The sequence below is a fragment of the Musa acuminata genome, chromosome BXJ1-1 (assembly GCF_036884655.1).
Source record: "Musa acuminata AAA Group cultivar baxijiao chromosome BXJ1-1, Cavendish_Baxijiao_AAA, whole genome shotgun sequence".
NCBI classification, from domain to species: domain Eukaryota; kingdom Viridiplantae; phylum Streptophyta; class Magnoliopsida; order Zingiberales; family Musaceae; genus Musa; species Musa acuminata.
Genome location: NC_088327.1, coordinates 34,178,384 through 34,250,472, shown reverse-complemented (window position 1 = coordinate 34,250,472; position 72,089 = coordinate 34,178,384). Strand labels below are relative to the sequence as shown.

Sequence of the window (72,089 nt, the reverse complement as noted above, 5' to 3'; positions counted from 1 at the left end):
AGCAAGTCCAGGACTGCTGGGGAAACAGAAAAACCAAGGCTCCGAAGAGCCTCACGAAGCTCCATAGTGTCAATTTTTCCACTCCGATCACGATCAAACGCTTCAAAGATAGCCTGGAAAGCAATCAGCAATACATGTTGTTTATTGAGAATAAAGTAGTAAAGAAAAAAACAATGTTGACAGCAGTAGGTCTGTCTTTCTATACCCTCCAGTTTTGAAGGCTGTAGAAAACTGAGGTGAACTCTTTTGGTCCTGCAAACAAAGTATTCAAGGGTTCAGATAATCTGATTTGAGACACTCACTATATGACAGTGAAAAAAGGAGTCAACCACAAGCTATATATAAAATAGACATAATTTGAGAAAGCAAAAAATAACAGTAAGAGAATAAAGAGACACGTTGAGTTTTCCATATTTTAGGACCTGCAATACATATAAGACACTAGGCCTTCTTGACACACCCTCTGATCTGATGTATCCAAGGTTCAAGTCCAGCCAAACTGAAGATTTGATTACGTCTTAGGTTGAATCCAACGGTTAGGTTAGAAGTTAAATTTTTTTTCTGGGAGTTTAGATGCACTTTTGTTATTAATGTTATTGTAGTTTTGATGCTTTTTATGTCTTATCTTGAGTGACATTGATGCTAAGAGGTCCAATTTAGAGATAGCATGGTCTAAAATAGCATTTTGTTATTCAAACTAGCATCTAGAGAAGTCTCTTTATATGGGATTTTATGGGATGACAAATTTTCAAAAAAGAAAAATATTTTCCCTCTTTCTTTTATTTTTTCAGGGATCCTACTTAGAGCTGATCAACTATCATCTGATTATTAGAGGGGCTAGATGAAAGAGGAGTCACTGACTCAATGTCTATGACTTGAAATGATATTTTCCTAGGTAAGTTTGAAAATTTGATCTTTCTCCCATTTGCAATCATGTTTGCGTTCATTCCAACCCGTCCTTTTTTAACTAATTTATTTTTTGACAAACACAATATATGGAGGTCCTTGGGGCTTGGGTAGCACAAGAAGAAGACATCTTCCGTTATCGTTCTAGAAGGCAAGTATTACTATACAGATCTTGTGAGAAAAAGGAGATTCATCTCAGAAGGGCCATCAAGGAAGAAACATTATCTACCATATGAAACATTGTTCTCATGAATCCCTAACTCTACAAGATATAGGATCCCTGTGCTTGTATAACCTTTCTATCAAGAAACTGGAACCATATAAATTGCAGTGACTAGGTTATTCACTAGTAAAATGAAATAGCAAGTAAATGAATTAGAGACATGGAGGAATTACAAGTTCAAAATGACATTTGATTATTAAAAAAATTACAAAGAAAAATTCTCTTATTAAAAGAAATGAATGCATCTACTTAAAGACACACGAAAAGACATCTAAATATATGTAATCTTTGACTGCTTCGATAACTCATTAAATAATACAAATTTGACTTACCCAGGAATAATTAGAAAGCTATTATTTTTGTATTTCTTTTCCTTATCACTACTTTATAAGGAGAAGAGGTGTTGATTTGACAATGGCAACAGGCTCATGTACAAGGAAGGTAAAAACATCAAGCATCAACCATTTCTCATTTATTAAAGAGAAGAAAGCATCATATTTTCTTTAGAAAGTTGTAAATCCACTTTTTGATCACATGCAACACCCATTTTAAGTTCAATAACCAGACAAGCACTTCCAATAAATCAAGTTAATAGAATAAAAACTCTATTTAGTATGAACAATTATTTAAGCTTCACTCATCTTCTACATATGCAGCAAGAATGTCCGTGGATGGATGTTCTAAAATTCAGTAGCTCCAAGTACAAAGGGATTGGATATAATTAGACACTTTGAATTTTGGAATACTGAATTGAAGAGAGGCTCAAGGATGACAATCTACAAAAAAAATGTTTTAAGAATGAATCATTATTATTTATTACAGGATGCACATGAAAGGGTACTTACTTTGAAGATTGTCCTATTTTCCTCCGCAATTGAGGAGGTATGCTTTTGCAGCATTAGAGGAGATTAGTGCAAGAAGAAAATGTTTTCTTTAGTGAGCTGCACACCAACCCAAAGCTGTGGCAACATTCAAAAATCTCAACTAATCTCCTCACCAATATTATTCGGCTTTTTTTTTTTTCAACTGATAAATCCACTAAAATTAAGAACCAAAATATTTAGAAATACTAGGAGACAAATGAGAGTATGTTAGCGCAACCAACTCCACTATATCGGTCCTTTTGGCACTCGTAACACGAAAGCCCTAACGTTACTGTCCATCACCAACATGTTCTATTTAATTAGAGATTAATTCCAATAAAATAAAATGCTGGCGTAGGGTAGCACTCAACAGGCTAACTATACTACCATGCGCCACCTAGGGTTTAGATCATGTCGATTTGGGGAGGAATAATTGCAATACTTTCAAGCATAAAACCCTAGAACGATGGCAAGAGGAAGAACTGACCAATCTTACGGACGTTAGAGGAGGTGAAGAGGTACATGAGGAGATGGACGGTCCTCAGGCTGAAGCTCTGGTTGTAGGACGACAGCGCCTGTTGCAGCTCCTTGTCATCGATAAACCCGCTGCCGTCGCGATCTGCCGCCTGGAAGCACGCCACGACGTTCGGGTCCGTCCCCGGCGGGAACGCCGACGGCATCAGCGCCACAAACGGGCTGCCACCATACGCACCTGAAGGAGGAGGCGGCGGCGCCGACGAAGCCGGAGGAGGCTGGCCGTAGTACCCGGGTTGTCCGTAGCCTCCGTAACCGTGAGTCTTCCCTTCCTTTGGGGGCTTCTCGCCCGCCGGCGGCGCCGACGGCGCGTAGGGCGGGGCGGAGACGTAGGGCGACGGCGGTGCCGCGCCGTAAGGCGGAGGGACGCCGTAAGGGTTTCCCGGGGGAGCACCGTAGTGGGGGTAACCGGAGCCCGGAGGATAGCCTGACATTTGGACTCGGACGATGGAAGGAGGGCAGGGAAGGAGGAAGAGCCGTTCGGTAACGCAACGCAGATCGAAGTTGACATTAATCAATGTGATGTATGATATATAGACAATCTAAGCCAGTAGTTTTCGTGAACAACGCAAACTACGCCGCTAAGCAAACGATTAGTTTGACCGACTGATCAAATGGACACGCTGTGATGAGCGGGTATGGAATGAGCGTCACATCAGATGCCACGTCACGACATCGCAGACCGGATAGGTGGGAAATTTACGGGTGAATGTTGTGGAAGAGGGCGCGTTAGAATCAACGCGTAGCGATCGACACGGAGCGAGGCGGACGACGCGTGGGAAGCTTGCGCAAGTAATGTCGTGGTGGCAACACGGTCCGCAGACATAATGCAACTAGGTAGGTAGTATTGAGTATAGTATTTGAGATGGGCTCCGATCTTAGGCGAGATGGATGGTGGCCGTCTCTTTCTTCTTCCCTAATCTATTATCCCTTCAGTCTTCTATGTGCATCGGTCTTCCTTTGAAGGACCAAGGGCCCTCTCGCGATCTCGTTAAAACGAAGGGGGTACCTCCTTATGCATAAGGCCCATTTGAAAAGGATAAAGAAGGGGTGTTGGAAGTTAGGAGTCTCTGCCAAAGGAGACATAATTGGAGGCCTAAAAATTGAACGGACTTCTGCCACCAACAAGGGGAGGGAGGCCTTCCCGTGAGCGTTGATGGAATGATGCTGAGAAAGAAGATTTATTCGGTAGGTGTGGAATGGCGATGCACCTTTACTAGATAGAAGTGTTTCAGTAAAATTTTCCTTGGATCTTCTCAAAAGGGTTCTTCCGAAGTTTGGGGCCTCGAGTTAGGGTGTTAAATAGTAGTAGATGTTAGTTTGGCAAGTCACATAGTCTTACATCGGGAAAATCAGGCTTGTTATCTCCTATTAGAACTATAAATAAGGGTTTGGGCTTTGAAGTCAGATGCACCACAAGAAAAACCTAAGTGTTTGCTTTAGGTTTAAGTCCACATTCAGTTAAATAGTTTAGGCTTATAGTTTAGATTTTTCTTATTTAATAGATTCCGGTGTTTTATGGTCTAGGAACATCTTCCTAAGACATTTGTAATAGTCCCTTTTTTATAGTAGTGATTTGCTCCTCTTTCGTCCGTGGATGTAGGTCAATTGATCGAACGACGTAAATCTGGTGTTCTTGTCGCTTTTATTCTTTCCGCTTTATTGTCTTTGTTGGGTTGCCAAAATTACCCTTTAGTAAATTTTCTAGGGCTAGCTCTAATAGTAAACTTAGCTGCTGTGTTTTTCTCCTTTCAATTTTTCTTTCAGGATGACTTATCCAATTTGTTAGTGGGATGGCCCGATTCATGATGGATTAGGGTCTTTTCTTGATTTCTTAAAAATTGATTTTTCAACTCCGGAAAGAGCAAAAATACCGGATCTAATTTTTAAGTCTTCCAATTGAACTGAAGATTGATCAGGTCACCATGCCTTGGATGCAAGATAAATTTGCCCAAGTATATGACCTTGATGTGTCTAAATTTATCACATAAGCGGCCTGGATTAGGGTGAAAGACTTTCAATCCTTTTAGTAGATAGCTTTTGAGAACATTAGGAATGTTTATTTCCACTATATGGTAAGATGGTAAGATGGGTCATAAGAATGGGGACTATATCCTGACAATGATCGTCGATGGTCTTGCATAATCTAAGGAAGGGTCGATTAGGGTTTTAAAGTAGAACTGAACGATAAGTTAGTTTATGAATTGTGATTAGAGCCTAAAGGAAAGATGATTAGATCGAGTCGTGTTAAGATTATGGATTATAGAGTTGGACCCACAAGTTCGGTTCGAGAAGGGTAAGAGGAATATATGCAAATTGATCTGATTCAATCAGGGTCTTACTCCTGTGAAAGAATATAGGCATGGTAGGGCAATGACTCAACTCTTGATTTCTCGAATTGAATAAGTGTGATAGCTTGGAGCATTTATGGTGATCAGTGGTCATTTGAGATGGGCTCCGATCTTAAGCGATATGGAAGGTGACCCTCTCTTTCTTCTTCCCTAATCTACTTCCCCTTCAACCTTCTCTGCGCATCAGTCTTCCTCTGAAGGACCAAGGGCCCTCTCGGTCTCTGGTTCTCGTTGAAAGGAAGGGTGTGCCTCCTTGGTGCGTAAGGCCCATTTGAAGAGGGTAAGAAAGGGGTGTTGGAAGTTAGGAGTCTCTGCCAAAGGGGATGCAATTGGAGGCCTGGAAATTGAACGGACCTTTTACCACCAACAAGGGGAGGGAGGCCTTCCCGTGGGCGTTGATGGAATGATGCTGAGAAAGAGGATTTATTCGGTAGGTGTGGAATGGCAATGCACCTTTACTAGATAGAAGTGTTTCAGCAAAATTCCCCTTGGATCTTCTCAAAAGGGTTCTTCCCAAGTTTGGGGCCTCGAGTTAGGGTGTTAAATAGTAGTAGACTTAGCTGCTGTGTTTTTTTCCTTTCAATTTTTCTTTCAGAATGACCTATCCAATTTGTTAGTGGGATGGCCCCGATTCATGATGGATTAGGCTCTTTTCTTGATTTCTTGAAAATTAATTTTTCAACTCCGGAAAGAGCATAGAAATACTGGATCTAATTTTTAAGTCTTCCAATTGAACTGAAGATTGATCAGGTCACCATGCCTTGGATGCAAGATAAATTTGCTGTGTCTAAATTTATCACACAAGCGGCCTGGATTAGGGTGAAAGACTTTTAGTTCTTTTAGTAGATAGCTTTTGAGAATATTAGGAATGTTTATTTCCACTATATGGTTCGATTAAGGTTTTAAAGTGGAACTGAATGATAAGTTAGTTTATGAATTGTGATTAGAGTCTAAAGGAAAGATGATTAGATCGAGTCATGTTAAGATTGTGGATTAAAGAGTTGGACCCACAGGTTCGGTTCGAGAAGAGCAAGAGGAATGTATGTAAATTGATCTGATTCAACCGAGGTCTTACTCCCGTGAAAGAATATAGGCTTGATAGGGCAATGACACTTTGATCCCTCGAGAGTTGTATAATCTAAATCTAGGCTTGATACTCAATTGTAGGAAAAAGATGCTTGATATTGTATGAAAAAGAATACAAAGAAGTCCTTTTCAGTTTTATTAAGTTTTATAATCTAAATCTAGTTATCTTATTAGAGACTCATTTGTAGGAAAAGAGGAATTGGGTGTTCACGAAGCAGCTTGATTGAAATTGGGATGGTTCATTCATGTCGACAGTTGGGCATGTAGGAGGCATTTTGGGGGTATAGACGACTCCTTAATATATGCGGTCGTAATCTGTAAGATTTCTTAAGCTCTTAACCTCTTGATTCGCTCTTGATTCAGAGCGAAGTTCAGCTCTCTACTCTCGTCTACTATATATACAAGTATTTCTAATTTTTATCATGATTTATAAAAATTATTTTTGTCTATTGACCTACCTTCTATTTCTTGACTGATTTATAGGGACAAGAATGTTATTAATTCAGCTGAAGAGAAAAAAGGGTGGTCGGCCTTTTGTTCTATCATAGTTGATTTTGGATTTTCAAATATTTATTCTTTGAAATGGATTAATTGATCTATGTTTCATGAAAATAGATTTACTTTCTATTTTCATTAAATTATATCATAGTTGAAAGGAGTAGTTTTGACTAAAAAGTAAGGAAATTATAAAGTTAGTTTTGGGGATTATGAATAAGGCCCCTTAAGTTTGATCCCATGTTGACTCTGTAGGGCTATCTATCCAACATCCAAGCCAAGGTTCGGAGATGGAGAGCCTCCCATAGAAGGAACCTTGAGAACCAAATTAGAGTTACCTAAAAGACAATTGATCTCATTGTAATAATACTTTTTAGGTTCTTGAAAATTTATAGTTAATAATAAGAAACTATTGGTGTCAAAATCATCTAGATCCCTCGAGGACTCAATTTATTATTAAATTAAAAAGATTATAATATTTATTATTATTATTATTATTATTATTATTATTATTATATTTTAGATATTATAATTTATTATATAATAATCATTATTATTAGTATAATTATAATAAAAAAACTAAAAAATTATAATATGTTAATTTATCTCCCAATAATAGTAATAATAATTTTTTGTTATATAATTATAATATTTTTTAGATCCCTTGAGGACTCATGACACTTGGGTATAATTATAATAATATTTTTTATATTTTAAAAATTAAAAATTAAAAATTTATTTTTTCATACTATTCTAGGTTATTCAACATTTGAATAGTGTGCCTTTTTTTCTAATTTTTTAATTTTTTTATTTCTACCAAAATATGATGGATCCTTGTAATATTTTTTTAACATTTGAGCTTCTAAATATGTGAAAAACCTATGGTAAAATTTTGGTCCACGAAACACAAGTCCTAGTATCAAATATACTATTTTTGGGATGAAATAAAAAAAAGAGTGTATCTAATACAAGGACTAATCAAAATACTATGAAATTTTCATGAAGTCTTTAAATACAACCTAAATGGATATTTATGATACTTTTTTTTTCTATTTTAGAGAATTTTTTATTTTTTATATTATTCACCATTTGAACTATCTTTTTTTTTAATTTATCTATATTTTTATTTTTACCAAACTATAATAGATCCCTGTGATGGTTTTTGATATTTAAGCATCTGAATCGATGAAAACCCTATGGTAAAAATTTGTTTCACAGGACCTAAGTCCAAGTATCATATACACTATTTTTAGAGTGAAATCAAAAGTAGTGTTTTTGATATATATATTAGTCAAAATATTGTAAAATTTTCATGAAACTTTCGAATAATACCCAAATGGATATTTTTTATAACTTTTTATTATTTTAGAGAATGTTTTTAATATTTTTCTAGGTTATTTTCCATATGAACAATCAGCCTTTATTCTATTTCTCTGAGTTTTTTATTTTTACCAAAATATGAAGGATCTATACAATATTTTTTTATATTTGAGCTTCTAAAAAGGTGAAAACCTATGATAAAATTTGGTCTACAAAACCCTATCCCTGGTATCAATTACACTATTTTTGGGGTAAAATAAAAAATACTATATCTATTATAAGGATTAGTTATAATATTATAAAACTTTTATTAAACCTTTTAATGGTACCCAAATGGATATTTATGATACTTTTATTATTTTATAAAATTTTGTTGGTTGTTTTTGGGTTATTCACCATATGAATAGTTTATCTTTCTTTAATTTTTTTATTTTTTTTATTTCTATCAAAATATAATGGATCCTTATAATGTTTCTTGATATTTGAGCTTTCAAATATATGAGAAACTTATGGTAAAAAATTTATTCACAATACCTATATCCTAGTATCATATACAGTATTTTTGAGTGAAATAAAAAAATAATGTATATGATACAATGAGTAGTCAAAGTGCTGTGAAATTTTTATTAAGCCTTTGAATGACACCCAAATAGATATTTATAATTTTTATTAAAAAAATATTTTTGACGGTGAATAACCCATCAATTTATAAGAAAATATAAATGACACATATTTTTGGGATGAAAGAAAAAATAGTGTATTTAATACCAGGATTAGTCAAAATGCTATAAATTTTTTAAAAAAACACACATTGATGGACATTTATGATATTTTTCTATTTTAGAGATTTTTTTTGATTTTTTAGGATTATTCACCATCAGAATAGTTTATTTTTTTTAATTTCTCTAAGTTTTCATATTTTCATCAAAATATGATGGGTCCTTATAATTTTTTTGACATTTAAACTTCTAAATGTTGAATCTCGTATTTTGATGATGAAACCACTTGATATGTGTTTATGATTTAATCTGCGTTTTGAGTGACACAGGATGCTTCGATCAGGATGAGACAATTAAAACAGGAAAATCATATTGTGCTGGAGGAACATGTCAGAAGATTGGACGTTGGACCGGTGGATCGGTCAACGTATCGACAGAAGACTTCGGGCCGTGGATTCGAGCATCGAGCCAAGAAGAGCGGGTAATGCGCCGAGGATATCGAAGTTGCGGAGTCAACTGGCCAATTGGGCAATAGGCCGCAAGAGAGGACGATGGCCGAAGAGTCGGACGAAGCGACGTAGGACCAATGACATGCCGGACAAATTGATTATTGCTTTGTATTAATTGTCTCGATCGAAGTTTTGTTTTACATATGTAGGATTAACTAAGATAGCTTGAAGACATAAAGCTAGTCTACCGGAGTCAAGTCCGATGGGTGTTCGAGAGTCCGAAGATTCGTCGGAGATGCTGCCGGAACCAACCGAGAAGAAATCGGAGACTTGTCAGAGTTTTCGAAAGTCCATCGAAGAGATCGTCGGAGGTTCGTGGAGATCACCGAGAAGGCTCGGCTACTCGCTGAACTCGCCACAAGATCGGGAGCCTGCTGGGAGTCCGCTAGAAGAAATCCGAGGGTGTATTGAAAGTCCGCCGGAAGTTCGTCGAAAAGCTCACCGGAAGGAAACTCGACATTGCCGGTTAAAAACTTACTTAGGACTATCTTAAGCTCGTAGTTTGTATGTAATTAGGGTTAGGATTAAGGGTTAATCCTATAACTCGGTTAGGGGCCAATTGGACCCGAGTTCGGACTAGTTTGGGCCAAGTTTAGAGCCCAACCAATGAGCTGAAATAGTATAGGCGGTGGCACCGCCCAGAGCCTGAAGTATCAGGCGGTGGTACCGTCGAACTGGGCGGTGGCACTGCCTAGAACCCAAGAGTTCCGGCGGTGGCACCGCCCAAAACCCGAGAGTTCCGACGGTGGCACCGCCAGAACACTATCAATGTGGAAATTAATAGGCGGTAGCACCGCCACCGATAGGCGGTAGCACCGCCACCGATAGGCGGTGCTACAGCCAGTAAACAGTCAATATGACATTGACAAGCGGTGGCACCACCGGGAATCCAAGAAAATTCAAAATTTGGAGCCCAAATTTGAATCCTCTTGGGGTCTATAAATACCCCTCAATTCTCAACTGAGAACACTACCTTTTGAGGAGTAAAAAATTTGAGATAAAGCCTTAGCAAAGTCTTTAGCAAGTCTTGTTTTTCAATTGCTTGAGTGTTCACCTCCTTCTTTCTCGTTGAAAATTTGTAAGAGTGTGAACCACTTGTAAAAGGTTGTAAGAGAGGTATTTATCATTCATCTTCAAAGTGATTTGCTAGTGGAAGTTGGGAGCCTCTTCGAAGAAGGCTTCACAAGTGGATGTAGGTCATTTTGACTGAACCACTTTAAATTGGCGTGTTCCTTGAATGTGTGAGTTCTTACTTTCTTGAAATTGTTATTTACACTACTGCAAGCTTTCGGTTTTCATCTACTCAAGTAACTATCGAAACGAAATCTCCTCGTATTTACGAATTTATTTTTAAACTTATAAGTTTTAATCCGCTGCACTGATTCACCCCCCCCCCCTCTTAGTGCCGCTCTGATCCTAACAATTGGTATCAGAGCCACGGTTTTCTACTTTGGTTTAACACCCAAATAGAAATGACTCTTTTCAGCATTCAAGAGGGTTACTCTCTCATTCATTCATCTTTCCTTTTTCAATAGGACGGACTATTCTTATTGGAAAACTCGAATGAGAGTTTTCTTACTTTCTTTGGATTTGAATTTATGGCACATAGTCGAAAATGGATTTGAAATGTCTTCTCTTCCAATGAACCATTGGAATGATTTGGAGAAGAAAATGTTTTCTCTAAATGCAAAGGCTATGAATGCCTTATATTATGCACTTGATAAAAATGAATTTAATCATGTTTCGATGTGTGACTCAGCTTTTGATATTTGGAGAACTCTAGAGGTCACTCATGAAGGCACTAGCCAAGTAAAAGAGTCCACAATCAACATTCTTGTGCATTCTTACGAACTTTTCCGGATGAAACCAAGTGAGTCCATCGGAGACATGTACACCTATTTCACGGATGTCATCAATGGACTCAAAGCTCTTGGTAAAGATTTTTCTAACTTTGAATTAATAACTAAAATTCTAAGATCCCTTCCAAAGAGTTGGGATCCAAAAATTACGGCCATTCAAGAGGCCAAGGACCTTAAAACATTCCATCTCGAAGAACTTATTGGGTCTCTAATGACCTACGAAATGAACAATGTGACAAAAAGGAAACTCGAGAATAACCTTTCAAAGGACAGGAAGGATTTGGGACATAGTGTTGGGAAATCTTGGGGGCGACATCATATGCGCAGTGGAAGAACAAGAAAACAAAATCCTCGATTCCCAAAGAGATGTTCGTCGTCGTGAGAAGATTGGTGCGCAAAATCCGCGAAACTTAAAACTGCGTATAGAGTAGATTGTGTTACCTAGGGAGATCGTATATCCCTATTTCCTTGCAGATCCTTAGGAGAGGGTGAAGGAGGTCAAGCGTCCTCCTCTCTAGCGGTGATCCACACAGCAGGGTTGTGACGACGCTCCTCAAAACTCCAGGCCTGCTCTGAGGTGGAGAGGGAGAGGAGAATAAGAAAGGCAAGCAAAGGCTCTAGCCTATGAGGCTTTGAATCCCTCCTATTTATAGAGGTCCCCTGTCAAACCCTAATGGGTCCTCCTCTAGTGGGTATTGGATCTGCATCCAATAAGACAAGGGCTCCGTCGGATATCTCATATCCGAACCTCTACTCATCGCAATGCCTACCATATTTGTGTGACCCTCTAGGCCCAATATCGAGCTGGCCGTGAGTCATACCTGTCAGAACTCCTTCTAACTCAGTGAATTATTATCTCTGTAATAATTCACTCGACTCATCGACTACGGACGTACTAGGCCACTACGCCGTAGCCCCCAGACGATACAGGGGAATCCAATCCATTGGACCTGTCTGTCCTCAATTACCGTGTACCTATAGTCCCTCATCCCTCTAATATCCCAGAGACCGTATATCGAGCATGGTGCTGTCAGACCCATAAGGTTTCTACTCGAGTCTCGCTCTAATCAGATTCTCCCGGAGAACTCTTTCTCTCTCAACCCGAATGACCCTGGCCAGAGATTTGTTTGAGCAAGAACACATGGGATATTCCTCTCATGGCGCCGAGAGTAGATGATCCTCTATCGACACTCAATAGCCCTCGTAAGGTCGACTACCACTCCCAATGACCAGTTGTACTAGATCTAGGACAACCAAACCTATAAGTCTGGTATCAAAAAGTGGAGCACTCATACAGGACATCCTTGGTGTCTCAAGTCTAAGGACCAGATACAGCACTAGGACTACGGAATCGCTGTCTGACAATAAGGCATCATCAACCATCCAGCATTCCGTAAGCGGATCAATCAGTGAACTCATTCTCCAATGAGCACCTGTACTATATCCCTAGTTGTTAGGATCAAGAGCACTAAGAGGGGGGGGGGTGGGGTGAATTAGTGCAGCGGAAAACCTTCTACGAAAAATAAAAACTGCGTTCGTTCGTTAAAAGTGATTTTGGTAAGAAAGTCGATTCGTAAATCACTTTAACTTTTGTTTAAGCGAGATGCAGTAAAGATATAAATGCAGTTTGCAGTTATGATTCTAATCAGATAGTAGGCGCAAACTGAAATATGATATTCGTACGAAAAAAGTGATTTACATCTAAATGCTGATTCCTAAATCACTTGATTAAGCGAGATGCAGTTTAAGCAAGGATATAAGGGTAGTTTGCAGTTATGATAGAAATCAAAACGTAAACGCAAACAAAAATATGATGATCGTACGATGAAACTGTTTTACGTCTAAACGTCGATTCGGAAAGTGCAAAGCTTGAAACCCGATCGTATATATGTAGAAAGCAGTAAGCTTTAGAGGAGGTTTGCAGTAAAGATAATATGCTCAAAGTAAATGCAAACCGAGATTTAGAGTGGTTCGGTCAATCTTGACCTACTCCACTTTTGGCTTCCTCCACTAACGAGGTCACCGACGTCAACTAGAGGCCTTCCTTCAATAGGCGAAGGCCAACCACCCTTTTACAGTTTCACTCCTTTTTCACAGGCTTAGGAGACAACCCTTACAGAATTTTCTTTCCTCTCTTTAAAGCTCAGAACTTGGAAGAAAAGAGGGAGAAGAACTTTTGGCCTTTACAACAATTTTGAGCTCTAAAAATCACAGAACAAGATTAGGATTTCGGTGTATATTCGGTGCCCTTTCAGTGCTGAATGGGTGGGGTATTTATAGGCCCCAACCTAGTTTGAATTTGGAGCTCAAAACTGTCAATTCCGGAAATTCCGGGATCTGGCGGTTGCACCTCCTGATTGGAGTGGTTGCACCGCCTGGCAGAGCTCGAAGACTGAGCCTCTGGGCGGTGCCACCTCCTATCAGGGGCGGTTGCACCTCCTGCCAGAGCTCGAAGACCATGCTCAGGTGGTGCCACCTCCTGACTGAGGCGATTGCACCGCTCAGCTAGAGCTCGGAGACCGAGCCCAAGTGGTGCCACCTTTGTCAGGGGAGGTTGCACCTGTTGAATCTCGGATTTTGATGATGAAGTCAATTGTCATTTGTTGTCTAATCTATGTGTTGAGATAAGTGTGCAAGATTAACTACGATGAAAGTTAGACAAGCAGCAGGAGTTGCGCCGGAGTCAAGTTCATGATCACGTTGGGAGTTCGAGAGTTCGACGGAAGTTCGGACGGTCGTCGGAGGTTCTGCGAGAACAGATCCGAGAAGTCCAGAAGCTTGCCAAGCGAAGCTCGTCGGAACTCGCCAAGTGGATCGTCGCAAAGTCCAGGAGTTTGCCGGAAGTCCGCAGGAGCATCACCGAGGGTTCATCGGATGATCGACGGAAGTTCGCCGGAAACTCGCCGGAAGAAGCGATTGACGCACCGAAGCAAAACTGCAGAAATTGTCTTCGATTTAATCGTAGTTAGCACGTTGATTAAGTTGGAAAATGGGAGGTGATCCCATTGGCTTAATCTTGGGGCAATTGGGCCCCTGAAAGATTGAAATTGGGCCGAATGGAGCTAACCATTCGGACCCTGATTGCACCAGGAGGTGCAACCGCCCAGGCCAGGAGGTGGCACTGCCTGGGCTAAGCCTCCCAGCGAGACTGGGCGGTGCAACCTCCCCAGCCAGGAGGTAGCACCGCCTGAGCTCAGTCTTCGAGCAAGACTGGGCGGTGCAACCTCCCTGACAGAGAGGTAGCACCGCCTGAGCTCAGTCTTCGAGCAAGACTGGGCGATGCAACCTCCCTGACAGAGAGGTGGCACCGCTTGAGCTCGGTCTTCGAGCTCTGGCAGAGAGGTGCAACCGCCTCAATCAAGAGGTGGCACCGCCTGGGCTCAGTCTTCGAGCTCTGCCAGGCGGTGCAACCTCTCCAGTCAGGAGGTGCAACCGCCTGATCCCGGAATTCCGGGATTTGATCGTTTTGAGCTCCAAATTTGAATTGGGTTGGGGCCTATAAATACCCCACCCATTCAGCACTGAAAAGATACAGACCTACACCGAAATCTTGATCTTTTCTGTGATTCTAAGAGCTCAAAAGTGTTGTAAAGCCTTTAAGTCTCCTCCTTCTGTTCTTCAAGTTTTGAGTTGTAAAGTGAGGAGAGAAAGGTCTGTAAAGGTTGTCTCCTGAGCCTGTCAAAAGGAGAGAAACTGTAAACGGGCAGTTGGCCTTCGCCTATTGAAGGACGGCCTCTAGTTGACGTTGGTGACCTCGTCGGTGGAGGAAGCCAAAAGTGGAGTAGGTCAAGACTGACCGAACCACTCTAAATCTCTGGTTTGCGTTTATTTTGAGCACTTTATCATTACTGCAAACCTCCTTCATAACTACTGCTCTCTGCGCTTTTATGAACAAGTTCTAACTGCTGTTCTTTCCGAATCTGCATTCAGACGTAAATCGGTGTTTTCGTACATTACAGTTTACGTTTACGTTTTGATTTTGCAAAACTGTCTTCTGCGCCTTCACGAACAAGTTTCTAAGTGCTGATCTGTCCGAATCTGCTTTCAAACATAAACCAGTGTTTTCATACGATATTTACATTGCAGTTTACGTTTACGCCTTGATTCTGCAAAACTGTCTTCTGCGCTTTTACGAACGAGTTTCTAAGTTCAGATCCCTTTTAAAACTGCGTCTAGACGTAAAATTACGTTTAGACGTAAAACTGCCTAAACTGAGTTTAGACGTAAATCTGCGTTTAGACGTAAATCTGCGTTTAGACGTAAATCTACGTTTAGACGTAAAACTGCATTTAGACGTAAACTACGTTTAAAATGTAAAACTGCGTTTTAGACGTAAACTGAGTTTAGACGTAAATCTGCGTTTAGACGTAAATCTGCGTTTAGACGTAAATCTGCGTTTAGGCGTAAAACTGCGTTTAGACGCAAACTGCATTTAAACGTAAATTGTGTTTAGAAGTAAACTGCATTGAATTTTAAGTAATCTTAAAATCGGCTTTTACATCGAAATCGTTTTTATCGAACGAACGCAGCTTTCATTTTTTAATCGCTGAAAGATTTCCGCTGCACTAATTCACCCCCCCCCCCCCTCTTAGTGCTCTCGATCCTAACAATTGGTATCAGAGCAAGGTTCATTCTCTAACGGATTAAAACCCAAGAGAAATGGCATACGCCGGAAACCAAGAGGGGCATTCTATTACGCGTCCACCCATGTTCAATGGGACGGACTACACCTACTGGAAGACCCGAATGAGGATCTTTCTTATTTCTATGGATTTTGAATTGTGGAATCTTGTCGAAAACGGATTTTCGAAGTCTTCTCTTCCAATGATCGATTGGAATGATTTGGAGAAGAAGGCTTTCGCTCTTAATGCAAAGGCTATGAATGCCTTATTTTGTGCACTTGATAAAAACGAGTTTAATCGTGTTTCAACTTGTGAAACTGCATTTGATATTTGGCACACACTCGAAGTGACCCATGAAGGCACAAGTAGAGTAAAAGAGTCAAAAATCAATTTGCTGTTACATTCTTTCGAACTTTTCCGGATGAAACCGAGTGAAACCATTGGCGACATGTTTACCCGTTTCACGGATGTCGTCAACGGTCTAAAAGGACTCGGAAAGAGCTTTTCGGATTTTGAGCTTGTTAATAAGATACTAAGATCCCTTCCTAAGAGTTGGGATCCTAAAGTCACGGCTATTCAAGAGGCAAAAGATCTGCGAAATTTCCCTCTTGAAGAATTAATCGGGTCATTAATGACCTATGAAATGACTTGTAAGGCTCATGAAGAGCAAGAAGACATCCTTCCAAAGAACAGGAAGGATATGACACTCAAAACTTCTGAAGATCACTTGAGAGAAAACTCAAGTGATGAGGACTGTGACGATGACTTGGCACTTCTAACTAGAAAATTTAAAAAATTCATTAAAAGAAACAAATTTAAGAATGATACTAAAAATAAACTTGAACCCAAGAAGGATCAAGTTATTTGCTATGAGTGCAAAAAGCCGGGACACTACGAGAGTGATTGTCCCCAAGCCAAAAAGAGAACAACAAAGAAGAAGGCGCTCAAAGCAACATGGGATGATTCGAGCGCATCTGAGGAAGAGGAGTCCAACACCGAGCAAGTTGCTTATTGCGCCTTAATGGCTATCGGAGAGGAGGTAACAAATTCATTAAATGCTGATTTATCTTTCGATGAATTATTAAATGCTTTCAATGACTTATTTGACGAATGCAAGAGTATCAGTAAAAAATATAAATTGCTGAAAAAGGTGCATGATAGTCTTACTTGTGAGTTTGACAAGTTAAAAGTTGAACATCATGATAGTTTAAATTCATGTATCAAATGTCATGACTTAGAAACTTTCCAAAAAGAAAACATGCTACTCAAGGATACCTTGAAGAAATTCGAGGTTGGTAGCAAGTCATTGAACATGATCCTTGCAAACAAGGGTCACGTTCCAAAAAGAGGTGGAATTGGATTTGTGAGAAGTCCTCACCTAAATCCAACCACTTTTATAAAAGGCTCCATCTTACATGTTCAACACCAAGCAAAATGTAACTTCTGTTGTAAATTTGGACACAAGACACATTGTTGTCCATTCAAGAAAATAAGTCCAAACAAATTGAGTTGGGTTCCTAAAGGAACCATGATAAACTCTATGCAACATGATAAACAATGCAGATCTATCTTTGAGGCACCCAAAAGCAAATGGGTTCCTAAAAATCATCCCTTCCTATAAAAACATTAAAATTTTAGGCCGGAGCAAGAAATAATATTCTGCTCCTTGACTCTCGATAGTCATAAACCAAGAGTCAAAAAGGAACTCGCAACGCTTAAGTAACAAGTGGAAGTTATGAAATCACAAATACGTTTTGGATACAACCTTATTAGAAACATATGATATCCAAATTCACATATCCCCTTGATCTTCGAACCTGTCAACACTATCATCTACGAATTAATTCTTGTATCATGAAGAAACTAAATATGTCATACCAAACAAACTATCAACATACGTATGACATATGCACGTTAAAAGATCTATCTTAATAAACATTAATTGCTTTGAAATGAAAAACTCTCCTCAAGGCAAAGGCTCCCTGATCAAATCACATTAGGTGCTCACTGGCTGCAGGCGGTGGCACCTCTCCAGCTGGCGGTGGCACCTCCAGCTACCACGGGTTGCCAGAGGTTGCACCGCTCCAGCCAGAGGTGCAACCGCCCGCAACTCTGCCTTTTTAAACCCACGCTAGGGCCGGCGGTGGAACCGACCCCAACTCACTCCTATTTCCTCCTCTACTCTTCCAAGTCTCCTCCATTCTCATTTCACTCCTCTAAGCCTTCCAAATACCTCCCATTTCGGAGCAAAACATCAAGAATCCTTCCTTCTCTTGAAGATTTCACAAAGGTACTCTCTAAGAAGCCCTTAAATTCTGTTTTGTTCTTCATTTACTCTTGCTCATCATCATCCCTCTAAACAGCAGTAGTTATGGGATCTAGAAGATCCTCAAGGGACAAGGGAAAGAGGAGATTAGTAGAAGAGTTTGATTTCACTCTTTTCGATTCAAAAAACCATGCTGAAAAATTTCCCTCTTTCGAACTTAGATGTATCAATAAGGGAAAATACGTAGATCTAAATGAACTAAGAGACTATCCAATGGTTTGCAAACCTAGATCTACTTCCAATCTTGCAGATTAACGAACCCATCTATCCTAGGCTAGTTAGATTATTTTACAATAACATACAAATAGATGATGAAGAAAGGATGTCCACCTATCTTTTAGGACAATACATCTCAATCACTGATAGGTTCATTTGTGATATGATAGGCATTCCCATAAAAAGCATAGGACTTTACTTTAGAGGATCATGGGATGATGAAAGTATTGGAACATCCTATGTTGAAGCCTTAGGAACAATCTTTGCCAATCCTAACATAGCATTGGTTCCTAAAAGTTGTGAACATCTATTGCCTTTGAACACTAAGATACTTCATTATATCATGACTAGTATAATTCTTCCTAAACAATACCATCATGATGAAATAAGTCAATTGGAATTAGGAACTATGTACTTAATCATGAAGGGACATGACATCTGTCTTGGTTATCTTATCCAACAAAACATGTTAGAATTATCTAAGAAAGATATGATGCTCCCATATGGTGGTATAATCACAAGAATAATGAAAGCTTACGACATTCTAATACCACCAGAAGAAGAAGTAATGAAAGTAGATCGATTCAGCATAATAAACAAAAATCTACTTCACCGACTAAGATGTTACTATAGAAACGGTAACTGGGTTAGAATCCCTAGAAGAACTGATCACCCTCAACCTGAACCAGAACCGGAAACACCAGTATTTAGGGGTACCCAATCTCCTCCAACCATTTCCTCTAAGGAAACACATCCAGTTGAGCAAACTCATACATCCATCAAAGAAATTGGGATTCGAATGGATCGATTCGAACAGAGACAAGAACGGATTGAACAACGACAAGATCAAATCCTATCTGAGCTGCAGCAAATTCATAGTCAATTTGACTCCTTGTTTAGGCACTTTAATTTTCCACCTCATCAATGAACTTGTTGAACACCTGTTGTTGTTGTAAACTTCTTATGTTACTTCTGATGTGCTGGCTATAAACATCTATCGTGGTAAACATGTATCTTGCGCCTTGTGGTAAAAGTTATCTCAGATTTTTATGGTATCATTACTGTTTGGTATGTGATGTGTCTAAATTAAGAATGTTGTGCTTCGAAACTAAAAGTTTTGAAAACCTTGTGCTTTGATTTCATTCAGAATTAGGAATGTTGATGTGTCCGAATAGATAAACTTGCTAAAATTATTTTTCGGACTATATTATCACTTGATTGCCATGTTTCTATGTGAAAATCTGCAACAAAATCTTGTCCGAATGCATCTTATTTATTCGAATGCTATAAAACAGATTTTTTCGTACACTTTCATGAATAAATTTGATGAAGTGATGTGTATGTATTCCATCCTGCAAAATCTTTATAAAGGGGGAAGAAGTATTTACAGCAATCTACGTAAAATTCCTCTATAAGCTTGCTAATATTATTTTCCTGATATCATAATTACTATGCTTTTTGTTGATGACAAAGGGGGAGAAATACATGAATTGATAAACACTGCTATGATTAGAAATACTATGAGTGATGCTGCTATGATTATGCCATCCTTGCATCACCAAGAAACATATGAACATGTGCTAAAGTTTGCATTATGCCCTGAGTTGATATCTTATCATGTGAAGAAAATGCAAAACTTGCTAGAATATTTCAAATGTGTGCATCATGTAATAGTACTTCACAGCTTTATATAATAATGTCCAAACTACATGATGAATAGTTACAAACACAATCATACAAACTTGATGATGTATGTCAAGCCTTGACATCATCTTTGAAGAGATACATCATGAGTATCATGATGGAAGTATTGATAAGTTTAACTGATCTAACTTATCAATACGTCACTTGAATTCTTGGGTCTTGAATTCAAGGTTGACTTATCTCAACTATGGCATATAGACAGGGGGAGTTAAGGATAACTCCATTATCAATAGATTGTCATCATCAAAAAGGGGGAGATTGTTGAATCTCGGATTTTGATGATGAAGTCAATTGTCATTTGTTGTCTAATCTATGTGTTGAGATAAGTGTGCAGGATTAACTACGATGAAAGTTAGACAAGCAGTAGGAGTTGCGCCGGAGTCAAGTTCATGATCACGTTGGGAGTTCGAGAGTTCGACGGAAGTTCGGACGGTCGTCGGAGGTTCTGCGAGAACAGATCCGAGAAGTCCAGAAGCTTGCCAAGCGAAGCTCGTCGAAACTCGCCAAGTGGATCGTCGCAAAGTCCAGGAGTTTGCCGGAAGTCCGCAGGAGCATCACCGAGGGTTCATCGGATGATCGACGGAAGTTCGCCGGAAACTCGCCGGAAGAAGCGATTGACGCACCGAAGCAAAACTGCAGAAATTGTCTTAGATTTAATCGTAGTTAGCACGTTGATTAAGTTGGAAAATGGGAGGTGATCCCATTGGCTTAATCTTGGGGCAATTGGGCCCCTGAAAGATTGAAATTGGGCCGAATGGAGCTAACCATTCGGACCCTGATTGCACCAGGAGGTGCAACCGCCAAGGCCAGGAGGTGGCACCGCCTGGGCTAAGCCTCCCAGCGAGACTGGGCGGTGCAACCTCCCCAGCCAGGAGGTAGCACCGCCTGAGCTCAGTCTTCGAGCAAGACTGGGCACTGCAACCTCCCTGACAGAGAGGTAGCACCGCCTGAGCTCAGTCTTCGAGCAAGACTGGGCGGTGCAACCTCCCTGATAGAGAGGTGGCACCGCCTGAGCTCGGTCTTCGAGCTCTGGCAGAGAGGTGCAACCGCCTCAATCAAGAGGTGGCACCGCCTGGGCTCAGTCTTCGAGCTCTTCCAGGCGGTGCAACCTCTCCAGTCAGGAGGTGCAACCGCCTGATCCCGGAATTCCGGGATTTGATCGTTTTGAGCTCCAAATTTGAATTGGGTTGGGGCCTATAAATACCCCACCCATTCAGCACTGAAAAGATACAGACCTATACCGAAATCTTGATCTTTTCTGTGATTCTAAGAGCTCAAAAGTGTTGTAAAGCCTTTAAGTCTCCTCCTTCTGTTCTTCAAGTTTTGAGTTGTAAAGTGAGAAGAGAAAGGTCTGTAAAGGTTGTCTCCTGAGCCTGTCAAAAGGAGAGAAACTGTAAAAGGGCAGTTGGCCTTCGCCTATTGAAGGACGGCCTCTAGTTGACGTTGGTGACCTCGTCGGTGGAGGAAGCCAAAAGTGGAGTAGGTCAAGACTGACCGAACCACTCTAAATCTCTGGTTTGCGTTTATTTTGAGCACTTTATCATTACTGCAAACCTCCTTCATAACTACTGCTCTCTGCGCTTTTATGAACAAGTTCTAACTGCTGTTCTTTCCGAATCTGCATTCAGACGTAAATCGGTGTTTTCGTACATTACAGTTTACGTTTACGTTTTGATTCTGCAAAACTGTCTTCTGCGCCTTCACGAACAAGTTTCTAAGTGCTGATTTGTCCGAATCTGCTTTCAAACGTAAACCAGTGTTTTCGTACGATATTTACATTGCAGTTTACGTTTACGCCTTGATTCTGCAAAACTGTCTTCTGCGCTTTTACGAACGAGTTTCTAAGTTCAGATCCCTTTTAAAACTGCGTCTAGACGTAAAATTACGTTTAGACGTAAAACTGCCTAAATTAAGTTTAGACGTAAATCTGTGTTTAGACGTAAATCTGCGTTTAGACGTAAATCTACGTTTAGACGTAAAACTGCGTTTAGACGCAAACTACGTTTAAAACGTAAAACTGCGTTTTAGACGTAAACTGAGTTTAGACGTAAATCTGCGTTTAGACGTAAATCTGTGTTTAGACGTAAATCTGCGTTTAGACGTAAATCTGCGTTTAGGCGTAAAACTGCGTTTAGACGCAAATTGCATTTAAACGTAAATTGTGTTTAGAAGTAAACTGCATTGAATTTTAAGTAATCTTAAAATTAGCTTTTACATCGAAATCGTTTTTATCGAACGAACGCAGCTTTCATTTTTTAATCGCTGAAAGATTTCCGCTGCACTAATTCACCCCCCCCCCCCCCCCCCCCTCTTAGTGCTCTCGATCCTAACAGCACCGCCCAATCTCACTCGGAGACTGAGCCCAAGCGGTGCCACCTCCTGGCTGGGGCGGTTGCACCACCCAGTCTCGCTCGGAGACTTAGCCTAGGCGGTGCCACCTCCTGGCTTGGGCGGTTCATCTGCTTAGCAGAAATCAGGGTCCAAATGGGTTGATCCATTCGGCCCAATTTGGGTTTTTCAGGGGCCCAATTGCCCCAAGATTAAGTTAATGGGATCACCTCCCATTTCCAACTTAATCATTATGCTAACTACAATTTTTCCTAAGATATTTACTGCAACTTGCTCCGGTGCGTCAATCGCTTCTTCCGGCGAGCTTCCAGCGAACTTCCGTCGATCATCCGATGAACCCTCGGTGATGCTCCTACGGACTTCCGGAAAACTCCTGGACTTGCGACGATCCACTTGGCGAGTTCCGACGAGCTTCTTTGGCAAGCTCATGGACTTCTCGGATTTGTTCCCGTAGAACCTCCGACGACTATCCGAACTTCCGTCGAACTCTCGAACTCCCAACGTGATCATTGTCTTGACTCCGGCGCAACTCCTGTTGCATATCTTATTTTAATCGTAGTTAATCCTGCACACTTATCTCAACATATAGATTAGATAACAAATGACAATTGACTTCATCATCAAAATCCGAGATTCAACAATCTCCCCCTTTTTGATGATGACAATCAATTGATAATGGAGTTAACCTTAACTCCCCCTATCTATATGCCATACTTGAGATAAGTCATTCTTGAATTCAAAACCTTTGAATTCAAGAGACATATTGATAAGTTAAAATCATTTAAACTTATCAATACTCCCATCATGATTCCCATCATGATGTTTCTCTCTGAAGATGATGTCAAGGCTTGACATTCATTTTTAAATTTTACATAACAGGTTTGAATGATGGTAATAGTAGCAATTCATCATATCAACATGTAAAACTACGAAGTAAGATTTTGATATCATTATATGATACAAATAAGGCATAATGCAAATTATAGCAATCATAGCATCAATTCATATATCTCTTGGTGATGCAAGCATGGCATTAATACTCATTTATTTCTCCCCCTTTGTCATCAACAAAAAGCATGGTAATTGTGATAGCAGGAGAACAATAAGCGAATTTTGAGCATAAGTGTTATAGTTGTTCATGCCTTTACATGTTATTTTCCAAGCATATAAAGGAAAGCATGATACATAGATTGCTTTGAATACTTCTTTATTTTTATTTGTTATAATCTCTTTGCATGAAGGAGGAAGGCTATTTGTGATTTTACTTTGAGTGAAGTTAAAATCGATGAGAGATTAAATCATGCTTCATTTTTACAAGGATCAAGATATGTATGTGAAACAAGTCTTTGCAAGTAAAAACACTATCATCCATATTTCAAGATGGAATTTATAAGCAAGAATCATTTCATTAAATCCATTTCAGAAAAATATTTTTCATAAGTGTATGAGAAAATCCGATTGTTAGGATACCAATTGTTAGGCGAATCCAAAAATGAAATTAACACTTTCATGCATTCGGACAAGACTATGCTATTGATTTTCAAATACAATCATGAAGACAAAACATGCACATAATTTCCAACATGTTATTTAGGCATGTAATGGCAATCAAGTGATTTGATCATTCAATAAAGTCCGAAAGATAATTTTAACTAGTTTATGTATTCGGACACATCAACATTCCTAATTCTCTTCTTATGAAATCAAATTGTTCTCACTTAGAGGTTTTGTAGAAATATCAGCTAGTTGATGTTTAATATTATGGCAATATGACGCATCAACTGCATTGGTATATCATTTTCTCAAATCATATTTATCGTGGAAACCAAAACATTTAATTTCAATGTAAAATCCGATAGTGAGTAACGAGATTAAACAATGAGTGATGTTCGTAACTCTGCTCACAAACAAATACATCAGGTAACCATATCAAAGATCAAGGCACAGGGCATTGTGATGAGTAACATAAAGAGTTTACAATAACAATAGGTGATTGTGTTCACATACAAGCTCATTCAGGGGGTGGAAAATTAAAGTGCCTAAATAAAGAGTCAAATTGTCGATGAATTTGCTGCAGCTCAGATAGGATTTGATCTTGTCGATGTTCAAGCCGTTCTTGTCTTTGTTCAAATCGGTCCATCCGAATCCCAATATCTTCGACAGATGATGCAGTAGCTTGTTCAAATGAATGTGTTTCCTCAAGGGGACAGATCGGAGGAGATTGAGTACCCCTAAAGACTGGTGTTTTCGATTCTGGTTCAGGTTGAGGGGGATCGGTTCTTCTAGGCATTCTAACCCAGTTACCGTTTCTATAAACGCATCTTAATCGGTAAAGTAGATTTTTGTTTATTATGCTAAACCTATCTATTTTTATTACTTCTTCTTCCGGTGGTATTGGAATATCGTAGGCTTTCAGTATTCTAGTGATTATACCACCATATGGAAGCATCATGTATTTCTTAGATAGTTCTAACATGTTTTGCTGGATAAGATAACCAAGACAGATGTCATGTCCTTTCATGATCCAATACATAGTTCCTAATTCTAATTGGCTTACTTCATCATGATGGTATTGTTTAGGGAGAATGATACTAGTTAGGATATGATGAAGTACCTTAGTGTTTAGTGGCAGTAGATGTTCACAACTTTTAGGAACAAATACTAAGTTGGGATTGGCGAAAATTGTTCCTAAGGCTTCAACATACGTTGTCCCAACAGTTTCATTATCCCATGATCCTCTAAAGTAAAGTCCTCTATTTTTTATGGGAATACCTGTCATGTTGCAAATGAATTTATCCGTAATGGAGATGTGTTGTCCTAAGAGATAGGTAGACATTCTTTCTTCTTCATCTACTTGTATATTGTTGTAAAATAATCTAACAAGTCTTGGATAGATAGGTTCACTAATTTGTAAAATAGGGAGTATATCTAAGTTTGCAAACCATTGGATTGTCTCTAAGTCTCTTAGTTCATTTAAATCTATATGTTTTCCCTTATTGACACTCCTAAGTTCGAAAGAGGAAAACTTTTTAGTATGATATTTTGAATCGAAAAGGGTAAGATCAAAATCTTCCACTAATCTCCTCTTCCCTTTGTCCCTTGAGGATCTTCTAGACCCCATAACTACTGCTATTTAAGAGGATAGTAATGAGCAAGAGTAAATGAATCAAAAACAGAATTTAAGGGGTTCTTAGAGAATACCTTAGTGAGATCTTCAATAGAAGGAGAGATTGTTGATCTTTTGCTTCAAAATAAGGAGTATTTGGGATGCTATGAGGGGTGAAATGGAGGTGGCGAAGCTTTGGAAGAGTAAAGAGGGGAAGGGAGTGAGTTGGGGTCGGTTCCACCGCCGGCCCTAGCTCGAGTTAAAAAGAGGCAGAATTGCGGGCGGTTGCACCGCTGGCTGGGGCGGTGCAACCGCTTGCAACACGTGACAGCCGGAGGTGCTACCTCCAGCTAGGGCGGTGCCACCGCTTGCAGGCGGTGAGCACTTGTTCTGACCGCAGTGTGATCTGATTTAAATGTTTTTGACTTGAGAAGAATTTTCATTCAGAGCAATCAACTTTACTTACGTAATTACGTAAGAATTTTCATTGTAAGATAAGAAATTTTGCATGATCAAGATAGATCTTGTGACGTGCATACTCTAAATGTCATGTACATGTTTGTGACAGATTGTTCAGGTTGGTAAGCCTTGCAAGTTTATGACAAACTTAGTAAGTTCATGATATAGTTGGATTTGAAAGTAACAAACGGATGAAATCAATGAGTTTGAAAATCTAGAGGATATGTGAAGTGAGAATCATGGGTTTCCAATTCTGAGAGATCAAATAGGATTGTATCTATATCACATTTGTAATTTTAACCTTCTAATCCTCTTATGTTATTTAGGCTAGAGAGCAACGCGAGTTCTTTTTGGATCTCGGGTTATGAATATCGAGAATCCAAAGAGCAGGATATTATTTCTTGCTCCCAGCTTAAGATGTTTTATGTCTTTACAAGAAAGGATGATCTTTAGGTACCCATTTGCTTTTGGGTGCCTCAAAAATAGATCTACATTGTTTATCATGTTACATAAAATTTATCATGGTTCCTTTAGGAACCCAAATTAATTTGTTTGGACTAATTTTCTTGAATGGACAATAATACGTTTTGTGTCCAAGTTTGCAACAAAGGTTGCATTTGTCTTGGTGTCGAACATGTAAGATAGGGCCTTCTATGAAGATGGTTGGATTTTGGTGAGGACTTCTCACAAATCCGATTCCACTTCTTTTGGGAACGTGACCCTTGTTCGCAAGAATCATATTCAAGGACTTGCTACCAACCTCGAATTTCTTCAAGGTGTCCTTAAGTAGCAAGTTTTCCTTTTGGAGAGTTTCTAGATCATGGTATTTTATGCATGAACCTAAACTATCATGATATTCAGTTTTAACTTATCGAAATTACAAGTAAGACTATCAAGCTCCTTTTTTAGTAATTTGTATTTTCTACTAATAATCTTGCATTCATCAAATAAGTCATGGAAGGCATTTAATAATTCATCAAATGATAAATCTGTATCTATTAAATTCGTTACCTCCTCTCCGATGACCATTAAGGCATAATGAGCAACTTGCTCGGTGTTGGACTCCTCTTCTTCGGACGCGCTCGAGTCATCCCATGTTGCTTTGAGCGCCTTCTTCTTTGATGTTCTCTTTTTGACTTGGGGACAATCACTCTTGTAGTGTCCCGGCTTTTTGCACTCATAGCAAATAACTTAGTCCTTCTTGGGTTCAAGTTTATTTTTTGTGTCATTCTTAAACTTGTTTCTTTTAATAAATTTTTTAAATTTTCTTGTTAGAAGTGCCAAGTCATCGTCACAGTCCTCATCACTTGAGTTTTCTCTCAAGTGGTCTTCTGAAGTTCTAAGTGTCATATCCTTCCTGTTCTTTGGAAGGATATCTTCTTGCTCTTCATGAGCTTTGCAAGTCATCTCGTAGGTCATTAATGACCCGATTAGTTCTTCAAGAGGGAAGTTGTTTAGATCTTTCGCCTCTTGAATAGCAGTGACTTTAGGATCCCAACTCTTAGGAAGGGATCTTAGAATCTTATTTACGAGCTCAAAATCCGAAAAACTTTTTCCGAGTCCTTTTAGACTGTTGACGACATCCGTGAAACGGGTAAACATGTCGCCAATAGTCTCACTCGGTTTCATCCGGAAAAGTTCGAAAGAATGTAACAAAAGATTGATTTTTGACTCTTTCACTCTACTTGTGCCTTCGTGAATCACTTCGAGTGTGTGCCAAATATCAAATGTGGTTTCACAAACCGAAACACGGTTGAGCTCGTTTTTATCAAGCGCACAAAATAAGGCATTCATAGCCTTTGCATTAAGAGTGAAAGCCTTCTTCTCCAATTCATTCCAATCGATCATTGGAAGAGAAGACTTCGAAAATCCATTTTCGACAAGATTCCAAAGTTCAAAATCCATAGAAATAAGAAAGATCCTCATTTGGGTCTTCCAATAGGTGTAGTTCGTCCCATTGAACATGGGTGGACGTGTAATAGAATGACCCTCTTGGTTTCCGGCGTATGCCATCTCTCTTGGGTTTTAATCCGTTTGAGAGTTAACCCCGCTCTGATACCAAATGTTAGGATCAAGAGCACTAAGAGGGGGGGGGGGGTGAATTAGTGTAGCGGAAAACCTTCTACGAAAAATAAAAACTGCGTTCGTTCGTTAAAAGTGATTTTGGTAAGAAAGTCGATTCGTAAATCAATTTAAATTTTGTTTAAGCGAGATGCAGCAAAGATATAAATGCAGTTTGCAGTTATGATTCTAATCAGATAGTAGGCGCAGACTGAAATATGATATTCGTACGAAAAAAGTGATTTACGCCTAAATGCTGATTCGTAAATCACTTGATTAAGCGAGATGTAGTTTAAGCAAAGATATAAAGGCAATTTGCAGTTATGATAGAAATCAAAATGTAAACGCAAACAGAAATATGATGATCATACGATGAAACTATTTTACGTCTAAACGCCGATTCGGAAAGTGCAAAGCTTGAAACCCGATCGTATATGTGCAGAAAGCAGTAAGCTTTAGAGGAGGTTTGCAGTAAAGATAATATGCTTAAAGTAAATGCAAACCGAGATTTAGAGTGGTTCGGTCAATCTTGACCTACTCCACTTTTGGCTTCCTCCACCAACGAGGTCACCAACGTCAACTAGAGGCCTTCCTTCAATAGGCGAAGGCCAACCACCCTTTTATAGTTTCACTCCTTTTTGATGGGCTTAGGAGACAACCCTTACAGAATTTTCTCTCCTCTCTTTAAAGCTCAGAACTTGGAAGAAAAGAGGGAGAAGAACTTTTAGCCTTTACAATAATTTTGAGCTCTAAAAATCACAGAACAAGATCAGGATTTCGGTGTATATTCGGTGCCCTTTCAGTGCTGAATGGGTGGGGTATTTATAGGCCCCAACCTAGTTTGAATTTGAAGCTCAAAACTGTCAATTCCCGGAATTCCGGGATTTGGCGGTTGCACCTCCTGACTGGAGCGGTTGCACCGCCTGGTAGAGCTCGAAGACTGAGCCTCTAGGCGGTGCTACCTCTTGTCAAGGGCGGTTGCACCTCCTGCCAGAGCTCGAAGATCGAGCTCAGGTGGTGCCACCTCCTGACTGAGGCGGTTGCACCGCTCAGCCAGAGCTCGGAGACCGAGCCCAAGCGGTGCCACCTCTGTCAGGGGAGGTTGCACCGCTCAGTCTCGCTCGGAGACTGAGCCCAGGCGGTGCCACCTCCTGGCTGGGGCGGTTGCACCGCCCAGTCGCGCTCGGAGACTTAGCCCAGGCGATGCCACCTCCTGGCTTGGGCAGTTCAACCACCTGGCAGAAATCAGGGTCCGAATAGGTTGATCCATTCGGCCCAATTTGGGTTTTTCAAGGGCCCAATTGCCCCAAGATTAAGTTAATGGGATCACCTCCCATTTCCAACTTAATCATTGTGCTAACTACAATTTTTCCTAAGATATTTACTGCAACTTGCTCTAGTGCGTCAATCGCTTCTTCCGGCGAGCTTCCGGCGAACTTCCGTCGATCATCCGATGAACCCTCGGTGATGCTCCTACGAACTTCCGGAAAACTCCTGGACTTGCGACGATCCACTTGGTGAGTTCCGACGATCTTCTTTGGCAAGCTCATGGACTTCTCGGATTTGTTCCCGTAGAACCTCCGACGATTGTCCGAACTTCCGTCGAACTCTCGAACTCCCAACGTGATCATTGTCTTGACTCCAGCGCAACTCCTGTTGCATATCTTATTTTCATCGTAGTTAATCCTGCACACTTATCTCAACATATAGATTAGATAACAAATGACAATTGACTTCATCATCAAAATCCGAGATTCAACACAAGTGTCCCTACACGAGCAGCTATGAGACCAGCTACATCCATCATATGGACGGGTATACAGCACACCGGTCTGTCCGGTTATCACGATGTCCCTCTCGAGTAACCTATGACCAGGATTATTTAGGATATGTGTTTAAAGGTGAATCGATCTCATTATCGTGATCTCATCACGATCTGATTCCCATTGCACAAATCCAAGGACATCACAATATATATGCATATATGCAATATTTATAAAGTGATATATGCCAAAATATAATAATCAAAAAGATTCTGTATCAAGTCACACGTGCTATCACTCACGTGATTGGCTTGCTGGGCACCTATGACTAACAATCTCCCACTTGACCTATGTTAGGATCGGAGCGGCACTAAGAGGGGGGGGTGAATTAGTGCAGCGGTGCAGTGCGATAAACTTTTCACGATTTAAACACTTTTCGGAAACTTTGTACGATAAAAGCAACGTTTTCATTTAAAAACGTTTCGATTGCGTTTTAACTTGAAGAGATAAGTAAGACGGAGACAAAGCAGTATAGCATTAAAGTGCAAATGGTTTGCAGTAATATAAATGACAATAAGTAAATGCAAACCAGAGATTACGCCGATTTTACAATGGTTCAGTCAAATGACCTACATCCACTTGCGAGGCCCCTCTTCGATGAGGCTCCCACCTTCCACTAGCAAATCTCTTGAAAGAGAAGGGTAAATACCTCTCTTACAACTTTTACAAGCGGTTCACTCTCTTACAGATTTTTAGCAAGAAAGAAGGAGGTGAACACTAGCAAATTGAAAACAAGACTAGCAAAGACTCTTCTAAGACTTTTCTCTCAATCACTTGCTGCTCAAAAAGTTATATTCTCAGCTGAGACTTGAGGGGTATTTATAGGCCTAAAGAGGATTCAAATTTGGGCTCCAAAAATTTGAATTCTCTTATGTTCTCGATGCTGGCGGTGCCACCGCCCGCCAAGCGGTGCCATCGCCCAGCGCTCGGGTGCTGGGCGGTGCAACCGCCCAGCCCAGGAGGTGTCACCGCCCAGCCTAGGCGGTGCCACCGCCTAGGCCAATTTAGATCACTGGTTGGGCTCCAAACTTGGCCCAAACCAGTCCGAACTCGGGCCCAATTGGCCCCTACTTGGGTTATAAGATTAACACCTAATCCTAACCCTAATTAACATACTAACTACGAATTTAAAGACATTTTCTAAGCTATTACAAAGTCCGTAAGTCAAGACTTCTTCCGGCGAGCTTCCGACGAACTTCTGGCGGTCTTCCGATAAACTCTCGGAAACCATTCTACGGACTCCCGGCAAGCTCCTAGACTTCACGATTTGATCTTGGCGAGTTCCGATGAGCTTCTTCAGCAAGCTCCGATCTTTCTCGGCGAGCTCCGCGAACTTCCAACGAACCTTCCGGCGAGCTTCCGAAAAACCCTTCGGCAAGCTCCCTACTCATTCTTGGCTAGTTACGGCAGCATTCCCGATGAACCTTCGGACTTCCGTCGAACTCTCGAACTCGCAATGAATCCTTCGTGCTTGACTCCGACACTTTGTTTTGCTTTATGTCTTCATCGTTATCGTTGTTAATCTTGCACACACAAGCAAAAACTCTACTCCGATCTAGACAATTATTATAAAGCGAATTGACATTCTGTTGCCTGGCACGTCATTGGTTGGTGCTTCATCCGATTCTTCGGCACATCATCCTCTCTTGCAGCTTGTTGCCCAATCGACGGTTGACCTCCGCAACGCCGATATCCTTGGCGTAATTCCGCTCTTGGCCCGATGCTCGATGTCCGAAGCCTTCTGCCATCCAATATCCTAACGTGATCTCCTCCGGCACAACGTCAATTCCTCCTGCCTTAATTGTCTAATCCTGATCGAGTAGACCTGCATAACTCAAAATGCAGTTAAACATAAACATAATTATCAATTGGTTTCATCATCAAAATACGAGATTCAACAATCTCCCCCTTTTTGATGATGACAACCAATTGATGACGGAGTTAAACTTGACTCCCGGAGTTTAAACAAACTCCCCCTATCAATATGCCATATTGATAGAACCTTGAATTCAAACTGAATTTAAGTCATTGCAATAGTCATCATGAATACTTGCAATACGTCATTATGAACTCATGCATAGACTTATGCATATCATGTCATCAACATACTTCTCCCCCTTTGTCATCAACAAAAAGGAGAAGTACAACTATTCTTTGTGTTTGTAATATAAGTTCAACTCATTGCATGAAAACATAATATTAAGTTTTATCATCATGCAATTTTGAAGCTAGAAAATTTAGCAAGTAATGCATCATGCTTAGGACATTCAAGCTATCAAGTTTTAGATATGCAAGTTTTACAGCATACAAGATAGCACTTTTGGTAATGTTCAAGATAGCAAGTTCTACATCATGCAAGCTAGCAATATTGAGATGTTCAAGAAAGCAACTCTTGCTTCTTGAAATATGCAAATTTGTCAAGTTTTGCTAGATGTGCAAGTTAGTATTTTTGCCTCTTAAGATAGGCAAGATAGCACATTTGCTTCTTTTGAGATAGCAACTTTTTGCTTCTCTTTAGACTACAAGCTAGCAATTTTTACGATATGTAAGTTTCACAATATACAAGCTAGCAAAAATTTCGAAAGCAAATGCAAGATAGCTTTCTTGTGTAAGCTCATAATTCTTGCTTCCTATTGCAATGTGCAAGTTGCAAGTTTTGCTTCTTGAGATAGGCAAGATAGCACTTTTGTAATTTTTGTTTCTTAAGATAAGCAGGCTTGTGATGTTCAAAATAACAAGCTCTTTCTTCGAGAAGTGTCATTTTTGCTTTCTTTGCAAAGTGTAAGCTAGCAAAATGTTTGAAAAAATGATCAAGTTTTGCAACATACAAGCTAACAAAAATGTCAAACTAGCAAGAGATAATGTTTTACATGAGGCAAGCAAACAATTTGGCAAATGTTACATTTGCATCTTCTCTTTTGAGAAGTGCAATTTTTGCTTTCATCTTGAATTGTGCAAGCTAGTTAGTTTGCCTCTTTTCATGATGTCCACGCTAGAAATTCTTGCTCCCCCTTTGTCATTGTCAAAAAGAAGGGAAGACCCTTATATCAATTTTCATATTATGACAAAGGTAAGTATCATTCTTATTTGTGCATCATTATATATTCAAATTAAAATATACACAATTTCAATAACCTTATTTTTCATGCACGATACCGAAAAATAAATCAATCATCATTAATAAGCATATCATACATGATACTCAAACATTAAAATTTTTAAGCATTTATCAACATGTTGATCATGATACCAAACATTCATCATTTAAAACATTCATGATACACATCATATGCAATAAATACATCATGTACATCATTATCATAAGTATTGCGTACATCATTTTAACTTTATGAATATTTCATCATTGCATGCATTATACCAAAACATTTCAAGCCATGCAAGCCATAAATACAAAGAAATCATGTCATGAAGGATAAAATCATTTGAATACCAAAAGACATGATTCATATAGTAAATATCTTCTTTAAATAAAATATCAAGAAAAATCATAGGAGTACAAAGAAGAGATCTTGTTTTAAAAGAAAATTCAAGTAATAACTCCAAGAACTCACAAGGAAAAATCATGATTCATTTAGAAAATCTCCACTCAAGAGAATATCAAGTAAAATCGTAGAAGATCGATTAATGAGAAATTTTAATTTATAATAAAATCTCATGTATCGAATGTCGAGAAATCAAAATGATGATTTATATAAAAAATATCACAAGTTATATTCAAGAGAAAAATCATCATTCATTTTCAACTTATTCAATTTGTCACATCAATATTTCTTAGATATGCATGATACCAAAACATGGTTTTAAATCTTTAACATATAACATGCATAAATTGAAAGGAGAAAGGAAGAATTGAAACGTATAAAGATTTCAACCATCTCATAAACAAATGTAAGACCAAGTCATGAATCCAAAATTTCATGAATCAAAATGATCATCAAAGGTAATCTCATGTTATTCCAAGAAATCAATATCATGATTTTGATAAAACTCATTTCAAATTTAAATCATCAAAATCATCAAAATATCAACATTACTTTCAAGAGATTCAAAATGGTATACATAGATTTATCATAATAAACATCAAGATCAATAGGATAGAGAAAAATAATTTTTCAAGAAAAAAATAATTTTTCAAGAAAAAAATATTTTCCTCTTTTTAGTTGTTTCAATTCATATGATTTTATTTCACTTATACCAAATAAAAACATGTATAATGTTTAAAACCGAAAGTGTAAGATTTATTACAACAAAGATTAATAAGGCACTTTCATTATGGTAAAAATCAATAATCCATAAATCACAGGATTCATATGCATAATTTCGAAATTTATTAAGCATGATCATTATGCATGATACTAAAACATGGTTTCAAAATGTTTAATATTTTCATTACATCATTATGCAATAGTTTTATTGAACATAATTTTGAATGATTCTTATAGATAACTAAAACTTCTTTAGTTTTAATTTATGTGATTGACTTTATATTAGCATGCTCAAGTTTTGTTCTTATGTCAAAAACATACATCATGTTTGAAAACCAAAGACAAGGTTTAAAAAAAAAATCATCAAGCCTTCCATATAAAAATCATGCATCATCATTGAAGGTTAATATGGAAATCATCAAAATACACATTCTTGCTTCTCAAGCACATATATATGATTATTTAAATCTAACATTTTATTCTATTAACATAAAACATACAATTTTCAAGAAAAATAATTATTCAAAAGAAAAGATAAAATGCATCATAGAAAACATCAAGTAATTTCAAAATAATTCAAAAGAGTTATGTTACTTACCTTGTAGTCGAAGCCCGTCAAAGCCCAATTCGCCGTTTCACCTTTGGAAGTTTTTGATTCATCCTTGGTTGCCTTCCTCTTCTTTGGCCTCTTCCTCCGTTCAAGTTCATTATTTATTTTAGATTTTTGTTTAATAAACTTATTAAGATTTAGTGTTCGAAATTCAAGTTCATCATTGTCCTCATCACTTGAGTCATCGCTCAAGTGGTATTCATTTGTCCGGAGTTCCAAATCCTTCCTGTTCTTTGGAAGGTGGTTCAAGTGTTCATTATGTTCATCATGTGCATTGCGCATCATTTCATATGTCATCAATGAGCCGATAAGTTCTTCAAGTGGAAAAATATTTAAATCTTTTGTTTCTTGTATTGTCGTTACTTTTGATTCCCAAGCTTTAGAAAGTGATCGTAAAACTTTACTAAAAAGTTCAAAATTCGAGAAACATTTGCCAAGAGCTTGTAAACCATTGACGACATCAGTAAAACGGGTGTACATGTCAACAATGGTTTCACTCGGCTTCATTCGAAAAAGCTCGAAATCATGTATTAAAATGTTAACTTTTGAGTCTTTGACTCTACTAGTTCCCTCGTGCGTGATTTCAAGTGTTCGCCAAATATCAAAAGCCGTTTCACACGTTGAAATCCGATTGAACTCATTTTTGTCCAAGGCACAAAATAAGGCATTCACAGCCTTTGCGTTTAAAGAAAACATCTTCTTCTCCAAATCATTCCAATGGTTCATTGGAAGAGAAGACATTTCAAATCCATTTTCGACTATGTGCCATAAATTCAAATCCAAAGAAAGTAAGAAAACTCTCATTCGAGTTTTCCAATAAGTATTGTCCGTCCCATTGAAAAAGGGAGGACAAATAAGAGAGTGACCCTCTTGAAAGCCGTAAAGAGCCATTTCTATTTGGGTGTTAAACCAAGGTAGAAAAACGTGGCTCTGATACCAATTATTAGGATCGGAGCGGCACTAAGAGGGGGGGGGGGGTGAATTAGTGCAGCGGTGCAGTGCGATAAACTTTTCACGATTTAAACACTTTTCGGAAACTTTGTACGATAAAAGCAACGTTTTCGTTTAAAAACGTTTCGATTGCGTTTTAACTTGAAGAGATAAGTAAGACGGAGACAAAGCAGTATAGCATTAAAGTGCAAATGGTTTGCAGTAATATAAATGACAATAAGTAAATGCAAACCAAAGATTACGTCGATTTTATAGTGGTTCAGTCAAATGACCTACATCCACTTGCGAGGCCCCTCTTCGATGAGGCTCCCACCTTCCACTAGCAAATCTTTTGAAAGGGAAGGGTAAATACCCCTCTTACAACTTTTACAAGCGGTTCACTCTCTTACAGATTTTCAGCAAGAAAGAAGGAGGTGAACACTAGCAAATTGAAAACAAGACTAGCAAAGACTCTTCTAAGACTTTTCTCTCAATCACTTGCTGCTCAAAAAGTTATATTCTCAGCTGAGACTTGAGGGGTATTTATAGGCCTAAAGAGGATTCAAATTTGGGCTCCAAAAATTTGAATTCTCTTATGTTCCCGATGCTGGCGGTGCCACCGCCCAGCCAAGCGGTGCCATCGCCCAGCGCTCGGGTGCTGGGCGGTGCAACCGCCCAGCCCAGGAGGTGTCACCGCCCAGCTCTCGGGTGCTGGGCGGTGCCACCGCCTAGGCCAATTCAGCTCACTGGTTGGGCTCCAAACTTGGCCCAAACCAGTCCGAACTCGGGCCCAATTGGCCCCTACTTGGGTTATAAGATTAACACCTAATCCTAACCCTAATTAACATACTAACTACGAATTTAAAGACATTTTCTAAGCTTTTACAAAGTCCGTAAGTCAAGACTTCTTCCGGCGAACTTCCGGCGGTCTTCCGATAAACTCTCGGAAACCATTCTACGGACTCCCAACAAGCTCCTAGACTTCATGATTTGATCTTGGTGAGTTCCGATGAGCTTCTTCAGCAAGCTCCGATCTTTCTCGGCGAGCTCCACGAACTTCCAACGAACCTTCCGGCGAGCTTCTGAAAAACCCTTCGGCAAGCTCCCTACTCATTCTTGGCTAGTTCCGGCAGCATTCCCGATGAACCTTCGGACTTCCGTCGAACTCTCGAACTCGCAATGAATCCTTCGTGCTTGACTCCGACACTTTGTTTTGCTTTATGTTTTCGTCGTTATCATAGTTAATCTTGCACACACAAGCAAAAACTCTACTCCGATCTAGACAATTATTATAAAGCGAATTGACATTCTGTTGCCCGGCACGTCATTGGTTGGCACTTCATCCGATTCTTCGGCACATCATCCTCTCTTGCGGCTTGTTGCCCAATCGGTGGTTGACCTCCGCAACGCCGATATCCTTGGCGTAATTCCGCTCTTGGCCCGATGCCCGACGTCCGAAGCCTTCTGCCATCCAATATCCTAACGTGATCTCCTCCGGCACAACGTCAATTCCTCCTGCCTTAATTGTCTAATCCTGATCGAGTAGACCTGCATAACTCAAAATGCAATTAAACATAAACATAATTATCAATTGGTTTCATCATCAAAATACGAGATTCAACAACCTAAAGCCAATCACCTATGTGTCTGATCCCTATCAGACCCCTGTGACGCTCAAAGATAATCTGAGACAATGGCTTTGTCAGTGGATCTGCAATGTTATATTCGGATGGAACTCTTTCCACTACTACATCTTCTCGGGTTATGATCTCTCTGATAAGGTGGAACCTCCTCATAACATGCTTAGATTTCTAATGAGACCTAGGTTCCTTTGCTTGAGCAATCGCCTCGTTGTTGTCGCAATATAGGGAGATCGGCTCCTCGCTATTTGGCACGACTCCCAAATCTGTAACGAACTTTTTCAACCAGACTCCCTCCTTTGCTGCATCTGATGCAACAATGTACTCCGCCTCTGTGGTCGAGTCAGCAATGGTATCTTGCTTGGAACTCTTCCAGCACACTACTCCTCAATTCAAGGTGTATACATACCCTGAATTCGACTTGCTATCATCGACATCAGACTGAAAACTTGAGTCAGTGTAGCCTTCAACCTTAAGACTATTACCTCCATATACTAGTAAAAGATCCTTAATCCTTCTCAAGTACTTAAGGATACACTTTACTGCTTTCCAGTGCTCCAAGCTTGGATCTGCCTGATACCTGCTCGTGACACTCAGAGCATGCACTATATCAGGCCTAGTATATAGTATGACATACATGATAGACCCTATTGCTGAGGCATAAGGTATCATATTCATGTTCGCCTTTTCTTCTAAAGTCTTTGGGGACATACTCATAGAAAGCGATATCCCATGTCTCATCAGTACGAGACCTCTCTTAGAATTTTCCATGCCAAACCTTTTGACAATAGTTTCTATGTACTTAGACTGGGACAAGCCAAGCATCCTCTTGGATCTATCTCTATAGATTCTAAACCCCAAGGTATAGGATGCTTCCCCTAAGTCCTTCATGGAGAAGTATCTAGATAACCAAGCCTTTATTGTGGATAGCATTCCTACGTCATTCCCAATGATCAGGATGTCATCCACATATAACACCAAAAAGGTGATAGCGCTCCCACTTACCTTCCTGTACACACAAGGCTCATCTTCGTTCTTAAGAAAGTCATAAGATATGATTGCCTCATCAAATCTTATGTTCCAACTTCAGGAAACTTGCTTTAGTCCATAAATGGATCTAAGCAATCTACACACCTTATCTGGGTAGTTCTTGGACACGAATCCCTCATGTTGCATCATATACACCTCCTCCTTGAGGTTCCCATTGAGGAATGCGGTTTTCACATCCATCTGTCATATCTCATAATCATAGTGTACTACAATAGCCAATATAATTTTGATGGATTTTAGCATTGCTACGAGTGAGAAGGTTTCGTCGTAGTCAACACCTTGCCTTTGACGATACCCCTTAGCCACTAGCCTTGCTTTATAGGTCTCTACCTTTCCATCTACTCCGATCTTTTTCTTAAAGATCCACTTGCAACCGATGGGTACAATACCTTCGGGCGTATCAACTAGGTTCCAAACCTTATTGGAGTACATATAATCCATCTCAAAATTCATGGCTTCTTGCCACTTCCCGGAGTCTATACTCATAATAGCCTCCTCGTAGGTCTGAGGATCAATATCCTCAACATCCTCTCCTCTAATATGTCCCACATATCTCTTAGGAGGATGAGATACTCTATCAGACCTACATAAAGTTGAAACTTATGTATTAGGTACCTGAATAGACTCGGGCTGTAGAGTGGTGCTTGAGTTTGGTTCTCCAACCTGACTCAACTCTATCATTCTCCCACTATCTCCGCCAAGAATGTGTTCCTTCTCAAGGAACACTGCTCTCTTAGCTACAAAGACTTTTTGGTCCTCAAGATGATAGAAATAATACCCACAAGTTTCCTTGGGGTATCCCACAAATTTGCATCGCTCTGTCATTGATTCTAACTTATTGGGGTTGTGTCTTTTAACATGGGCAGGGCAGCCCCAAATCTTAATAATCTTAATATCAAGCTTCTTCCCTTTCCATATCTCATATGGTGTAGACACTACCGACTTAGTTAGAACTCTATTCAGAAGGTAAGCTGCGGTCTCTAGGGCATATCCCTAGAATAAGATGGGTAGGTCAGCGAAACTCATCATGGACCGTACCATATCTAATAGGGTACGATTCCTCCTTCTAGAGACACCATTGAGCTGAGGTGTATAAGGAGGTGTCCATTGGGATAATATCCCATGGTCCTTGAGGAACTGAGTAAACTATGTACTTAAGTACTCACCTCCTCGATCTGATCGAAGAGTTTTGATACTCTTTCCAATCTGGTTCTCCACCTCATTCTTATACTCTCTGAATTTCTCAAAAGCCTTGGACTTGTACTTCATTAAGTACATAAATCCATACCTTAAAAAATCATCAGTAAAGGTAATGAAGAGTTCCAACATACACATATCCATGTTAACTCACCAATGGCATGAGTTAACATAGGTCCACATACATCACTATGTATGAGTTCCAACAGCTTAGTGGCTCTCTCTCTAGTTCCACTAAATGGAGAGTTGGTCAGTTTTTCACGAAGGCAATGCTCACAAGTTGCATATGACACATAGTCGAATGGATCTAGATATCCATCATTTAGCAACTTTTGAATCCTTCTTTCATGGATGTGACCTAGCCTACAATGTCACAGGTATGCACTGTTCATCTCATCTCGTTTCCTTTTGGACACATTTACATTCATGATATGTGGAGTAGTGTCTAACATAAATAAACCATTATGCAATGTTCCTTTTGTGATGATATTATCATCTAATAATATCGAACAACCATTGTTCTCAAAAACATATTTATATCCACTAACTGTTAAACATGAAATGGAGATAATGTTTTTGATAATAGAAGGAACAAAATAACAAGCATCTAATGCAATAAAAGCTCCACTAGGCAGATGTAGGGCGACCTCGCCAACAGCTACTATAGTAACTTTTGCTCCATTACCCATCTTGAGGTCCATCTCGCCTCTCTCTAGTCTCCTAGGCCTTGCCAGAACCTGCAACGAATTACATATATGATAAGCATTACCGGTATCCAATACCCATGTGTTATCAAAAGAGTCTGACAATTGGAGATTGATCATGAATGTACCTGAAGCTTCTCCAAGCTTCTGTTTCGCCCTTTCTGCAAGGTACTCTTTGCAGTTCTTCTTCCAATGCCCATCTTTACCACAGTGGAAGCATTGGTCTTTGTCCTTTGCTGGGTCTTTCTTAGCAACCTTTGCTTTACTTGGTTTGCCCTTGCTCTTTTTTCCCTTCTTAAGGGACCTTTCTGCTTTCCTTTTCTTTCTGGTCTCACCAGTGTAGAGAGAACTGGCTTCTCTTTCTTAATAGTACTCTCTGCCTCCCTCAACATATTGAGGAGTTCTGGGAGAGTCACCTCAAGCTTGTTCATATTAAAATTCATTATGAACTATGAAAAGGAATCTAGTAGGGACTGAAGCACAATGTCCATACACAAGTTATCCTCTAGGACCATTCCTAGACCTATGAGTTTCTCTATCCACTCAATCATCTTTATGACATGGTTCTGAACCGGTGTCCCCTCAGTCATCCTAGCGCGGAAGAAGCTCTTAGATATCTCATATCGCTAAGTCCTTCCCTGTTCCTCAAATAATTTATGGACATGTAGGAGAATGGATCTGGCATCCATCTTTTCATGTTGTCTCTGTAACTCAGGAGTCATAGAGCCCAACATATAGCACTGAGCAAGAGTGGAGTCATCAATGTACTTCACGTAACGAGTGATCTCATTCTCACTTGCCCCTTCTTCGGGCGTAGGCATCACTGTATCAAGGACGTACATGATTTTCTCCGCCATGAGAACAATTCTCAAGTTACGGATCCAATCCGTATAATTTGGACTAGTGAGGCGGTTGACATCAAGTATGCCACGTAAGGGATTTGAAAGCGATATTTTCTAAAAATAAAGATGCGATAGAAATGAATAACATACAGATTTTGCAAGAAATAAACTGTCAAGATATGAACTTCTATCTTAATATGCTCCCACTATTTTACTAACGAGTCACGCGATACCCTCAGCACAAGAAACGGAAGTCTCCGGTAGACTTCTAGTGGGGATCAGGATCCAATCAGCGTCTTAGTGTAACCTCGAGGGACTCGACCAATCACACTAAGCCTAAAAGGTAGGCAACTCTTGCCGATCACAACTCCTTGTGATTCCCGTCCTGTTCGGTCTCCGATTCACCATGGTCTCGAGGGACTCGACCAACCATGATGCTCGGTTAAGTCAACACCTTCGTTAAAAGATGAGTCTGATTTGATGATATACCCTCGAGGGACTCGACCAAGCATACCATGCCCTCAGGTCACCAATGACATCTCTATGTCGTAAGCAAGATAGCGAATCGTGATATAGGTGAGTCTCGAGGGACTCGACCAACTCAACCTACACCGGGAATCGGTTTCTACTTATAACGATGGAAGGCCACGTGGGTCAATCTAATTGCCTCACGTTTACCGACTTAATATTATCGAGAGATGTTTCTATGATTTGGTCTCCTAATATGACATGTTACACATATACATATTTAATATATATCTACATCGCATGCAAATATATATACATATTTAGTATATGTATAAACAATTATACCAGATGATCATGGACCATAACCTAATGTGATTAGGCCTGAGCCAGTAGACCTAATCACTCACAACAAGATCTATGTGTGCAACGGTGCATCTCCATGCCCTGTGATCGTCCATCTCGTCCTCGTTGGTTCTGTCGACATCTTGATGCATCTTCATGCATCGCGATCGTCCGTCTCGTGGGTCCCGCTATCGCATCCACGCTCCCGCTGCGCCTCCTCATGTGATTACAACTTAATCATAGGCACGTAGGCCCGGCAATAAACGAGAAATATAATGGAGGCTCGCAGACCTCAATAATAATAATCACAAGTACACACATCATACGGTCCATGATCATCCGTCCATACATCATACATCACATGTATAAATAACCATCATCACGTAGGACTACTAGATAATGATAAAAAATAATAATCAACTAAACTTTTTAATTAATTAGTATTTTATGAAATCAGGGACATATAGGGAATTTTGGAATTCATAGGGGTATTTTCGTAATTTGGATAAAAGACAGAAACTGGAATTTCTCAAATTCCGAGGGATAAAACTGTCTTTTGCCCAGAAAAACCTAATGCCCTACTCCCCTTTGCTGCTTCCGCCGCCGCCACCCTGCTGGCGGCGGCCTGTGCGGCGGGGCGAGGGCGCTGGCCTCGCCTACAGGCGGCACGCCCGCTGGCGGCGCTGCCGCTGCAGGTGGGCGCCCCCGCGGGCGGTTCTGCCGGCGGGGCAACGCCCGCAGGCGGTGCTGCCCCTGCAGGTTGGCGCCCCTGCGGGCGCCGCCGCCTCCGCGGGCGGTTCTGCCCGCGGGGCAACGCCCGCAGGCTGTGCTGTCCCGCCGGGCGGCCGCCCCTATGGGGGGTTTCGCCCGCGGGAGCAGCGGCGCCTGCGGCGCCTCACCCCGCGGGAGAAGCGGCCGCAGGCGCCTCTGCCCGCAGGCTGCCAGCCCCGCCGGACGCAAGCCTGCTGCAAGCAGGCCGCCGGCCGGCTGCTGCAGACGCAGCCTCTGTGCTGCCTGCTTGTGGCTGCGCTGCACGCAGATCTAGGGCAGCAACTGTTGCTGCCCTTTCTCACTATTGCGTCAACGATTTTGACATCAAAAGTTTTTTCTAAACACAACACTCGCAATTCAAAACCAATCATTCGCACGAACAACCTGGCTCTGATACCACTGTTGGGAAATCTTGGAGGCGACATCATATGCGCAGCGGAAGAACAAGAAAACAAAATCCCTGATTCCTAAAGAGATGTTCGTCGTCGTGCGAAGATTGGTGCGCAAAATCCGCGAAACTTAAAACTGCGTATAGAGTAGATTGTGTTACATAGGGAGATCGTATATCCCTATTTCCTTGTAGATCCTTAGGAGAGGGTGAAGGAGGTCAAGCGTCTGAGGTGGAGAGGGAGAGGAGAATAGGAAAGGCAAGCAAAGGCTCTAACCTATGAGGCTTTGAATCCCTCCTATTTATAGAGGTCCCCTGTCAAACCCTAATGGGTCCTCCCCTAGTGGGTATTGGATCAGCATCCAATAAGACAAGGGCTACGTCGGATATCTCATATCCGAACCTCTACTCATCGCAATGCCTACCCTATGTGTGTGACCCTCTAGGCCCAATATCGAGCTGGCCGTGAGTCATACCTATCAGAACTCCTTCTAACTCAGTGAATTATTATCTTTGTAATAATTCACTCGACTCATCGACTACGGACGTACTAAGCCACTACGCCGTAGTCTCCAGATGATATAGGGGAATCCAATCCATTGGACCTGTCTGTCCTCAGTTACCGTGTACCTATAGTCCCTCATCCCTCTAATATCCCAGAGACCATATATCGAACATGGTGCTGTCAAACCCATACGGTTTCTACTCGAGTCTCGCTTTAATCGGATTCTCCCGGAGAACTCTTTCTCTCTCAACCCGAATGACCCTGGCCAGGGATTTGTCTGAGCAAGAACACATGCGATATTCCTCTCATGACGCCGAGAGTGGATGATCCTCTATCGACACTCAATAGCCCTCGTAAGGTCGACTACCACTCCCAATGACCAGCTGTACTAGATCTGGGACAGCCAAACCTATAAGTCTGGTATCAAAGAGTGGAGCACTCATACAGGACATCCTTGGTGTCTCAAGTCTAAGGACCAGATACACCACTAGGACTACGGAATCGCTGTCTGACAATAAGGCATCATCAACCATCCAACATTCCGTAAGCGGATCAATCAGTGAACTCATTCTCCAATGAGCACCTGTACTGTATCCCTAGTGTCCCTACACGAGCAACTATAAGACCAGCTGCATCCATCATATGGACGGGTATACAGCACACCAGTCTGTCCGGTTATCACGATGTCCCTCTCGAGTAACCTATGACCGAGATTATTTAGGATATGTGTTTAAAGGTGAATCGATCTCATTATCGTGATCTCATCACGATCTGATTCCCTTTGCACAAATCCAAGGACATCATAATATATATGCATATATGCAATATTTATAAAGTGATATACGTCAAAATATAATAAGCAAAAAGATTCTGTATCAAGTCACACATGTCATCACTCACGTGATTGGCTTGCTGGGCACCTATGACTAGCACATAGAACACATGAAGACCACTCGAGCATAAGTTCAAGTGATAGTGAACTTAAACTACAAATGAAATAAAAATTAAAAAGTAAAAAGAATGAAACTACTTGCTTTGAACGCAAGAAGAACATAAATTGAGATGAATTGAGCTCTTTCGAAGACGATGAGAAAATCAAGAAAGGAGAGGTGGCAAACTACGCCTCAACTACTTTCAACAATGAGGTAATCAAAATCCCCCTAATTTATTTCGAAATTACATAATACTTTCTTGAGTTATTTTTAATTTAGTTTAGGATTAATTTTCTTGAAAATTGCATGTGTTATGTTAATGCAATAAAATGTTAGATATAAATCTAATGCTTATACACTTAGTAAGATTAATCTTATGTATGTACTTGAGAAGCAAGAATGTGTATTTTGACGATTTCCATATTGATTTTCAATGACGATGCATGGCTTTTGAATGGAAGGCTTGATGATTTTTTATGAACCTTATCTTTGGTTTTCAAACATGATGTATGGTTTTTACATAAGAACAAAAATTTGAAGCATGCTAATATAAAGTCAATCATATAAATTAAAAATAAAGAAATCTTAAATATCTATAAGAATCATTCAAAATTATGTTCAATAAACCTTGCTTGATGTTGTAATGAAACTATTGAAAGTTTTGATACCATGATTTGATGATTTTATGCATAAGATTGTAAAGTTATACATGATGATTTTTGTGATTTATTGGTCTTGATGGTTTTTATGATAAAATTCATTTTTCGATCCTAAATGTTGATGCACATTTTTATCTAGCATAAATGACATGAATTTAAATAACTAAAAAGAGAAAAGCATTTTCTTGAAAATTATTTTTCTCTGTTGATTTATATGAATCTCTTGAAAATGATTTTGATTTGATGATTTGAATTTGAAATGAGTTTTATCAAAATCATGATATTGATTTGACAAATTAAATTAGTTAAAAATGAATGATGATTTTTCTCTTGAATACAACTTGTAATATTATATATATATATGTATATATATATATATACATATATATATATATACATATATATATATATATTTATATATATTATCATCTTTATTTCTCGATATTCGATACATGAAAATTTTTTTTTCATGAATTAAAATTGTTTCATGATGTGATTCTTCTTGGTATTCACTAAAAATGATATATTCAAATTAACCTATGCTACTCGACATCTTGATAATATATGACTTGAATTTTATTATGTAAAATTTCTTGCATTCATGAAATGTGTAGTTCATCACCAAAATTCTCTTGACATTTTGAATAATGCATGAAATACAAATGAGAAGTTAATGATCATGCATGATACGATGTAATGAATTTTGACATTTAGATACCATCATTTGAATAGCAATGATCATGTTGCCAAAATGATATATCATGAATGCTTGAATATCATGTATGATATGCCCATAGTGATGATTGATTTATTTGTATCATGCATGAAAAATGAAATGTATGGTTTTGAAATTATGCATGTTCGAATTTAAAAATATGATGATGCATAATGATGAAATTATGTAATAAAAATGTTAAACATTTTGAAACTATGTTTTAATATCATGCATAATGATCATGCTTAATAAATTTCAAAATTATGCATGACGATTTTTAAGAAATTTATGGATTATCGATTTTTATCATGATGAAATGTTACATTTTCGGTTTTAAATATGATGTATGTTTTCATACAAAAACTTGAGCATATTGATTTGAAATAATATTTAATGGTTTTATAATTTGAAATTATGCATGATGAATCTTGCGATTTATGGATTATTGATTTTTACCATAATGAAAGTGCCTTATTGATCTTTGTTGTAATAAATCTTACGCTTTCGGTTTTAAACATGATACATGTTTTTATTTGGCATAAATGAAATGATGATGCATAATGATACATGTTTTTAAAAATATGATAATGCATAATGATGAAATTATGTAATAAAAATATTAAACATTTTGAAACTATATTTTAATATCATGCATAATGATCATGCTTAATAAATTTCAAAATTATGCATGACGATTTTTAAGAAATTTATGGATTATCGATTTTTATCATGATGAAATGTTACATTTTTGGTTTTAAATATGATGTATGTTTTCATACAAAAACTTGAGCATATTGATTTGAAATAATATTTAATGGTTTTATAATTTGAAATTATGCATGATGAATCTTGCGATTTATGGATTATTGATTTTTACCATAATGAAAGTGCCTTATTGATCTTTGTTGTAATAAATCTTACGCTTTCGGTTTTAAACATGATACATGTTTTTATTTGGCATAAATGAAACGATGATGCATAATGATACATGTTTTTAAAAATATGATGATGCATAATGATGAAATTATGTAATAAAAATATTAAACATTTTGAAACTATGTTTTAATATCATGCATAATGATCATGCTTAATAAATTTCAAAATTATGCATGACGATTTTTAAGAAATTTATGGATTATCGATTTTTATCATGATGAAATGTTACATTTTCGGTTTTAAATATGATGTATGTTTTCATACAAAAACTTGAGCATATTGATTTGAAATAATATTTAATGGTTTTATAATTTGAAATTATGCATGATGAATCTTGCGATTTATGGATTATTGATTTTTACCATAATGAAAGTGCCTTATTGATCTTTATTGTAATAAATCTTACGTAATAAGTCTCCTGAGATAGCCAAATCTTCATTTTCTTCTTATCACGAAGAATCTTTATGCTAAGTATTTGTTTCACCGATCCCAAGTCTTTCATGGCAAAAGACTTACTTAGCTCTCTTTTAAGCTTTCCAATTTTTCCAACATCATGGCCAACAATCAGCATATCATCAACATATAGCAGTAAAATAATAAAATCATCATCTGAAAATTTCTTCATAAACACACAATGATCAGATGTGGTTCTATCATACCCTTGGCTCATCATAAAGGAATCAAACTTCTTATACCATTGTCTAGGTGCCTGTTTGAGTCCATATAAGCTTTTCTTAAGCTTATATACCAGATTTTCTTTTCCCTTGACTTTGAAACCTTCTGGTTGCTCCATGTAAATTTTTTCTTCTAAGTCACCATGAAGAAATACTGTTTTGCCATCAAGTTGCTCAACTTCCAAATTCAAGCGGGCAGCCAAACCAAGAACAACTTGGATAGAGGACATTTTCACAACCGGAGAAAATATTTCTTCAAAGTCAATACCTTTCTTCTGACTGAATCCTTTCACAACTAGTCGTGCCTTGTATCTCTGTTGTGAGCTATTATTTTCAATCTTCAATTTATAAACTCACTTATTCTTGAGAGCTTTCTTCTCTTTAGGCAACTTTACCAAGTCATAGGTGTGATTCTCAAGCAAGGATCTCATCTCTTCTTGCATGGCTTTAACACACTCATTCTTATTCTCATGTAGAATAGCTTCTTGGTAAGTTTCTAGCTCTCCCCCGTCAGTAAGCATAACATACTCATGTGGAGGATATCTAGTAGAGGGTTATCGCTCTCTAGTGGATCTTCTCAATGGAATCTCAACTGGTGGTGGAGGTGTTGGTTCAGTTGGTTCAGCATCATCAACTATAGGTGTATCATCACTAGTATTCTCACCATAATCTTCTTGTTCATCTCCCCCATGATCATCATGAACTATAGGTGAACGAACTGGACCCAAACTCCAAGGAATATAAACAGAGGTTTCTGGCTTCTCAATATTATCACCATCATCAAACAATTGGTCCTCAAGAAACACAACATCTCTGCTTCTAATAATCTTCTTGTTCACTGGATCCCATAATCTGTACCCAAACTCTTCATGACCATATCCCAAGAAGATACATGCTTTTGCCTTATTATCAAGCTTGGACCTTTCATCTTTGGGAATATGAACAAATGCTTTACACCCAAAGACTCTCAAATGATTATAAGATATATCTTTTCCTCTCCATACTCTCTCTGGAACATCACCTTGCAAAGGAACTGATGGAGAAAGATTTATCAGGTCAATTGTAGTTCTCATAGCCTCCCCCCAAAATGACTTCGGTAACTTGGCGTGAGAAAGTATACACCTAATCCTTTCTTCAATGGTTCTGTTCATATACCATGAAACCTGCAATAATTCTCAAAGGGACCCCTGTACTCGCCACCATTATCTGATCGAATACACTTTAGTTTTCTGCCAGTTTCTCTTTCAACACTGACATGAAACTCCTTGAAAGCATCGAGTACCTGGTCTTTAGATTTCAAAGCAAAAGCCCACACTTTTCTAGAATGGTCATCAATAAAAGTAACAAAATAAAGAGCACCTCCAAGAGTTCTAGTTTACATAGTACAAACATCAGTATGAACTAAATCAATAACATCTGATCTTCTAGATGATGGATATGTCTGAAATGCAACTCTATGTGTTTTTTCAGCTAAGCAATGATCACAAGATTTAAGAGATGTACCTTGCAACTCTGGTAAGAACTGCTTTCTAGCAAGAGTTTGAAGTCCTTTCTCATTGATATATCTAAGCCTCTTCTTATGCCAAAGATCTATACTTTCACCTTTTCGAATTGCATTAATCTCTCCTTTGTATAGCTTAGCTTCCATGACATAAAAAGAGTTAATCTTCTTTCCTTTTGCCACAATTACAGAACCCTTAGTGAGTTTCCATTTACTTTCACCAAAATAATATGCAAAGCCCTCATCATCAAGTCTACCTGTAGATATCAAGTTAAGACGAATATCTGGAACATGCCTTACATCTTTGAGTATCAATTTGCTCCAAATATTGGTCTCCAAGCAAATATCTCCAATACCCACAATCTTAGATGTACCGTTGTTTCCCATTCTGACATTACCAAAATCACCAGCAGTGTAAGATCTAAAGAAATCACCATGAGAAGTGATATGAAATGAAGCACCAAAGTCAATTACCCAATTACTGTCCTGAGCTACAAGGCTAACACAACCTTCATCACAGACAATAGTGATTACCTTAAGCAGCAATTGTATTGGTCCTTTTGTCTCACAGTTTGCTCTGCCATAAAGCATGAGCCACCGCGGTGTCTTAACTATTTGACGTCTCCTCGTGTTGTGATATGGAGTGCTGTTACTGCTTCCTGTGCATTTCCTGGCCTCTTCGAGGCGCAGGAGCTGATGGCAAAGGATAGATTTGGAGAAATCATACGCACCCTTCTCGCTGAGCTCTGAGGACAAGCCTGAAGCTTCAGCTCGTCGCTGGAGAGATGGAAGCTTGGAGAGTGATTTGCCCATGATTCAGCTTCAGGAATTATTCAACGTTAATCATTTCATCGTCAGTCAAGCCAATCCTCACATAGCCCCATTGTTGAGGCTAAAAGAAATTGTCAGAGTATATGGCGGAAACTTTGCAGCCAAGGTATTTAACCCATCTATCTGGAGCCATCATTGTCTATGCTTTTTCTTTCTTTTGTCTATCTTATAACTGTACTTTTCCACTAGATCACCAACGTCATATTATATATATATATATATATATATATATATATATATATATATATATATATATATATATATATATATATATATATATATTAAAATAATACACAATACTCTATATTTATACGAAGGGAGAATTTTCTTTCCTTAACAGATTTATGATATCTTATCATATAGTTAGGGAGATCTTGACTGTTGTTGAGGTTATTATCATGGGAGATCTTGACTGTTGTTGCGGTTGTTATCACGAGAGATCTTGATTATTATCATGCCCCCGCAAGACGGTGCTTCTGTCAAGAACGCCGATCTTGGACCGATGTGATAAAAGCAATTTACGGGTGAGAGGCTTCGTGAGAGAGTCCGCTAGTTGATCAACTGTATGTACGTGAGAAACATGTAGTTGATGTTTGATAACTTGTTCTTGCACAAAGTGAAAGTCGATGGCGATGTGTTTAATGCGTGAGTGGAATACTGGATTGGCACATAGATAAGTGGCTCCGACATTGTCATAATATATTGTAGGAGTAGAGTTGATGTTGATGCCAAGTTCATTGAGGAGATTCATGACCCAATTGAGTTCTGCAGCTGCGGTGGCAATGACACGGTATTCAGCTTCAGTTGTAGAACGTGCAACTGTTTTTTACTTCTTGGAACTCCAACTGATTGGATTAGGTCTAAGGAAAAGAATATACTCTGATATGGATGTTCTGTCATCAAAATTTCCTACCCAATCAGCATCAGCAAAGGCATGGAGATAAGGGGAGATTGTTTGTGAAAAAAGAGGCCATGATTGATAGTCCCGTGAAGATATCACAATATTCGTTTGATTGCAGACCAATGCATAGTAGATGGTCGATGTATGAATTGAGATAATTTATTGACCACAAATGAGATATCCGGACGGGTGAGAGATAAATACTGTAAGGAGCCAAGGACTTGACGATATTGAGTTGGGTCTGTAGTAGGGCTTCTATCACATAGTTTGAGCGACTCGTTAGTAGACAAAGGTGTTGTAACTGCCTTCGCATATTGCATATTCGTTTTAGATAATAAATCTTGAATATACTTTCATTGTGAGAGGAAGAGCCTGGAAGATGTGTATGTTGCTTCCACTCCCAAAAAATAGCTCAAGGTTCCAAGATCTTTAAAGGAGAATCGATCTACTAAATGCTTAAGGAATTCCTTGATTTCCATAGGATTATTGCCTATGACAATAATATCATCCACATATACCAGAAGATATAATATATTGCTACTTTAGTAACGAAGAAATAAGGAAGTATCAGACTTAGAGTTGATGAAGCCAATTGATGCCAAAAACGAGCCAAGTTCAGTGTACCAAACTCTTGGAACCTAACGAAGTCCATAAATAGCTTTTTTGTAGTTTACAAACATGCTTTGGATATTGAGGGTGGATGAAGCCAGGAGGCTGTTGCATGAAGACTTCGTCAGTTAGGGTCCCTTGTAGAAATGCATTGTTAACGTCGAGTTGACATAAATGCCAGCCTTTTGAGATGGCCAAACTCAGAATAAGTCGAATTGTTGTGGGTTTAACAACAGGGCTGAATGTCTCTGTAAAGTCAACACCAGGTCGTTGATAAACCCTTTGGCCACTAGACGTGCTTTATATCTGGCTACAGATTCATCTGGGTTCCACTTAATTCGAAAGACCAACTTACACCCGATGATATTTTGTATGGGATGAGAGGGTACAAGGGTCCATATAGAATTATGGAGGAGTGCATCATATTCTTCACACATGGCTTTATGCCAGTATGGAGATTTTTGGGCTTGAGTAATTGTGGTAGGTTCAATGGTCTCTGACGAGGATGTTGTGATAGTATGTAGGTCAAGTATTTGTCGTGGTTTAAAGACACCACTTTTAGAGCGTGTTATCATTGAATGTCCAGGGGCTATAGAGGGTGTTGTAGGTATGGACGGTGGAGGGGCACAAATTAGGGTAGGCTAAGAGACTTCAGTGTCATTAGTCCCAAAAGAGGATAAAGGTAGTAAATGTGATTCTGAGGGAATACCGTCAGTCGTAGGGGAACCGTGTGAAGAAGGAAGAGGCACAATGGAGGGGGTGAGGATATGTTTGCATCGGGAGGAGAGAATGTGGATCCTGAGGAGGAGAAGAACTGGATGATATTATGGGAGACTCAATTGACGGGATTGATGGAGTACTCCAGTGATGTATATGTGATAGAGTAGGTCACACAGCAGGAGACTCAGGGTTGTGAAACGGAAAGGTAGTCTCTATAAAAATAACATGACGAGACGTAAAGATTTTCGAGATTGGGGTTCATAGCATCGAAAAGCATTATGGTCAAGGGAGTATCCAATGAAAACACAAGGTTTAGATTTTGATGTTAACTTATGTGAGGCATAGGGACAGAGCCATGAATAACATAAACATCCAAACACTTTGAGTTTTTGAAGGTTTGGAGATTTGTGAAATAATTTTTCAAATGGTGACTCGTACTCAGGAGTGAGCATATGATTAATGAGGTAGACGACAGCTTGAAATGGTCAATCCAAAAAGTTGGTGGTATAGAGGCTTGGTGTAGAAGTGTGAGACCAGTTTCAACTACATATCGATGTTTGCGTTCAGTAGAACCGACAAGTTGAGGAGTGTGTGGAGGTGACTTGAGGTGTTGTATACCACAAGCAGATAGGTAGGATGTGAGGGCTTGATATTCACCGTCACCATCGGAGTAAACAGTTTTAATTTTAGACTGAAAAAAAGTTCTCGACCAATCTTCGAAAGTTAGTAAAGACTGTGGAAACTTCAGATTTATGGTGAAGAGGGTATAACCATGTGTACTTGGTGAAATAGTCAACGAAAATAACATTAAATCTGAATTTGTCAAAGGAAGTGATTAGAGTGGGGCCCCAAACATCAGTGTAAATAACCTCAAGGGGTTTAGAGCAAGATATGGAGGATTTTCCAAAGGGAAGTCTATTACTCTTATTACTTAAACAAGCATCACAATGAGTTATGATGTTATTGGTTGTAAGTGTAGGAAGAGAATAACGGGAAAGTAATTTTTGCTGAATAAAAGTTGAGGGATGACCAAGATTCTGTTTGCAGAATTGAGAAACAAAAATGAGGTTTCGTTTGATGTGGGGTGCACACAAAACATTATTTAGTGTAAATGAAGTGCTATGTGAATTAAGCATTATAGAACCAGTATGAGTAATGGGGAGTCCGTTACCGTCACCGATGATGATGTCTTCGTTTCCGCCATAGTCGTTGTGGATAGGCAAGTTTTGTAAATCAGAGATGATGTGATGAGATGCGCTAGAGTCCACAATCCAATTTTAATGATCAGTAGTCGGAGTAGTTGTAAGATTTGCACGAGGCCAATACGACGGAGGAGGAAGTCTGGGTCGAGTTCTACAGTGCAGAGTGGCCAACTTTGTCACATAGTTGGCAGACAACTCTTTGTTGATTTGTATGATCAGGACACCAAGATTGTGGATTATTGAAGTAGCCACCTTGATGGTTGTAATTGAAATGTTGAGGAGGGGAGGTTTGTTTAGAGCCCACAAGTGCAGGCATGCTGGCCAAACCTTTGTTGATAGATTTGTTGTACCGGTTGCTTTTCTTTTTAGATTTTTGACTGACTTGAGCTATGATGGATGGTCCCGGCAACTTGTCCTCTTGCTTGAGATATATCTCATAGTCAGTTAACTTATCATAGAGTTCTTCAAATGATACTAGTGAATCACGTGCATGTATTGCTGCTGCCAATTCCTTGTACTCGTCTCCTAGGCCATTGAGGATATGGACAGTAACTTCTTCATCACTAAGGGAATGACCTATCAAGGCCAAGTTATCGATGATAATCCTTATGTTATGTAGATAATCAGCAACAGTACTTCCTTCTTGTTTTATCGTCATGAGATTAGATAGGAGACTAAGCATGCGAGTGCGGGAACGATTGGCTAGGGTGATTTGCAACTTGCACCAAGCTTCGGTAGTAGTGTCATATGAAAAAATGAGTGGGACGAGGGATCCAGTAACCGAGGCTTGAATAGCTTGAAGGATGAGACGATCCTGGCGTAACCATAGTTTGTGGGCTGGATTTGGCACTGGACTAGGTTCGCCTGGGATGTTGACCATTTCAGGTGGACGCTGGAGAGAGCCATCAACATAACCTAGGAGATCATAACCAAATAGAAGATTAGAAAGTTGTGCCCGCCAAGTTGCCACCTTTGGATAATTTGAAGGGAATGAGTGCTGCAGCATTGATGGTGATAAGACTTTGAGAAGTGCTCAAAGTCCCTACAGAAATAGGGACAGAAATATCGGAAGAGTAAAATGAAGACATCCCAAATATTTTATGGTGGTTTAAGTGATTTCTACAGAAGATGTAAAGTTATAGGAGGGAGAGAGGAGAAGAAAAACAGATCGATGCGCTGTAGAGGAGACTGCAATGATGAACTACAATGATGAACTGCAACGATGAATTGCAGCGAGGAGGCTACAGCGATGCACTGTAGAGGAGGCTGCAGCGATGCACTGCAGAGGAGGTTGAAGCGATGGGCAAGGAAGCTACAACGATGAGTGAGAAATCTATAGCGATTAGGTGAAAGAAATTTTTTTTTTGCAGCGATTAGATGGAAAAATTTGCAGTTGTTACAACTGCAGTTGGGAACTTGGAAATGGTTCCGGATGCTGCTTATCGAGGTTAAGAAGAAGTAGAAGACAGCAGCTTGGGAGAAGAGCAGATCACTGCTACTGCAACTGCTGCAGTTGCGAGGCTGCGTCGGCTTCTGCAAGAAGAGGCGAGGAAGGGCGTGGCGTGATGGTCCTTCACGGCGAAGGCTCTGATACCATGATAGAAATGAAATAGAAAGAAGAAGATTGTATTGATCAAAACAATACACAATACTCCATATTTATACGGGAGAATTTTTCAGAGATCTTGATTGTTGTTGCGGTTGTTGTTATCACGAGAGATCTTGATTGTTATCAGACACCACTGCATGATTACTCTTTCGCAAGCAATGGATACATGATTTCCTTGTACAAATTTCTGGACAGAAATCCTTTGCATTTCATTCATCAACCTCATATGATTATTCCCTGCGTAGCTCGCTCGGCTTGCTGAAATGGAGCTTAAACATCGATGCAATCAATTTCTCGAACTTGGTTTTCCGTTGGGTGGCATAGCCAAATTGTTTGCTCAGGATTGGGAAGGTGACGTTACCGTCGTTATGCCAGCGGCCCTTTCTCAGGTAAAATTTTAGCTCTTATTCCTTTGTGACTTTGTCATGTTTCTTACGCTGGTTTGGAAAAGTTGACACAAAATCTTTGTTGATTTCCATTATCAGTATTTAAAAATTGTACAAAACCCATCTTGCTTGGAGCTCCAAATGGCTGCTAACCAAGGCAGAAGATGCACATGGGAGAAGCTTCCTGCTATGAAGGCAAATTGTGCCATTGAACTTGCACTCGATGAGTGCATCCTTCTTCTTGACCATAAACGCAGGCTCGAGAGATATGCTGAAAGGGCATCTGCATCCCAAGGTCACACGGATTCTGTCCGGCTCGGTGCCTCGAGGAGAATCCCTTCGTGGAATTGCATTGCGAGGGAGAACTCGGCAGGCTCGCTTGAAGAAGACGTACTTGCGGATGCTGCTGCTTCGATCCACCATGGAACTGCTACCGTTGGACAGTTGAGTCACCGTCCTCGTCGTCGACAAAGCATGCATGATGGAAGTGACGGTGAGTCAGAAACTAACCTCTAATGAGGACAGCTTCTGCTGGTAACTTCATTAATCTTGTGTAGAATCACGAGACTGATACCAAATGCAGCAGATCTCAATTGAGGGAAAAAAGAGACTGATGCTGTAATACCATGTTCCAGCTCTACGGCGGGTCGCGAGGTAGTGGGGATCCTTACTATGACAGCTCCTTAGTAACCATCCCTGATCGAAGGAAGAGGGCAACAAAATTCCCACTTGCTGCTTCCACAAAGTATTGTGATATCTAAATCAGATCTTTTGCAGCTTGAAAAGATTCGTCATAGGATTGTGTTTAATGCTATAAAGAAGGATACACTTGTTGCACATAAGAACAGCGACGCGGAACAGCAGTAAGATTCATTTAGAGAAGCAGATGCAGAGGACATGCAAATAAAAATTTATTTTAGGATTAGTGAGTGTTTTTAAGAGTTTTAATTATATTCAAATTAGTTGGAAGAGTCCTTATTAAATTGAAATTTTTTGCGAATTAGGGTTTGTATATTAAGGTTTTGGTGAGAGGAAAATCAAGATACTTCGATTGTTCAGAATGATCTTTAGGGTTTTTAAAGAGGGTTGAGAAAAAAGAATGTTTGAGTGAGGATAATTCAAGGGTCTTGTAATTGATATTTTATATTATATATATATATTTTTTATAGATTTACTGAACCATATTAATCTTGTGTTAATTTTTTTTGGTATTAGATGTTTTTTTTTTTAAATTCCTCTCTCTTCCCAATAAAGTGGTAAAGCCTAAAAGATCCGATAACTAGATATTTAATAAGGATATCATCGTTTATTTCTTTTTGTTTTACTATGGAGAAATTTAATAAAAAATAGTTTTATCTTAAGATTTTCTTGTTCAATATGACTTAGCAAGAATATTGAAGAGACAAAGGATATGCATATTATGCATATTAGCACTATTCATTTATGAGAGCGATTGAGAGGTGCTTGTGGTAAAGTACATGAGCACTATTCATTTATGCATATTATTAATGATAACTCCACTACGATTATTTCGAATAAATAAGAAAGATTTTATCTGGCTAAAAGGTTAACTAACAAATTATATTTTAGCAAAAGTTATATAGACAAAGGATAGAGAAAAGTGGAGACTTATAAAGCATTTAAACATATTCAAAGGAATATTAGATCAACCGAAGAAAGTTGATGTGAAGATTGATAAAGAAGATAAGATACTGTTAATTCTTATATTGCTCGTTGACTCCTATAACAACTTTATAAAGATTATACTATGTAAGAAGGATATAATAACTTTGGAATAAGTTGAAGTAGCCTTAGTGTCTCATGCTAGTAAGAAAAAGAATACATATGGGCATATGAATGGTGAGGTATTAGCTGTTCAGGATGGAGATCAATGAGGATGATTTTCTGATAGGAGTATATCTCAATGTGGTAGATTGAGATTAAGAGTTAGGTCTTTGGATAATGTTCAATGCTAAAGAATAAAGAGTACAAATATATTAGATAGAATTATTTTGAGAAAAAAATAAAAAGAAAAGATCGGTGAGTATTCTCTTGTGATGGAGATATCCTCACAATCTCCAAAGGTAACAATGCATCTTTCAAAAAGAGTTAGTTTTTGAATTTTACTTGTGTTACTTATATTTACTCTTAAAATAATTATTTTTATTCACTGAATACGTTGAGTCTAGGTAATGACTCTACAATAGGAGTCAGGTAATGACTCTACAATAGGAGTCATGTCATGGGTGTCGGTAAAATAAAGATCAAAACGGTTGATGATGCAATGTATACTTTGAAAGATATAACTTATGTTGTAAAGATGAAAAAGAATATGATTTCTTGAAATTTGCTGAATGATCCTGAAAAAAAAATCCATCAAAGATTTTATCATTTGAAAGGAAATAGAATAAAGACCTCAAAAGTTAAAACACATACAAAAGGTTACATACAATAAAGAGCTGAAACACATACAAAAAGTGATAGGTGCCTACAGGAGTAAGCTTTGAATAAAAAAACAATGGCTGATACTAAACCTTCAATCATTCACGATAAAAAAAAGACAAAGGATGATATTTATGATATCTATAAGATGATATCTATAATTTGGCAAACAGTAATTAAAGCTTTTTATTTTTTGAAAAAACAAAAATCACTCACCTTCCTGCAGAATTTTCCATGTGTTTTTGGTGTCAAAACTAGTTCTACCGATCAACATAGGCATCGAAAGTTGTCAAACATCCGTTCTCCCTTGACCTAGAAAATATCATGTCCAAGACATCCGTTCTCAGCACAAACAAATAGCTTGGATACTCCTTACATCCATCCCGTTGGATCTACAGGAAAACTAATAAGATTTACAGTACAAAAGACTATTCTGACATGAAAGGGTTGACGACTTCACACGATGCATCAGTTCAAAAGAGGTATTCCACTCCGCCGCCTAACCATAAACAAGGAATAACCACGTGGATGGAAAAGAAATCGCCAAGGTTAAGACTTACAATAAAAATGTATGGCGATACTCTGATGTTGCAAGCATCCCGAATTAAATGTCAGGGATATGACTTCATGAAGAAATGCTGTCAGATGGCTAAGGAAAGACTTCAAATTCTGATTGTCAAGGTACAAAAGCAGACGATAGCAGCCTTATCTGCATTCTGTAAAATATTTTTCGAACTAGCCATGAAAAGTTCTTCAGCACTTCACTACGAGGCATAAGCTTCCCTCAAGATGTTCGCCCCTATTTATAAATGCCTGATGGAGTAAAAGTGAAATCAGAAAACTTAGGGATGCATATCTATACTTTCTCAATTTCACATTTCAAGCAATTAATAGAAGTACAGATGATCCTGAAAAATGTAATGTCAAAAGCCTATAATGATTACTGCTATTCAAGGGCTGTTAGTAGGAAGAACTGCACTGAATCTGATCACCAATGCCAATAACCAAATAAATGAAACTTTCTTTAATTACACGAAGATGACAGTGAACAATTACATTTAAATGATAATAAATATTAATTGCTCATCAATTATTCCTGCATCAAGCATTGAAACAGGACATACTTATGACATAATCTTATGTATATGCCCTAACCTTGACAGGAGAAACCTCACTTATATTTCATTCTTGATGAATTGAAAGATCCCCACATGCCAGTGTCCACCAGCTTGGATGGTTGGACCATTGGGATCCCTTGCAAAGGGTTGAGTTCAAATCCCTCTTCTTTTCCCCATCCTACATGATAACCCCTGTGGAACTCGTGTGTGCTGTGTGTGTGATGCAATATATATGTACCATGCAACATTAGGTTGGAAGCATTTCAATATCATCTCAAGGAATGTATCAAAAACAATTCAGCAACTAACAGTATTTTGTTTAATTAAACCCCCAAGAAAAACTGGATCTTCATTGCATATCCAATAATTTTTGTGCCGGATTTAGCAACTAACAGTATTTTGTTTGATTAAACCTCCAAGAAAAACTGGATCTATATTGCATATCCAATAATTTTTGTGCCAGATTAGCTAGACAACAAGTGTGCAACCAAAAGAATAAGATTATCATGTGAACAACCTTTATTTTATTTTCTAAGATGAATCACTACCACATTGTGGCATTCCATGTACTAACTCTAATTACTGGAATAATGAAAATCCATAAGCACTTGGACCATATAATTTTTTTCACGAGGGGTGTCACTAATAACTCTATGTAGGGAGTCATCTCAAAATTAAGCTTGTCACTTTTTTAGCATCAAAAAGCTGATTGGATTGTCTCAACAATATTTTCAGGTAATACCATCACTATTTTTTACCTCATATTAAGAAAATAACAAGCCTTTCAAACAAAAGCATCAAAGGCTTTTGGGTTCCTAATGAATCATAAGTGAAAGAAACTATTACTTATAGACAACTATTTAGATATCTTTATTATGAATAACTAATTCTCTAGCAATATGAAGATGCTACTCTACTCGAAGCTAATGGATACATTTAATCATATTCCTACTAGAAAGCCAAATCTTAACCATAACAAATGGAACATATAGTAACAACTAACACACAAAAAACTAGAGCTTTTCTTGCTAAAAAAGGGAATATTAAGGCTGTTGTTATTAGCACATGAAAAACAATATCTGGTTACCATAGAAGCAGTTACACATCAGAAAGTAAAAGAGAATGCATAAGAGACTTAGTTACTTCACCAGGTATTTCAATTCCTCTTGTGTTTCCTGGAGTGCCTCCTGCCCCTTTCGCCTTCATCTGAGCTCGATTCTGACTCAGATTCTGAACCCGAATCAGAGTCGGAACTTGAGCTGCTTGAACTTCCAGATTCATCTTCAGAATCAGTAACTGGTTTTTGTTGTTGCATGATTAGCCTTGGCATATTTTTCAGGTGTTCTCTCAGGTTTTCAGTGATACCACCCAGCCCAATTGACGTGAAGAAATTGATGGAAAATCTAGTATTTTTCGGGTTATCCTTGGGAAATATAGAATCAAATGAATCATGCATGGTAGGATCATTGAGACGTTCATTGAGTAAACGAATTCCCAAGTGTTCTGATAACTCCTGCATTCAAAGTTATTATCAACATCATCAGTCGATGGAGAAAAAAAAAGGTAATCTAAGAACAACTTGTACATACCTGAAAGAGAATCTTAATGAAGATTCGAGAAGATGATGTTGTGTCCTCCTCGGTCAAGCGTATATAAGCAAGTACATGCCATGGAAGTGCATCTGTTCCAAGTAAATGAGCAAAGAATTTTGCCACATTGCGCAGCTTATTAGTTTCAAGGCGATGTATCATGGAATATTGCTGCACAAAGCATTTCTCAAAATTTTCTTGGTGAACTTTATTAATCATGCAAAACCGCTGCCCAAGAAGACCATAATATCGTAGATATGTTCTCTCTTGACTGCAGCATTCTAGCAACATTATGCACAATTCCATCTGCAAACAAACAAAGAGACAGGGAACAAGTTCAACAATTCCATTACTTTAAGGAAAACACATGCTGAACAAAGATGACATAATACTTCCACTTGAGAATCTAAAAACACAATATGAAAAATAATTGGCATATCAAAAAAGGTATATACACGAGGAAAGAAAATTCACTTACAATGGGAGTAAACATGCTAAAAGTAAAGAAAGAAAACAAATGTAATGAAGAAAGCTGTAACACACACATGGCTAAAAAATAATGAAAAAACATCTGATATGAAAGACGACCAAATAGTTACACTTTTTCCTACATCCATTGATACCATAGTTAGGTAATAGTGGTACATCATTCAATCCACTTAGTAGTAAAAAGTAGGAAGCATAAAATCCAAATTTTGGTGCCCCTTCATAAATTCAAAGGATGCCCATCTTCATCTCATATTCTTCCATATATACCCTGCGTATCATTAACCCTCGACAAGGATATACTTAACTAGCATTAAACTGAGGTTTGATTAATGTTTAAAATGGTCCCACTCTTAATGTTGCTTCTCTTTTTTTCCACATTATACCTTGCTATGTCAATGATGAGTTTCTATGGGCAGATATTCAATAGACCAATATCTTTATCAATGAAGGTCAGAACAAGCCTTACCAATATCTTTATCACTCACAGGTCAAAACAAGTCCTGATCCATAGCAGGTCAGACTTGTTTTGCCCAATTTTTTTATCCAAGGATAAATCTTGATTCAAGATATTTAAGGGCGTTTTTCAGTATGATCCCAGTGTAGAATTGGATTTTTACTGATAACAGTTAAATTTCAAAAGAAATAAAACATCTATCAATTGGAGTTTCATTTGTAGATGTTCATTAACCTTAAAGAAGCATGTATGACATTTGTTACTTCACAAGGATTTTCGTGAAATATAGGCATCCAAAGGGGCAGTTAATAGAATTTCTCCAATATATATTACTCTGCATCAAAGATAAAAGAAGCACAGGATAAAGAGTGGTGCAAGACAGATCAGTATGCTGATATACCATTGTACTATGCATGTTTCAACATTATTTGATTATTTTTTTATTATCTCTTTGGCATGCCTGCCAGAACTGCTACAGGTAGTTTGCTGAAACCAATATCAAACCAGTATTTTAGACCTTTTCCATATTGCCTTCATCACCAGTTCAATGAAGCTATCTAAACTTATCCTCAAGCAAGATTGAGTAACATGCAGTTGATATATAATAAGCAGGCTATCTAAAAGCTCAAATCACATAGGTCAGTATTCTATATGAACAACGAACACAGTAATACTAAATTAAACTTATATCATTTGTCCAGTAAAGGAAGCAAAAGTAAAGAATAAGGAGACACGAAAATGAAGAATGATATCAGTTATTGCAAAAATGACAACAAAATGAGACTAAAGTTGTCTGCTCAATCACATAACCATGTCCCATCTAAGTCGAAAGAAAGTTCAGCATAAAATTTTCCCATAAAAGCTACACAAATTTCTCACAAAAAAGAAAAGGCAAGAGTAATTGTTCTATGATTTGGATGCTTCCATAGCAAGTCTAGCAACATGCTTCAATTTATAATACCAGTTCAGATGAAAAATGAAACAAGTCAAATGGATCTGTTGCCGCCATTGAAATATGTAAACAGTCATATGCTTAGTGAAATTTAAAGTACTTAAGTCTTTATTTATAATTTTTATTAAGATCTTTTTAAATCTTCCTCTACCTCTCCTTTGTACCACGAAAATTACTCATTTCATCTCTTCTAACTACCGCATCCGAAGGTCTTATAATCACATACTCATACTATCTTAAACGATTTTATCTCATCTTCTATCGAAGCGATTACTAGTTGTTCACGAACAAAAGTATTTATTTTTCTATCTTTCATAGTAACTCCACATAACCATCTCAACATTCTCATCTCGGCAACACAAACTCTTTGTATAAGTTATTTTTTCATTGTCCATCATTTACATCCATAAAGCATTGTTGGTCTCATAACTGTCTTATAAAATTTTTCTTTTAATCTCAAAGGTATATGATAATCACACAAAACTACCGACGCCCCTCGCCATTTTAATCATTCTATTTTTAAACTATGAACAATATTTTCATCGATCTCTCCATCTTGTTAAATAATTTATCCAACATAGCTAAAGCTTTTATTTAAAAGAACTTCTCATTCATCCAATTTAACTATATTCTCCTATCTATTTCTAGAATCACTAAAATTATATTTTATATATTTAGTTTTAGTCCTACTTAATCTAAAACATTTAGTTTCTAAGGCTTGCCTCCATAGCTCAAGTTTATAATTAATTTCACTTAATAAAAATTATTCTTTCTTTGTCTTCCTACACTTTATCATTAAGTGTCTTAATAAATAAATAGCTTATATGATTGATCTTCCAGACATAAAACCAAACTGATTTTCAACGAGATTTGTTTCAAGTCATCCTACTTTTGATGATTCTTTCCTAAAGTTTTATAGTATATCATTTATTTCCTCTATAATTTAAATAATTTTGTATGTCACCTTTATTTTTGTAAATCGACGCTAAAAATTTTTTTCTCCATTAAGTAAGTTAGTTAACCAAGCTACTCACTTGTTCCCTAAATTTCTCTAAATCTCAATCGACATACCATCAAGCCCTACACTCTTAGTTATTTTTATCTTCTTTAGTATGTCTTTTACTTCATTAGCTTTAATTTCATGAACAAATATATGATTATTAAATCTACCACTATTATTTATCATTAGATCTAAGTCCTATATGGAAATTTATTAAATAATTTATAAAAATAATTTTTTCATCTTTACTTAAATCTCGTTATCACTAACAAGTATTCTTTGATCTTTATTTTTAATGCATCTAATATTATCTAAATCATTATGCTTTCTTTCTCTGACTTTATCAATTTGATATATATCTCTTTCATTATCTTTTGTACCTAATCTAGTATAAAAATTATCATAAGCTCTATATCTTACCATACTAACTGTTTTTTTAGCCTCTTTTTTAGATTCTTTATATCTTTTAATTTTTTTCTCTTTTTTACAATTTTGCCAATGTTTAAAACATGATCTTTTAGTGAAAAATATTTTTTAAACTCCTTCGCATCACCACCAACTCTCTTTTAAGGTTACACCTCTATCTTTAATTTCACTAAGAATCTCTTTCGTTAAGCCCGAATCTTGTTAGCCATCATAGTTCAAATAATATTAATATTATCCTCATCTAAGTTCCAAGTCACCTCTCTTTTCATCTTATCCTTAAAAGTGTTTCCATTATCATCTTTAAAATTCCACCATCTAATCCTAGCAAAATTTTCTATTATCTTTTTCTTCTTTATTTTCTACAATAAATATCTAATACCATCAACCTATCTTGATCCATGAAACTTCCGCTAGGTATAACTTTACAATTCTTACGAATAACTTTATCTACTTTCTTGTAAGAAAAAAGTCTATATGACTATGGTTGTTATAACTCTTGTAAATAATCAAATGTACATCTCTCTTCTTAAAGTGAGTATTTATAATTATAAGATCATACAAAGTTGCAAAATCTAAAATCATACCACCATCTTTATTTCTCTCCCCATAACCAAAGTCCTCAGGCACCCCTTTATATTCACCATATGTTTTCCCTACATTATCATTTAAATATCCTCCAATTACAAGTTTTTCGATTATAGGCATTCCTTGAATGATATCATCTAAAATTTCCCAAAATTTTCTTTTGGTTTGATCACCCAATCCAATTTAAGAGAAATAAGCACTAATGACATTCAAAACATTCTTTCACAAATTTTAGAACTATAATTCTATCCCATAATCTTTTTACATCTACAACATTTTTCTTAAGATCCTTATCAACAACAATTCCTACACCATTTTTGTGTTTAACTTTTTCGGTATATCAAATTTTAAATTCGATACTATCAATCTCTCTAGATTTTTTCCCTACTCACTTAGTCTCTTGTAAGCAAATAATATTTTATTCTTCTTCTGATTATAGTGTCTACCAATTTTAATATTTTCCCTGAAAGTGTTCTTATATTCCAAGTAGTTAACCTAACCCTCTATTCTTGCACTAACTTCTTTACTTCCATTGATCCAAAACAATATCTAAGCACCAATGTGATAGGCTACTTCTGAGCGACCTCCTAGCCCATTGTTTGCAATTCAGAACAACTAAGTGGTGAAGGCATCTCACATCACTTCCAAATTACGACCTAGCTCTATATTGAAATTAGTTAAGATCCATGTTCATGAGATCTACCATAGTTTTACGTTGGTTATCAGTGACCTACACGACTCTCCACCTTTTTCATTCGGGCTTAGGGCCAGCATTGGCGGTGTTGGCGCTGAAGCCAAATGCACTGTATGTAACATCTATAAATTTAGTACATAAAAAAATATGCATGAATCAATTAAGAGCACAATGTTCTGTCGATTTCTAAAATTTCAATTACGATTCCACAACCACATATTCAAAATTTTAATTAAACAAATACAAATAAATAGGGGAACTAGGAAAAGTTGTATCAAATCAATATAGTTACATAACTAACAAACAGTAGCAGACAAGTGTACACAAAACCAAACCTAAAAACATGGAGAACTAGGACGTGGATCATGTCTATCAGCGAATGAAAATAAAAGCACTATAATTTATAATAGTTACTAACAAGTATGTTATGATCTTAATAGTAGTATAATAATTCAAATGATTTATCTATATAATATCCTTCCCCTGTCAAAGGGAATACAAGTTTTAATACCCATTGATAAAATTTCCTCGTATTAATTTACTTTCTTTCTCTAAATCATGTATTCAGTAGTTCAGAATCTAGGAAATAAAAGTACAATTGAATATTGGATTTGAAAACTTGCCTCATTTTTTAAGAAAACATTCTCACATTCTTCGTTCGGGTGGGGTTTAGAAAACATTCCCACATTTTTCTAAGATACAATTTTCCTAGTGCCCAGTCTTATTTTTGAAGTAAACATGACCACATTCTTCCTTCGGGTGGGGATCCACCCAAAGAATGAAGAGAACTTGGAGAGGAACTTTCAACTTATGTTGAAGTTCAGAAGGAAAAAGAGCTAAATTTTGTGGACAATATAATCGTGCAAAATAAAATCACACATCATTTTTCAAAAGAAATAGGCTTTTGTTCTATTGATCGACCATTTGGCCTTTAACATTTTTTGCAATGAAAAAATGCTTCCACAGACGAACACGATTTATTCTCTTACAAAGAACAAATTCAATCTTATGCAATGCACACAAAGTTAACCAAATAATATGTATAGCATTGTGGAGGCATGCCTTTAAGCATTTAGACCTATAATAAAAAAATAAAAAAAACAAAATGCACTCCGAAGGAAGAATTAGTAAAGCCTGTAGGCCTTGATTGAAGTGATACCCAAAACCCAAGTCGCAATCACTTCATAGCATATGGGACACTGAGAGAAGTTAAGAATTCAAGGACTGGAAAATGTCTAAAAAATAGATAAATGCTTTACAAGATATGGACCTTAAATTCATGTCACAGTCGGGAAAAAAATCAAATAACCTCTTCTAAATTTTTGCAATAATCTACATAATTTTATCCTTATCCAAGGTGTTATCCCTGACCAACACCAATCTCAACAATCGAGCAAACCAATATTGTTATTGTACCAAAAGGTGGCAGACCGAGCAACATCAAGCTGTATGGTTTGTTATCAATTCTTGGCCAGACCAATTAATATGAGTCAGTATGCACCACCGGTATTCTAAACCATGGCTTCTCTAACATGACAACAGAAGCAACACAATTAGAAAGTAAATCATGTTATATGATTATAGATCAATTCATTAACTCAAATTATTAGCTGAATGTTCTTTTTGTCCTTTGAGCAACTGCCATTTCTGTAAAATTTCTTCTCAAAATTCCACATTTAAAAAAAAAAATCTCTTGTGCCTGTGGCCATGAGATTATATAGCTTATGATACATTCTTATTGGTAGTTATCATTCTCCACAAAGAAATCTAATAAAAGGCTCTACAACCTATATGGTTACGCTTAATATGGAGCAAATATCATCGTATCCCAGGACTTGATCAGAATAAGCAACATTAGGCTTCTATAGGATAAAATTGAATTAGCAACACAGACCAATTGAAGCAATAATGCCTTCTAAAGGGAAAGTAGATCGCAAACAAAGCCTGTACAGAGCATAACTTACCTCCTGACCAGGCTCAAGTTTGATTTTTAACAACTTATGTCCAGCCTCCTCAAAATCAACACTTGACATGATTGTAAGATATATGGTTCTTCGTAAGTTGACAAGATTTGTCTCGGTTTCATCTTTTATTTTCATTTCTTCTGTTTCATCTTCCTCAGATTCTTCTTCCTCCTCATCATCAGAGACCACATCAGAGCCTTCTTCATCTTCAGAAGACTCATCATCAAGAATCCTCTTTTTAAGGTCCTCATAAGCCTTTTCATCGTCAAGAAAATTCAAATTTGGTTTAAAGACATCTGCAATTAAAAAAAAAAAGATCTATAATAGTCATCAAGGAAAGAACACCTAAACAGATGAACTAATTTATTAAACATAAATACCAAGATGTGTCTCTGGATCAATCTCCTCATCAAGGGATATCTCATGGGTAAGTTGCTCCTCTTGCTCAACAAGGTCCAGCTCTGGACGAATAGCAGGAAAACCCTATAGAGAATCGTCAGACCAAAGGAAAATTTTCAGCCTACAGAATATCCTAGGATCTTTTACGTGAGACATGCATATTAAAGCACTTGTACTGATAAAACCATACCTGAAATTTGGCTTTTCGTATCGCAAAAAGGCCTTCAATCAAAAATTGGACCCTTTTATCTATTTCTCCCTCATGAAGTATACCACGAAAACGTTCAAATATACCTGTAGATAAAAATATCAACATGTCAAAATATGAAAGAAAAACACTCCTTAAAGAAATTGTTGAAAAAGGCAATTAACAATACTAGCATGTGGCTTGAAGTGACTAGTAAAAATACAACACAAGAAGTTGAACCAAAAAGGGATATACACAGATAACCCAAAACCACAGAAACCATGGTCCATGTTGAGATATTCCAAACGCTGCTCTAAAATGTATATTCCTATTTATATCCTAAAATTGCCACTTAGATTACTATTTTATGATCAAGCATGTAAAATACATGTGAATGTGTACTGTAATGACAATCACTTATGCAATAAGGTTAAAAAAAAAAAAGATACAAAGGCAAAAATTTGCATTTATTCACAGCATCAAATTATCATCATACAAAGAGAAGAGACGTTGAAACTTCTGAAGCTACATACATCAACTATACATCTTGATATCTTCTCAAAGTTGGACTATCTGAAGAAAGGGTGTCTGTGAATTGTCACTTCCAAATATTTCATTTATTTGGGAATGCTTCTTCATTGCTCTCTTTGTAACACAGAAATTTGAAAAACAATGCTGAAAAACAAATAACAACAAACCATAACATTGCAGTTATTGTGATCACTAGAAAAACAATGTTGACAAACATATAACAACAAACAATATCATCGCAGCTATTTATGATCGCTATCCGTTGCGTGGATCTCCTCCCGTCAGTATGTTCTACAATATAGATCCTTTGTTAAATTAAGTGCATTTTGAAGTTTCTCAGTTCCTCTGCTCCTCTCTTTGCAATACTAATGCTAATTGGTTCACCTTGCCTAACCACAGTTTATGCTCCTTATCTTATGCCTATACCAGCTAAGATGTTTCCCCTCATTGTTGTCTCCTACTGAGATTAACAATTCACAAGTGGAAGTGTTTCGTATTCTATGTTTTCTTAATATCTATTTTGCTTTTATTGAACGATAAGTTCAATAGCCAGTGACAAACAGTGACGTGTATGTTATAGTGTCTGCATACTTGATTGTCATGTGTTATTATATTTTATTTTATTGCATTCCGTTGCTTGATTCTTAATAGCTCATGGTCTCTTATTCATTTTTAATGGTGCTATGCTCATGTATATACTTAGACTTTTATGAATTTTATTTTTAATACCGAAACATATTTAATCAACATATTGATATTAGTTATACCTTGGATTCCTTCTATTACCCATGTGCGCAGAAGCCCTATAAGATCAAATTAACTGGGAAGAATTGAAATTGATATTATGATTATGATTACCAAAAAGCTGTGCTACAATACTTAACTTTAAAGATAACATGGTAAACACAAGCACTTTGTTGCCCTCAATATACTAACAATCATCCATCAAAACATGTATTGTAAATATGATATTCTTCCGGCAGAATTTAAAGCCTCATTCAAGTACATCAAACAAATCAAAAGGCTAGAAGTCTGCAAAAATTAAAGAATATTTGGTATCAACAGTACAAATTTAGGTTTGAACATTACAAAACTCAAATGTGATCTAATACTCTAATTGCAGGAATTTTTTTTTTTTTTGGCAAAGGGCAAGTGGCGAAAGAATGATTCGAGCCCAGGACCTTGCAATATTCCTAAAATTAACCAATATGAAAAATTATCCAAAGTAGAAAATGCTTTGCAAACAAAAACTAGCTCACCATGGAGGCCTTGGGGTGAAATGTCCTGAAGTAATGCTCCACATTCTTTCACGAATCCAACAGCAACCTTCACATGGATAAAGAAAAGATATAAGAAAAATCCAAAACAATTGTAGACGCATCAATATCTTAATCACAACATTTTACCTCTACGCTGTCATCTGTAGGATTTTCCAACAGCACAGTGAGAAGCTCTAAAGCAATAACCTCATGCGCTACTAGTTGATTCACTAAATGAGCTATAAATTTGGTTGCAGCAAGTAGTTGAGGCTAAAAAACAGAGAACACAGACAACATATCAGAGGTTAACATTTTTTACTTGAGCAAAAAATACAAAATGAAACTGCAGCTAGATAATAAGAAACCCAAATGCCTACCTTGTCATTCCTTTTATAAGCCCTCTTGAGTTGCAAGACAATTCTCACAACAAGAAGCCTGCCAATTAAAGGAAACTTGGTATTGACAACTGCAACCAATGCAGCAAAGACATCCGTAAATCCAGGGGATGCCATTTGGGACTTCATGCATGAACGGCAGAAAAGTCCCCGTCCACGAATCAAATTCTCCATGAAGAGCTCAGGAATTATGTTCTTAATGTTTGTAGCATTTACTTTATTCACTAGCCCATTGATACTCTTCCTCAGGGCATCCCAGCTCAATCGCTGGTATGCCTCGCTGCTCTTATCCTGCACTTCACGCATCATTTGGGCCATCCTGTGAGGAGGGATGTAGATACCACCAGTCCTTCCGATATTAGAATCTGAAGCAGGTGCTGGTGGTGGTTGACTCTCCACCTTCTTGATCTCTTGGTCTCGGCCCTTGCCTTCTTCTGCAGTCCTATCCCTATGGTTTTCACTATCATAATCCCTATGTCGGTCATCTGAGCGCCGATCACTATTTCTGTTATTCCTTTCTCGCTGTCGAGGGCTTTCTTCCTCATCTGACGATTGCTCTTCACCGTCTCTTCTCCATTCTTCGTGTCGTCGGCCTCCCTTTCGTCCACTGGAACGGGCTTCTCGTCTCCGAGGTGGGCTCTCCTCAAACTTATCCCTCCTATCCCTGTGGAGATGGGAATCTCTATCACGCAACTCGTCGTCGCCTCTCATTCTCTTTCGCTTGCTATCCTCCTCATCGGACCGTTGCCTTCTTTTCTCCTTCCCCTTCCCAGCGTCCTCATCACTACCACGCCGCCTCTTTTTCCTCCTCGCCTCGCCATCATCCTCACTACCGCTACCGCTCAACCTCCTTTCCTTCTTTCCCTGGTCATCTTCCTCATCGCTATCGCGCCGCCTCCTATCGGATATGTGATTCCTCGATTTCCCTTCTTCATCACGAAGATGTCGATGTCGGCGCTCAGTCGTCGATCGCCGCACCTTCTCGCGGCTATCAGAATCGGAACTCTCGCTCTCCGAGCCGCGACGGCCTCTACGCTCAACGGGCGAAACCCTAGAATTGGCGCCGCGGGACAGAGAAGTTCCGAAGCCGTTCGGGGAGCCGCGATTAGCGGCGGCGGCTCCTCCGAATCTTCTGCTTTCGCGGTGGCGGTGGCGGCGACGGCTTCTTCGGTCGTGGGAGTCGGAGGAGTCGCTGGTCGCCATGGTCTGGCTCAGGACAAGGTGTCTGATTTCGATCCTAATTACGGTAGGAGTTGGGGAGGCGGCGAGGAGACCTCTAGCGAACCCGGATCCATATTGATGCGAACGGATGGAATTTGAATCTTAGAAGGTCAGTGTGTGGGCTGAGGCCCAATACAGAGCTCGGATGTCGGATCATAGTGTGATCAAAATAGAATCTAAATAGAACAGACTACTCATCGGATTTATGTCACGATCAGCCCGTTTATTACTGGATCCGTTTAGGATCCGAGTTGGAGCATCTGTTGTCAGTCCATAAATCCATGGATAATGTAAATGCTGAGATAAACCCTAAATCCCAGCGTAACTTTCCGTCGTTAGTTGCATTGGATTCCACTGTCGGCTTGTTCATTTTGGGTCTTCCGAACTTTTTGATTGTTCGTGACTGAGACCATCTACTAACAACAATTACATTATATATATATATATATATACAAACAGTAATTGTTTACATGTTTGATATATGGTTGTCACAAAGTTGATCCGACCTATTCCGTGTTTTAAATTTTGTCACGTTTGGAATTAGGAAACACTTCAATTTAGGTTGAGGTATAAATGAAGTTTAACCAAAGAAGCCCAAATCGTTAGGTGATTTATTTGGAGTTGACGTCCTTTTAAGTTCGAAAATGGTTTGAACATCAAACCTCTGCTCAAAGAGGTCATACAAAACTTGCGATAAGACTCCTCCGACGCCATTTGTTCGTGTTAGACCAAAAAATACAAAGCTGATGGTTCAATAGAATGATTGAATTCTAAGACTATGAAATCGTACCAGGCAAGGATTAAATATATGAAATTGAGTTCTTCTATTTACATAATCCATTTTGTAATCTTCATTTATTATATATATATATATATATATATATATAATACCGAGAGAATGAGAAATAGAATTTGAAAGGTTGAAAGTTATATTTACTGAAAATATTTTTGGAATAGAATAAAAGGATAAAAAACTTATCACCCTAAAGATAATTAAATAAAAATATATAATTAAAAAAAAATTCATCATTCTAACTCTAAAATACTAAAATAAATATTAATATATAAAATAACCTTTTATACATTATGAATTAAGAAATTTATTACTTTGTAGCTAATATCTAAATCTTTTAATATGTTCCTCAGTCAATAAGTTGCATTAATTCACTCAATTTTCTTCGTACAAATGCTTTTGACTTATTTTAAGATAGGTTGGAAAGTTAAAAGTTCCGGTTAAAAAAATGAGCTTGCAACTCATTTAGCTTATGAGCTATCATATTTGAGAGGTTTTGATTAAAAATTATAAGACAAACATTTGTGGGCCGTAGAGAATATCATAGGATCAATAAAATTTACACGAGCTTATTATAGCAAATTATACACTCTCATGTCAATCTCCCTTGGTTGAAAAATACTTATCCTCAAGTCCTTATTTGTTCCATTAACAAGATAAGGATTTAAATCAACCATATTGAATATTGGGGATACTCCATAATCTCAAGATA

The 72,089-nt window shown here is 38.2% G+C and overlaps 2 protein-coding genes and 1 pseudogene across 2 annotated transcripts in view; 1 reads left to right on the top strand and 2 right to left on the bottom strand.

The window, feature by feature from the left end:
• Positions 1 to 3,121, bottom strand: part of LOC135678055 (calcium-binding protein CBP-like) — a 3,641-nt gene extending 520 nt beyond the window's left edge. The window contains exons 1-3 of the mRNA XM_065190371.1: positions 2,480 to 3,121; positions 206 to 252; positions 1 to 113 (exon numbers count right to left, since the gene is read on the bottom strand). The exon at positions 1 to 113 is cut by the window's left edge and continues 63 nt beyond it. Coding sequence (XP_065046443.1) covers positions 1 to 113; positions 206 to 252; positions 2,480 to 2,960 — 641 coding nt within the window. The 5' untranslated portion in view covers positions 2,961 to 3,121. The remainder of the gene's footprint in view (positions 114 to 205; positions 253 to 2,479) is intronic.
• Positions 3,122 to 48,617: 45,496 nt separating this feature from the next.
• Positions 48,618 to 55,746, top strand: LOC135679565 (triacylglycerol lipase SDP1-like; annotated as a pseudogene).
• Positions 55,747 to 57,607: 1,861 nt separating this feature from the next.
• LOC135678051 (uncharacterized) lies at positions 57,608 to 70,645 on the bottom strand. The gene is made up of 9 exons (XM_065190363.1): positions 69,346 to 70,645; positions 69,116 to 69,238; positions 68,969 to 69,035; positions 67,182 to 67,285; positions 66,973 to 67,075; positions 66,593 to 66,888; positions 60,029 to 60,334; positions 59,588 to 59,952; positions 57,608 to 58,134 (listed from the first exon to the last, which is right to left on the bottom strand). Exons 1-8 carry the CDS (start codon positions 70,564 to 70,566, stop codon positions 59,596 to 59,598), a joined length of 2,577 nt encoding a protein of 858 aa, XP_065046435.1. The 5' UTR covers positions 70,567 to 70,645; the 3' UTR covers positions 57,608 to 58,134; positions 59,588 to 59,595.
• Between the last annotated feature and the right edge of the window lie 1,444 nt (positions 70,646 to 72,089).

Coding starts and splice junctions, on each gene's coding strand:
- LOC135678051 (XM_065190363.1), bottom strand. CDS start 70,566: ATGGCGACCAGCGACTCCTCCGACTCCCACGACCGAAGAAGCCGTCGC. Junction 69,239..69,345: donor CTTATAAAAGGAATGACAAG/GTAGGCATTTGG, acceptor TCTGTTTTTTAG/CCTCAACTACTTGCTGCAAC. Junction 67,076..67,181: donor TACGAAAAGCCAAATTTCAG/GTATGGTTTTAT, acceptor GATTCTCTATAG/GGTTTTCCTGCTATTCGTCC.